Source organism: Syngnathus acus, unplaced genomic scaffold, assembly GCF_901709675.1.
Source record: "Syngnathus acus unplaced genomic scaffold, fSynAcu1.2, whole genome shotgun sequence".
Taxonomy (NCBI): Eukaryota; Metazoa; Chordata; class Actinopteri; order Syngnathiformes; family Syngnathidae; genus Syngnathus; species Syngnathus acus.
In genome coordinates this window covers 149,492-221,355 of record NW_023590223.1, presented here as the reverse complement: position 1 = coordinate 221,355, position 71,864 = coordinate 149,492, and the positions used below count along the sequence as shown (strand labels likewise).

Here is a 71,864-nt window from a genome sequence, read left to right as displayed (position 1 = left end):
TCGTGTGCGAGGTTCGCCCTGTTAAGATCACCCAGAACAATGATTAGTGAGTTTGGTAGAAGTTTCTCCATGTCTGTTACCTGGTCAGCCAGCATCTGCGTGGCTTCACTCGCACGTGCGTGTGGTGGGATGTAAACAGCCGCCATGACGATCGAGGAGAACTCCCGTGGTGAATAGAACGGCCGGCAGTTTATGAAAAGTGTTTCTAGGAGAGGGCTGCAAAACTCTTTCAACACCGTGACATCAGTACACCAACGTTCATTAATGTAGAAACAGAGACCACCTCCCTTTGATTTTCCGGAGAGCTCCGCGCTGCGATCTGCTCGCGTTAGCCTGAACCCGGCTAGCTCCACGGCGTGGTGGGGGGTTCGTTCGCTGAGCCACGTTTCCACAAAGCACAGCGCGGCCGATCTGCTGAAGTCCGTGTTCCTTGAAGTGAGGAGCAGCAGTTCGTCCATCTTGTTCGCCAGGGAGCGGACATTCGCCAGATGATATTATGAGCTTTAGTAGGAATGCACGCTAGGTGACCTGCGTCAAAGGGCTCTAAACCCTTTCTCTTACTCTGCCATGTGACTCAGAGATTACACAAAGCAGTGGCGCTGTTTGGACCATCTGCATTGTATTAAAACCCAATCAATCAGCATTTAAATTCAATTCTTCTGACATTTTGCTCACCAAAAACAAGTTGTTGACGTCATGATGGCGCCGCGGATGGCAGCCACGGTGAGTCGCTCTCTGTTTATTTGTCTTATTTTGTGTGTTTTCTGTGTCCTCTGCTGTCCATCCCGGATCACTTTTACTAGAGAAGCGCTGTTAAACATCGGACAGTCTTCTTCTGGTATTTTCTCTCCTGTTCTCTTCGATTCAGACTGTTTGTCGGAGATTCTAGCCGGAGCGGCGGTGCTGTACAAGCTAGCACGACGACGGCGGCGCGGAAAACGAGCGGGAGCACTCGTAAGGCTGAGGCAGAGAGGGTTCCGTTCTGCCCTACCGTCAATTCATCTGGCGAATGTCCGCTCCCTGGCGAACAAGATGGACGAACTGCTGCTCCTCACTTCAAGGAACACGGACTTCAGCAGATCCGCCGCGCTGTGCTTTGTGGAAACGTGGCTCAGCGAACGAACGCCCCACCACGCCGTTGAGCTAGCGGGCTTCAGGCTAACGCGAGCAGATCGCAGCGCGGAGCTCTCCGGAAAATCAAAGGGAGGTGGTCTCTGTTTCTACATTAATGAACGTTGGTGTACTGATGTCACGGTGTTGAAAGAGTTTTGCAGCCCTCTCCTAGAAACACTTTTCATAAACTGCCGGCCGTTCTATTCACCACGGGAGTTCTCCTCGATCGTCATGGCGGCTGTTTACATCCCACCACACGCACGTGCGAGTGAAGCCACGCAGATGCTGGCTTGACCAGGTAGCAGACATGGAGAAACTTCTACCAAACTCACTAATCATTGTTCTGGGTGATCTTAACAGGGCGAACCTCGCACACGAACTCCCCAGATACAGACAGCACGTAACGTGTCCCACCAGAGGGGCACAGACTCTGGACCACTGCTACACCGTGATCAAGGATGCATACCACTCTGCGGCTCGTGCAGCTTTAGGACTCTCGGACCACTGTCTAGTTCATCTGATCCCGGCCTACAGGCAGAAACTAAAAACTTCTAAGCCTGTGGTGAGGACTGTGAGGAAGTGGACAGTGGAGTCAAGGCAGGACCTCCAAGCCTGCTTTGACTGCACCGATTGGGGAGCTTTCGAAGCTGCAACTTCAGACTTGCATGAACTCACTGACACTGTCACATCATACATCAGTTTTTGTGAGGATCTGTGTGTGCAGACTAAGACCTTCTGCACGTACAACAACGACAAACCTTGGTTTACACCGAACCTCAGGAGGTTGCGCAAAGTCAAGGAGGAGGCCTTCAGGAGCGGCGACCGCGACCTGTTCAGGCAGACCAGAAACACACTGAACCGAGAGGTCAGGAAAGCCAAGAGGTGTTACGGGGAGAACCTGAAGAGACACCTCTCTGCCAATCCTGATCCCTCAACAGTGTGGAAAGGTCTGCAGAGCATCACGGGCTACAAGAAACGAACCCCCCGTCCTGTGGAGAGCCCAAGGCTTGCTAACCAGCTGAATAAGTTCTACTGCAGGTTTGATCAGTCCTCCCACACAACGGGACTTCCTGCAGCACAATCTACATACTCACCTCTCCCCACAACTGCTCTGTCCACACCTCTATCATCGTTGTCACCCACTCTCTCTCTTGCAGAGGCCGCGCCCGCACTCCAGGTCCGCGAGGAGGAAGTGCGCCAGATGTTCCGGAGACAAAAGACCAGGAAGGCACCGGGCCCAGACGGCGTGTCACCTTCCTGCTTGAAAGTCTGCGCTGAACAGCTGGCGCCCACCTTTGCACGGATCTTCAACCGTTCTCTGGAGCTGTGTGAGGTGCCCTCGTGCTTCAAGAGCTCCACCATCGTTCCAGTGGCCAAGAAGCCCGCCATCACAGGTTTGAATGACTATAGACCCGTCGCACTGACATCTGTGGTCATGAAATCTTTCGAGAGGTTAGTGCTGAACCACCTGAAGGAGGTCACGGGCCCCCTGCTTGACCCCCTCCAGTTTGCCTACCGGGCAAACAGGTCAGTGGATGATGCGGTCAACATGGGACTGCACTACATCCTGCACCACCTGGACACTCCAGGAACGTACGCCAGGATCCTGTTCGTGGACTTCAGCTCGGCGTTCAACACCATCGCTCCTGACATCCTCCAACAGAAGCTCATCCAGCTTGTGGTGCCTGCCCCCACCTGTCAGTGGATCACCAGCTTCCTGACCAACAGGAGACAGCGTGTGAGGCTGGGGGGCATCACATCTGACACCCGGACCACCAATACTGGAGCCCCTCAGGGGTGCGTCCTCTCCCCACTTTTACCCCTCACTATCCGCAGTAATACTATTCTCTCCACAGACACCTTCAAGTTCCTGGGAACCACAATCTCTCGGGACCTGAAATGGACCGGCCACATAGACTCTGTCCGGAAGAAGGCCCAGCAGAGGCTGTACTTCCTGAGTCAGCTCAAGAAGTTCAACCTGCCGCGAGAGCTTCTGAAGACCTTCTACACTGCCATCATCCAGTCTGTCCTCTGCACCTCCATCACTGTCTGGTTTGGATCAGCCTCCAAACAAGACAAGCACAGACTGCAACGGACAATCAGGACTGCAGAAAAGATCATTGGAATCAACCTCCCTTCTATCCAAGACTTGTACCTGTCCAGGACCAGGAAACGTGCAAGGAACATCTCTACAGACCCTTCTCACCCAGGTTGCAGTCTGTTTGAACTACTCCCCTCCGGACGGCGTTATAGAGCTCGGTACGCCAAAACCAGCAGACACCGAGACAGCTTCTTCCCCCAGGCTGTTGCTCTGATGAACTCACACCACTCATAGAGTCTCAGAGGCATTACTGTGCAATAACATCCTGCTCTTCACACCTTTTGAATTTGTCTACACTGTTTTTGCCATTATTCACATGTCCTGAGAGTTGTTAGTCACCTATATGTTGAACAGAGGGTGTGTTTTACCGAAGTCAAATTCCTTGTTTGGCACGCTCAAACATGGCGAATAAAAACTCTTGAATCTTGAATCTTGAATCTTGTAATGAACGTGAACTTTTAATGCATTTTATTCAGAAGGTTACTTTGAACCCCGAGGCTTAAATGGCGGCGCGGCGTATTTATGGATTTTTACGGCCTCCAGGGGGCGCTCTAGCAGGAAGCAAGTCGCTCTTGCTTCTTATATTATTCTTCTTATTATTATTTCTTCTTCGTCTGTCTCGCTGACAGACGAAGAAGAAATAATGCGCCGAAGAAGACGTGCTAGTTTGTGTTTTGAACATTTCGCGCATCACGCACACACCCTCATGGAAAACACACGAAGAAATGCATTTGATGCAGCTTTTAAGTTAAAAGCAATCGATTTGGCTGTCAAAGAGGGAAATAGAGCTTAAATGGCGGCGCGGCGTATTTATGGATTTTTACGGCCTCCGGGGCGCTCTAGAAGGAAGCAAGAGCGAGACAGACGAAGAAGAGATAATGCGCCGAAGAAGACGTGCTAGTTTGTCAAGACGGTTGCGTCACCCTTTTCTTTATTTCGTGGTCCCGTCTACTCTGGAGCTATACGTGTCGCTCGCTAGTTTAATGTAATTTAGCGCTTCGTGCATGAATAAAATTAGCATGAACAGACCCTCATCACACTCGAAGAAATGCATAAAAGCGACGACGAAAGAGAGACTGAGCAAGTGTGAGGCGAAGGATATCTAACGCTATTCCAATCGGACGCTGAGGAGGAAAACTTCGATGGTTTCAGTGGAAGGAGGAAGATGAAGACGATGAAGCTCTTTTTTTACTTTTACTGGTATGTTTTTTAACGAGCCCTGTTGGTGCTGTACTACCGTGTTGCTGCTGTGTTACCGCCGCGTCTCAGTGACTTTTACCGGGTATGTTTTTTTTAATCCAGCCCTATTAGTCTTGTGTTACTTCCGTGTTGCTGCGGCATTACTGCCGCATTACTGCCGCGTCACGGGCAGTGTTTGGAAAGAAATGTTAAGGTATGTTATTAAAACTTTAAAAAAGCTTTCTGTGTCCAGTCTTTCTTTGTTAATAACTCGGGTGCACACTTCCGTGTTGCTGCGGTACTACTGCTGCGTCACAGGCAATGTTTAGAAAGACATGTTAAAGTATGTTATTAAAACTTTAAAAAGGCTTTCTGTGAACGGTCTTTCTTTGTAAAAAACGCGTGTGCACGTGCGGCTTATAGTCCGGTGCGGCTTGTATAAGAAAAAAACTAAAACATTACCCAAGTTTAGCTGGTGCGGCTTATAGTCCGGTGCGGTTTATAGTCCGGAATTTACGGTACTCTGCGTTGTGCCCGCAGCTCGTTCGAATCATTTTTGCAAAAATGTTACACACAAACGTAGCAGGCACGACCTATTCTGGGGCAATGGACGCAATGGATAATGCATCTGAGTACGGAACCGAAGATTCTAGGTTCGATTCCTGGCTAGCTCATATGCCATTTTTTGGTCAACATTAGCTATGTGCACTTGAATCTTAAGCGCTGAAGTGACTCACAGACACTGTCAACAAAGAAGTTTTTCCCATGTTGTCTCATCTCAAGTCTTTGGGATCATTGGATCTGCGCAGTCTGATAGTTCCACCACCAGCTCAGTGGCCTAGTGGTAGAGTGTCCGCCCTGAGACTGGAAGGTTGTGGGTTCAAACCCCGGCCGGGTCATACCAAAGACTATAAAAATGGGACCCATTGCCTCCCTGCTTGGCACTCAGCATTAAGGGTTGGAGTTGGGGGGGTTAAATCACCAACTGATTCCCGAGCGCGGCACCGCTGCTGCTCACTGCTCCCCTCTCCCCCAGGGGATGGATTAAAATCACACGGGGATGGGTTAAATGCAGAGGACAAATTTCACCGCACCCAGGTGTGTGTGTGACGATCATTGGGACTTTAATCTTTAATCTTAATTTTAACATCAACATTCTTTCATGGTATGCCTGTGTTAGAGTGGTGCTCACTCTAACTTATTTTGCAAGAACCACACGGGAGACAGTATGCCCTTTTAAACACCTGCAGGTGGAGAGTCATTCGTCGCTGTGCATACAGCGATGATCGAATGAGGTCTGACTCTGGCCTCTTGCAAGAGCATTTTTATTAAGAGAAACAGGGTGGGGGTGAGAGTGGACTGGATGGAGAGAAAGCCCTTGACCTCTAGTCAAAGCATAGCAGGGGGTGTTTTACGACGTTGTGTAGGATGGGACAAGCTAGGTTATTTATTACAGGTTACATTCCAACATAAGCATAAAACTAATCTAGCTAGGTTATTTATTACAGGTTACATTCCAACATAATCATACGATCAAGATAATCTGGAAAACCCTGACAGCCTGGGTGTCCTGGCTGAAGATCCTAAAGAAAAGACCCTAAAACTCATTGTATGCTATTGCATGATCGTATAGCGTTGTGGCCGCAGCATCCCCGGAACGAAGCTGGGTCATGGCGTAATTAAATTACCTTGCTGAATTTGTCCGTTGTTCACTGTTGCCAAACAGCCTTCTGTTAAACACAAGCTTCCAGACATTACGTCCACCTATGTTTCAATATCAAGTTTATTTCATCAAGTTTTTCTGAATTCATCTTGGTGAAACTCCCTCAGGCATTCCTATCTTTTTTTAGGCCTGGCTGCCACGAGGCAGCGGTAGACATACAATTATGACCCTGAAAGGATATGCGCAAACTGGCTATGATATTTATAAAAATTCATTAATCACCGAAATGCAGTCCTCAGGTCCATGTCATATTCGCTACCAATCGGAATGTAACGGCGTCAGCTAATTTGATACGGGGCTCGTTGGTCGAGGGGAATGATTCTCGCTTCGGGTGCGAGAGGTCTTGGGTTCAACTATCGAATGAGGCCTACTTTGAAACACAGCTGGCTCCTATTCTCTGCCATTTTCGACAGGCCAATGTCACATGCGCATCATTTGCAGGCTGCATTTGTGTGACACGTGATATGAATTTAGACACAGCTAAGAACTACCAAATGGAATGTATCAGAGTCAGCATGGTTCCATCTAAAGTGAGTGAAAGAAGCCAGTTTTCTCCCAGTCTCAAATCAGGTACCACAACATAATTGCAGCGCAAAATCGTTTTAATTTGTCATGGACTTTGCATAGGAACCAACAATGACAAGAAATAGTCGTAGAAGCTGTTTCCACCCAGTCTCGAACTGGGGATCTTTCACGTGTTAGGCCAGGGGTCGGCAACCCAAAATGTTCAAAAAGCCATGTTGTCCCACCCCAAAAAAAACATACCTGTCGAGAGTGGCAAAAATCTAAAAACCTTTTATAAGGCAATATAGACTGTCAATACATGACCTGTATGCCTACTATTAAAATAATTAAGTAGGCTACAAATACAAAGCAACAAAGCGACGCAAGACGTTGCCCCTGGATAGCCGGCAGACTTTGTTGTGCAGCAGGAGATCGGCATATTCGCTCTCAACTTCATCTAGCAATTCACGGAACTGGTGGTGGTTTAATGCTTTTGCGATTATTTTCTTCACAATTTGGATGACAAGGTTCATTACCTCCATACACTCTGGTGGGAATGTTTACGCACACAGCGCCTCTTGGTGCACTATGCAATGGAATGCAAGCAAATTTCGATCCAATGCTTTCTGTCGTAAAGTCACAAACTTTTGCGACCCTCTCAAACTCGGTGTGCCGTCTATAGCGTCTGAAATCAGGTGGCCAGTGTGTATCGCTGTCATTTAAACACTGCAGCACAGCCTCGCAGATGTCCTCCCCCCGTGTTTGGCCTTTTAGTGGTATCAATTTCTTCTTACGGCCCATTAGAGTTCACGTACCTGCATAGCAGAGCTGTCTGTTCGATATCGGTCACGTCACACGACTCTTCACAGGCAATTGAGAAAGCTGGAGCTGAATTGATGTCCTTGATACATGAGTATCATGAACTCACTTAACATCTAAGGCCCCATCCCTGAAGATGAGAGGCCAAGTGTACTCAGCCTGCGTCAGAAGTGGTATGACGTACGGAAGTGAAGCATGGGCCCTGAAAACAGAACACAAAGACAAACTAAACAGAGCAGAAATGAGGATGATCAGATGGATGTGTGGTGTGTCAATGATGGAGGAAAAGACCAGTGCAGAGCTGAGAAAGAAGATGGGAGTGGAGGCCATAGTGGATGTGGTGAGGAGAGGCCGACTGCGATGGTACGGACATGTAGTGAGGAAGGACGAGAACGACTGGGTGAAGAAAGTTATGTCGTATAATGTAGAGGGAACAAGACCCAGTGGCCGACCTAAAAAGACCTGGCAGACGACCGTGGCAGCCGACATGAAGGCACTCGGCATCAACCACGAGATGGCCATGGACCGTTCCCGGTGGAAGAAAGCCATATCGAGAATCCAGTCCAACCCAGCGGCAACTGGAAAGCGGACTTTAAACCGATGATGATGACGATGATGATGATTTGCTGATTGGTAATATTGTTTGCCATTCAAATTACCATTCCGTTCACTGATTTTGCGGAGAGAGGCATGTCTTTAATTTTCGGAATGATCTCGGTTTTGTTTTTGAAGTCCGAAAATACGCACTCTGATATTTTAACGAATGAATCCTTCATGTACTCGCCATCGGTGAATGGTTTTCCGCGCTTTATTATCTCCCGGGCTGCAACAAAACTTGCAGCAGTAGTAGAGTTTGGAGATGCAATCTATTTCTTGAAACTGTTTTTTCGTTCCTCAAATTGCACCTTCCCTCTCCGTTCCAACTGGGTGATCGGCAGCAAATTTAGCATGCTTTAGCTGAAAATGTCACTCCAAATTGCTCTTTTTGTTATATTTGACAACTTCTCATTGCAAATCAAACATTCAGGCAATCCTTCAGCATTGGCAATGAAAGCAAATAGTTGAGTCCATTCTTTCTTAAACCCTCTTTTCTTATCAGCAATCTTTCTGTTTTTGCCTTTAGAATCCATGGCCCGTCACTCAAACACCTGTTTGTTTACAACTCGCCTGTGCTGTGTCGCTTGCTATGCGCCACTCTGATATTCACTATTTTTAATATATTCACAACTACGTACATTTTCTACAGAATAAGAATGTTTGTGTCATGATTACCATCTAAAAACCATATTTAAAAAAACAAAACAACAACATCTTTTCCCATTTTCACGCATTTTTGCAAGAGCTCCAGGGAGCAGCTAGGATTGCGCTAAAGAGCTGCATGAGGCTCTGGAGCCGCGGGTTGCCGACCCCTGAACTAGCCCCATTTAATCTGAGGTGCATGCCATATGGGCTATCAATTGCAATGAAACGGCTTGAGTTAATTGACCTTGATTCTCTTTCGTCTGCTATTTTGATTCTCATCATACATAAAACATCACTTAAATCTGCCATCATGTGTTATCCATTGCGCCACTCGCCCTACAACACCGTATTGACTGTAAACTTGTGCGGAAAACTGTCATTGTCCAAAGGAAGGCTGTTTAGCAACAGTGACCAGCAGACAAATTCAACAAGGTAATTTGATTATGCCATAACCCGGATTCGAATCGAACCAAAAAACGAACCGAAAGGAACCAATCAGATGGCCCGAATCCATGCATGGTGGATGGCGCCGGTGGTAAACAGTGATATTTGAGAAGGGAAATGAAGTTTATAGGATTTGCAGACAGTGTGGAATCATTATTTCAACAAAAGTAGGCAGGTGCATACATTTGGGCACCCCAAGAGAAAAATGACATCAATATTTAGTAGATCCTCCTTTTGCAGAAATAACAGCCTCTAAACCAGGGGTCCTGAACCTGGAATCGGTCAAACTAGGGGTTCTGTGAGTCGGTCTTAGGGGTTCAGCAGAGCCTCTTCTGGGGAGGTCCGAACACACCTGATTTATAAATTCGTGATAACGCATATCTGAACTGGTCTCGCAAAGGCAACAGCAGAAGTCACATTGATTTGCTGGTATGTCATTTGACGTGAATTCATGCATTGTGTTGGTTTTATTCTTTGAACGAGGTGATGTTCATGCACGGCTCATTTTGTGTGCCAGTAAAAAACATCTATGTCTTGAATTTGAAAAAAATATATACATTTTTTTCACTAACGAGGGGTTTGGTGATTGCGGATATGAAACTGGTGGGATTCGGTACCTCCAACAAGGTTAAGAACCACTGCTCTAAACACTTCCTATAGCTTCCAATGAGAGTGTGGATTCTGGTTGAAGGAATATTGGACCATTCTTCTTGACAAATCGTTAACTCCAATAAACTTCATTTCACTTCTCAAATATCACTGTGTCTGTCTGCTATATGATATATTTAACTGAAATTGCTGATCCGAACAGCCAAGGATTTATAAAGAAAATCTTGAAATTGATTAGGGGTGCCCAAACCTTTGCATACGACTGTATATGACCAAAGATTTGAGGTCCAACCGAGACTAAAACTGGGACCACTGGATTCAGAGTCTAGAGCGCTCATGGAACCCTCAGGTGTAGGGAAGCATACGATTTCATGGGGCAGCACACAAGCTGTTGCCATTTCGCAAATTTTTCCCAACTAAATGACAAATTATTTGAGGTCCCACCGAGACTTGAACTCAGATCACTGGATTCAGAGTCCAGATTGCTCACCATTACACCATAGAACCCTGGCAGTGACAGAAGGAGGAGCATAATTCTTTCTGAGCACAATGCACTAACAGGCGCTCATTTTACGAAATTGACAAAAGTAGTGGAGGCAGGGCTTACACACTCATAGGGCTGTCCACAAAGTACTGAATTGGAATTTCTAAATTTGTGTTCCATGTAAATGACTACAAATTGGAAGTTCCACCAAGACTTGAACTTGGATTGCTAGATTCAGAGTGCTCACAATCACACCATGCCAACATTGATTAATTGATTGATTGATTGATTGATTGATTGATTGATTGATTGATCATTTATTGATCCCGGGGGTGGGGAAATTCAGGCCCCATCAGAATCCATACCACAGAGTGGGTATACAAAAGACACACAGATGGCATGAGCGCAACTCAATAGGCTCTCATAAGGCTGCCACACAAAAGCGCCACAAAGAAACCCAATCAAACGGGTTTCAGCCTGTAGTCTATATGTAGACGCTCCAATTTCCGCAGCTTCCGACGCCGTCAAATGACGACAAGCATTCGTGCCGATTGTATCCGGTTATAACCAACCTTTGACCTGTCGAACCCGGAACCGCTGCCCTTTTGCCAGTTTATGAGTCACGCATGCTACGTGAGCGAAGCCGGACGATCGCGATTCACGATGGAAGATGCAAAAAGGTGAGCTCCGGGAAATTATGATAGACTCGAGATAGCAGGGTGAAACTTTTAGGGAACAATTATCATATAATGGTTATTGACATATGTGATTGCAGTGATGATTCGCCCTAACGTATTTCCTCTATGTATTGTTTTATGCGAAACATCTATACATAGACTATCCGCGTCTATGGGTACACAGTCGGCGATGGAGGTCTTCGATGCAATCGAAGATGAGGACGCAGTTGTGGATAAAATCTTTATTGCTCCACCCGTGGTCAGTTTCGAGTCTGACGAAGACACGGGCGAGGAAGACTGCGGAGGAACGTTCAATAATCTCTCGGGACGGCAGCTTAGCGCTCCCGCCGTGGTGGTCCTCGCCGACGGACGTGTGATCGGAGATGATGATGATGGCGACACTGAGGAAGAAGAGGAGCCCCAACAGGCCTCCACCTCAAAGAAACGCTCGCAGAAAGATGCGTTGGACTACAATTGGACCAACAGTAAAACGCGCCTGACAAAATTCCCGGACGCCAGGCCTCTCGCCGTCCCCACAATTTTGGTTGGAAAGAGCGCAGTTCAGAAGCTGGACTTCTTCCTTTCCGATGTATATCCTCACCTTGTTCGCGAGACCATCAAGTATGCGGCGGTGACTGACTCCAACTTCCAGCTCACCATCGGAGAATTGAAGCGCGTGGTGGGGATCTTGCTGCTCTCGGGTTACCACCAGCTCCCCAGTCGCCGACACTACTGGAACACAGATGAAGATCTCCATTGCGCCCTCGTCGCTGGGGCCATGTCACGCAACAGGTTCGAGGAGATCATCCGCTACATTCACTGTGCCGACAACACGCGCCAGAACAGCAGCGACCAGATGACAAAGCTGCGTCCCATGATGGACATCCTCAACGCTCGGTTCGGGGAGGCGTATCCAATGGACTGCAATCTTGATCTGGACGAGGCAATGATTGAATACTTTGGAAGACACGGATGCAAGCAAGCAATCCGAAACAAGCCGGTGCGGTTCGGCTACAAGGCCTGGTGCCTGAACAGTGGGACCAACGGCTTCCTGCTCCACTTCGACATCTACCAGGGGGCGAGTGTAGATGCCTCTGAAGTGGAACGCAAGTTCGGCAAGGGCGGTGGCACGCTCCTTCGACTTCTGGACAACCTCCCCGATGCTGTGCGTGCACTTCCGCTACGCATCTACATAGACAACTACTTCACCGGCCTCCCGCTAGTTGCAGAGCTGCGCAGGCGGGGCTACGCTTGCACGGGGACGATCCGAGAAAACCGCATCCCGCGCTCTTGCCCGATCACAGATCAGAAGGCTATGAAGAGGAAGCCGCGTGGTGCCGTGTCTGTCGTGTACGACACGGCAAACAAGATTGCGCTCACTCGGTGGAAGGATAACGCCGTGGTCACCATCGCCTCCACCCTCACCGCTGAGCATCCTCTGCAGAAGGTGTCACGCTGGTCAAGGCAGGAGAAGAAGAAGGTGGCAGTGGACCAGCCATTTGTTGTCCAGCTGTACAACCGCAGCATGGGCGGCACGGACCGCGCCGACCAGAGCATCGAGCTCTACCGCATCAACATGCGCCGGAAGAAGTGGTGGTGGCCGATATTCACCTGGATGCTGGACGCGGCCGTCTTCAATGCATGGGTGCTGCACCGGCTGGATGAGCACGGCGGGATGTCTCTGCTGGAGTTCCGACGCGAGGTGGCCCGAACTCTGGTTGCAGCACCAGGCGCCACTCGAGCTCGGAGATCGGGCAGACCGCGCGTGTGCGCAGTTGCCGATGACTCCCGCTTCGACACCGTGGAGCACTGGCCGGAAGTGGCGGCGCAAGGCCGAAAGTGCGCACTGCCGACTTGCAAGTCGCGTCCGTCCAGTGCGTGCTCCAAGTGCCGCGTGGCACTGTGCACTGTGAAGTGTTTCCGTGCTTACCGCCAGCCGGAATAAAATGTGTGAGAAGCACTGGTCGCGTGATCCGTTTTCTGACCGGAAGTGGCGGCGCAAGGCTGAACATCATCACTGCTGAGTTACAGTTTATATCTCCGTTTATGGTACCGCAAGTTTGAAAGTTTGTTGTTGAAAGTTTGTTGCAAATAAATTCGGCTATGAAAGCCACTTGTGTTCATAGAAACTTTGGCATTTTCTTACGGCTGGTCCCCATACCCTGGGGATGACGGCCGCCGTTGCACATGCACGCCCATTGAAAATTGTGGAAATGGTCCCTTTCATGTTGCAGACAGCTGTTACGTGTAAAACACAACTATCTCTGAACATTCAAATAAATTACATCACGTTACACTTGCAAATCGTCAGAATGCTCCGATTTTTGTGCACGTATCAGCACATAGTCTATATATAGATGCCGCATATTTCGTATACGCGACGTCATAACCAAAAAAGCGCGGCATATTCGTACTTAGGGACACCTAAGGACCCAAAAAATATGCACCTTTTTAGAAATAACAATTTGGGCAGAAACGGGTTAAGTACGAAAGATAAAAGCCATCAAAGCAAAGGAAAAAAAGTAACAGCGGCCAACCAGCACCCCTCAATATCAGAGAACACCCCAAAACACACAAAATAGCCTCCACGGGGTCCATAAACAGGTGTAAGGACAGTCCAGTTCAACGGCGCCCAATGGACCGTGGTCGTGAATCGGTGAAAACATCACAAAACAGGCAAACGTGTGAGCAGCGTCCTGGGCACCCAGTCGGGGCAGGTGCAGATGGACACCACGGGGCTAGCACGGCGAAGGTCGTTGGTTCCGACGATCACGAGGCTGCGAGGCCAAGGCGAGGGACCCGTCAGCACCGGCCGGATAAGCAGGAAGCCGTCGTAGAGTTACGCCGGTCTCAACCGATTACTCGGTAATCCAGAAGAGCATTAGCTTTAAAACCATCCAAGATCTAAAGTAAGTTCCACCAGTTGACATTGTAACTCGGAGAACATGTGATTACTTTATCAAATAGTATATGGCTCCTGTTTGCCGAGGTGTCCCTGGCACACTTTGCAAAGCAGACAACACTGACAAATAGATTTAGAAAATGTTGTTTCTACCCAGTCTCAAACAGGGGGTCTTTCGCGTCTTAGAAGAACAGGATGACCAATACGCTATGGAAACTGCTGTGACGTCCAAAGCATTTTGAGAAGCCTGGCAAAAGTTCAACAAAAGGGAGTGAGGAAGAAAGCAGGCACTTATGAACTTTTTGATTTGCTTTTCAAAACTGTGCCAGCAAAAGCAATTTTTCCATACAAAGAAATAAACTCCGCGTCAGGGAATTGAAGCCCGATTTGCCAAGCCCAGGCTGAGTCGTTTCGCTAAAGGGTACCTGATTTGAGACTGGGTGAAAACCAGGTTTCGCACTTTTCTTTAACTTTTGCCAAGCTCTTCAAAAGGCTATGTGTGTCAGCGCGGTTTCCATGGTGTAGTGGTTATCACATTCCCTCACACGCTGAAGGTCCCTGGTTGGAAACAAGTCTTATGATCCTTTTGATTTTAGACTCCGCGTCGGGGAATTGAAAATGTGGAGTAACAGATATTAGGTTGTTTAATGGCAGTCAGTGCACTTCAGCAGATGAAACAACAACGTCAAACTTCAAATCAGAAGGCTATATACTGACCAAAAGCAGGAACTAGGAAGGGAATGGGAGGGAAGGATAAGGTCTGTTCTGTTATCACCTGAATGTCCTGTTATTTACTGAATGTTTTGTGACTATGTGTCATGGAACTTAACTGAGCTCTGTGTGCCGTGTCTGTGCTCACTGCCTATGTGTAAGTGAAAGTCACAAAGCTCTGTGTGCCGTGTCTGTGCTCTGATTGAGCGACTATGTTTGGGTAAATTATTTACACATTGATCGATATGATGAAGTATATATGTTTGTATGAACTAATAAGAGTATCTGCACATTGCTGTTGCTCCCTCTTCAGGCCCTAAACTGATCGCCATTCAATTCCATCCATTCCATCCATTATCTGTACCGCGGGGGGTCGCAGGCGTGCTGGAGCCTATCCCAGCAGTCATCGGACAGTAGGCAAGGGACACGTTGTAACTGGTTGCCAGCCAATCGCAGGGCACACAGAGACAAACAATCATTCGCACTTGCACTCACACCTATGGGCAGTTTGGATTACTAAATCGGCTGACCAAGCATGTTTTTGTGATGTGGGAAGAAAACCCGGGGAAAACCTAGGCAGGCACGGGGAGAACCTACAAACTCCACACAGGGAGCACCAGATCACAAGTCAAAAGTCCTTATATGATACAAATGGATTTGATTTCATGTCGAATCGTATGCTTTGCATGTTTGAGTGGGGATTTGGGGAGGTTTCACCGAACATGTCAATGAATGAGGGAGTAACCGTAAAGATCTAAAATAGTGATGGGTGCGCTTGGTGCCCAGTAGCACTCACCTTTGGTCCAGTAAGTAAGGTGCACCACTGTAGCAGATGTTTCCATAGTGTAGTGATTATCATGTTTGCCTAACACGCGAAAAGTCCCCAGTTCGTGACTGGGTAGAAACAGCTTCGTTACATTCCGATTGGTAGCGAATATGACATGGACCTGAGGACTGCATTTCAGTGATTAATGAATTCTGATTAATATCATAGCCGGTTTGGACGTGTCCTTTCAGGGTCATAATTGTGTGTCTACCGCTGCCTCGTGGCAGCCAGGCCTAAAAAAAGATGGGAACGCCTGAGGGAGTTTCGCCAAGATGAATTAGGAAGAACTTTATGAAATAAAGTTGATGTGAAAACGTAGGTGGACGTAATGTCTGGAAGCTTGTGTTCAACAGAAGGCTGTTTGGTAACAGTGAACAACGGACAAATTCAGCAAGGTAATTTAATTACGCCATGACCCAGATTCGTTCCGGGGATGCTACGGCCACAACGCTATACGATCATGCAATAGCATACAAGAAATTTAGGGTATTTTCTTTAGGATCTTCAGCCGACCATGAAAGAATGTTGATGTTAAAATGTTGGTGGAAATATCCAACTGTGCAGATCCGATGATCCCAAAGATTTGGGGTGAGACAACATTGAAATTTTTTTTTTCTTTGTTGACAGTGTCACTTCTTTTGTGGCTTAGCTCTTCTTCGTTTCACATCTAAAGTATCGTATCATTTTACCTTGTAGCTTACACTACCCCGTACATGCCATATCATGTCGCCCATACAACTCATGCATGAGATGCGATGGCTGAGATATTTAGGCGATGGGTTGCTACTCCATTGTGCTCTCCACTCATCATTTCATATCACATCCTCGTCGGATTTTCAAAGTATCTTGGCACAACGTACATAATGTGTCCTGTCAATGCCATATGAGCAAGATGAGGTGGCCGAGAGGTTAAGGTGATGGATTGCTAATCCATTGTGCTCTGCACTCATGGGTTCAAATCCCATCCTCCTTGAAAGTTGGTGTTAAATTGTTGTACAGACGAGCCTCGGTTCTCGAAAAAATCAGTATTTGAACAAATAATTTGAGAATTTTTTGCTCCGGATGTCGAACGAAATTCGATTGTCGAACCTCACGAGACGAGCCGAGAGGACCCGCATGCCAACTGACTCCGTTCGTTATTACATTCTCGTTACTCTGAGGATTGCAACAACTCTAATCATGCCTCCAAAGGAAGCAAGTGGGAGCAGTAAAGCCATCCTAAAACACAAAGACGCTCCTAAAGCAATGCAACAGTGAGCGCCCGGCGCGCTGCGTTTGCGCGATCGGACCAAATTAACCTCCCTGCGCACTGAGGTCCACTTAAATTTTGGAAAGTACATCAGGACTTTAAAAATATTTTCTAAATTATTGCTAAGCACTGCAGTTGCGCGATCGGACAAAAATGTACAAATGAAAAAATACTTTAAAAAGGCGGGGTTTTTAAATTTAAATTTTAAATTTTTTTCCATTATTTGTAATGGGAAAACATGATTCGGAATTTGAACGATTCACTTCTCCAACAGCCTTCGGGAACGGATTGTGGTCGAAAACCGAGGCTCCACTGTATCTGTAATCTGGTTTGTATTTGACTCAATATAGTAATATTTATACTCTTTGGCGGCTCGGTGGAGAACTGGTTAGCATGTCCGCTTCACAGTTAAGAAAGTGCGGGTTCGATTCCATCAACGGCTGTTGCGTGTTGTTGATGATGTCCGTTGTTGGGTCAGGAAAACTAAGATGTGGGGTAACGGTTGGTTATTTATTGGCAAGGTTTTGGGTTGTTTAATGGCGGCCAGTACACATGGCACTTCAGCAGATGTAACAACACCCCCCATCTCCAGATCAGAAGGTTTTATACTGTCCGGAAAAGGCGGGAAAGCGTCACCTGACCATTTGGTATCTTTGTGTATTGGAGAGTCACTGCCCTGTGGGTGCGTGTGTGTGTGTGTGTGCGTGTGTGTGTGGGTGTGTATATGTGCGTGTGTGGGTGTGTATGTTGTTGTAAGGCGGACGTAGTTGAGAGCGCCATGAGAACGTTAAGGGGCAAGTGTGTGCATGGATTGTATTTATAAAACCCGCGCCGGAGGTCAGGCCTTGTAGCACAATAGTTAGGGTACTGGTTTAGTCAACAAGGGGTTATGAGTTCAATTTTCACTGAGCCCTGATAATATACTTAATTGCTGTGCAAGCTGAATTTATAATAGTTGAGGGTGTAATTACACGTATCTTGTCCATGGTACTGGTGACCAGCAGTTGTGTGATGAGTTGTTGTTGTCTTTGGGGACATGAAGGGAAATTTTATAGTTTCTCATGGCACACAAATGTGCCCACACTGGTTGAAATTCACTGGCCTAGAGTCCTGGTTAGACTACATTTTCAAGAGTTTCTTTTGGTTCATCTTCTAAAAGTTTGACACAGTTTTGCCAAGCAAGGCCGCGTAGCTTAGTGATAAGAGCACTAGAATTGTAAATCAGAGGGTGTGAGTTAAATTCCCACTAGGGTCTGACAGACAGCTACATATGCGAACCTTGCTTGTTTGTTTGTTTTTTGTTTGTTTGTTTGTTTATTTTCACATACAAAAACAATTTAAAATGTACGTAGATTAAATAAATGTGATGGAGAATGTCTAAAAAACCCTCCAGGGGCTTGCGAAGTGGCATTCTCCAGATATATGAATACATTTAAGATAAAATTTCAATGGATAGAGAAATATGCATCCTAATACATGTCATACGGATGAAAAAAAAAATTATAACAGGGATAAGGCATACAACATACAACAATAAGGAAAAACACACCAAAACTATAACTAAAGAGAAGAATGAATGGATCCGGGTTCATTTAGCATACCATATGGAAAGTATTTAGTGTCTAAGAGAAGTGATTTCAGAGCCTTCTTAAATTGGTCCCATAAAAATAGTGGCAGCGAATTGTAAATCTTTGACCCTCTGTAGTCTATGTTAAACTGAGTTTGGGCTGTACGGGCTATTGGTGGTCTGAGGTCATTTGAGCTGCGTGTGGGGTAATTATGGACCTGAGAATTATGTCTAAATAAGTTATGAAAAAATAGGGGAAGGGTTCTCCCCAATGAGCCTTGAACAAAGAGACCAATTTGAAGATGATTGACTTGAAAAACAGTGAGGACACCTAGCCGAGTAAAAAGAGGCTGACATGAATGTTTCGGATGTACACAACATATTACTCTTAGAGCTCGTTTCTGCAGACGATATATAGGCTCAAGTTTGGCACTTCTTTTGTGGCTTAGCTCTTCTTCGTTTCACATCTAAAGTATCGTATCAGTTTACCTTGTAGCTTATACTACACCGTACATGCCATATCATGTCGCCAATACAACTCATGCATGAGATGCGATGGCTGAGATATTTAGGCGATGGGTTGCTACTCCATTGTGCTCTCCACTCATAATTTCATCACATCCTCGTCGGATTTTCATTATCTTCACAAAGTATCTTGGCACAACGTACATAACGTGATATGTCATCCCCAGATGAACAAGACGAGGTGGCCGAGAGGTTAAGGCGATGGATTGCTAATCCATTGTGCTCTGCACGCATGGGTTCAAATCCCATCCTCGTCGAAAGTTGATGTTAAATTGTTGTACAGTGGAGCCCGGTTCTCAAACAAATCATTATTTGAACAAAAAATTCGAGAATTTTGTGCTTCAGATGTCGAACGAAATTCGATTGTCGAACCTCGCGAGCCAACTGACTCCGTTCATTATTACATTCTCGTTACTCTGAGGATTGCAACAACTCTAATCATGCCTCCAAAGGAAGCAAGTGGGAGCAGTAAAGCCATCCTAAAACACAAAGACGCTCCTAAAGCAATGCAACAGTGAGCGCCCGGCGCGCTGCGGTTGCGCGATCGGACCAAATTAAGCTCTCTGCGCACTGAGGTCCACTTAAATTTTGGAAAGTACATCAGGACTTTAAAAATATTTTCTAAATTTTAGCGACCGCTCTGTCACAATAATGCGACCAGCATCGGCGAAGCACTGCAGTTGCGCGATCGGACAAAAATGCGCAAATGAAAAAATACTTTAAAAAGGCGTTTTTTTTTTTGCTTGGAACGGATTAATTTCTTTCCATTATTTGTAATGGGAAAACATGATTCGCAATTTGAACGATTCACTTCAACAACCTTCTGTGGTCGAAAACCGAGGCTCCACTGTATCTGTAATCTGGTTTGTATTTGACTCAATATAGTAATATTTATACTCTTTGGCAGCTCGGTGATACACTGGTTAGAATGTCCGCTTCACAGTTAAGAAAGTGCGGGTTTGATTCCATCAACGACTGTTGTGTGTTGTCGATGATGTCCGTTGTTTGGTCAGGAAAACTAAGATGTGGGGTAACGGTTGGTTCTTTATTGGCAAGATCTTGGGTTGTTTAATGGCGGTCAGTACGCATGGCACTTCAGCAGATGTAACAACACCCCCCATCTCCAGATCAGAAGGTTCTATACTGTCCGGAAAAGGCGGGAAAGCGTCACCTGACCATTTGGTATCTATGTGTATTGGAGAGTCACTGCCCTGTGTGTGCGTGTGTGTGTGTGGGTGTGTGTGTGTGCGTGTGTGTGTGTGTGTGTGTGTGTGTATGTTGTTGTAAGGCGGACGTAGTTAAGAGCGCCATGAGAACGTTAAAGGGGCAAGTGTGGGCGTGGATTGTATATATAAAACCCGCGCCCTATGACGCGGTGCGCCCTATGTGTGTTAAACACAGTCATGGCACACATAACGGAGACTGCGCCTTTTATTACGGTGCGCGTTTTAATCGTGAAAATACGGTGACTCGTCAGCGCTGGTTTACTGCAATTTGACGACAAACCGCAAAACTATTGGGCATAGAAAGCATCATTTATTGGCACGACTAAAGACTTAAATTTATCAGAAAGAGAGGAGTTGGACCTACTAACAAGGTGGCTAGGTCCAAGATCTGCAGAACAGGTGAAAAGGGTTCATGGAGTACCCGCTGGAGGCGTAAAGATGATTTGGGAACGGGTTGAAGAGTGTCACCGTTCCTCAGAAGCAATTGAGGACACACTGCTAAACAAGATAGAGGAGTTTCCAAGGCTAACAAACAAAGATACGAGCCAGCTAAGAGACCCGGGAGACATCTTGTAGGAGCTATTGTGGGAGCTAAGTCAGATGATTGATTGATTGATTGATTGATTGATTGATTGATTGAAACTTTATAGATCCCCGGGGGTGGGGAAATTCAGGCCCCAGCAGTATTCATACTGAAAAGGGAGCAACAGCAATGTCTAAATATTTCATATTAATTACATATTAATTTATGAAAACATAGTTGCTCCATCAGAGCACAGACACGGCACACACAGCTTGGTAACTTTTCCATTACACATAAGGCAGAGCTTATTAACGTCATGACACATTGATACAAAACATTCAGTAGACAACAAGACATTCTTATGAGGATATGTTTTTCCTTCTTTTCCCCTCCCTTTTCTTCCCTTCCGTATTCGTGCTTGCGGAGAATATAAAACCTTCTGATCTGGAGTCTGACGTGGTTGTTCTCCTCTGCTGAATTGCACTTGTACTGACTGCCGTGAATCAACCCAAGATCTTGCAAATAAAGAACCAACTATTACTCCACATCTTTATTTTCTTTGCTCAACGACGGACATCTTGAACAAAACGCAACATAACCCTGCCTGATAGTAGTGTGTTTGAATTTTTGATTAGTGGTAGGTGCTAAAGACTCATTGCTAGCAAGAGAACTGGTCTTGCAAAAAAGGATTCACTCGCTGAGTCCAAATTCACAGGCTGCATCCTCAGAAAGTTTTTTTATTTTTTTATTGCCAATTATAGGGCTGCATAACGTGACTCCTGGTGCGACGCGAACGCACATCACGTGACACACGAATTCAGCCTTGAAACTGGCATTCGTTAAATGGCGACGGATGCTGAGCGGAGACTACAGACGTATATTTTAAAGTCATTTCCCATATTACTCTTTCAAATATCTATTCAGAAACTCTCAACATATAAGGACATACTGATTGAGAGAAAACAGGGGGGGGGGGGGCTGAGAGTGGACAGGTTTGGTGAACCCCCGACATCTGGTCAAATCAGAGCAGGGGGTGTTTTATGATGTTGGGGGAAACAGAACAACTTGATTGCTTCCTCTGCAGCTGGTTAACCAGTGCAGAGGTCTTAGCACTTTGTTTACGATGTTGTGGGAACAAACAGAATATTTTTTCCCCCTCAGCAACTGGTTAATCAATATAGTCTCCATTCCAACACAATCGTACAATCAAGACAATTTGTCAACCCTAACAATCTTGGGCCAGGAACTGAGCAGGAAAAAGGTTTCTCACCTATGTGTGTTGTGTTTATTTTTAAGTGACTGTTCTGAGAGATTCTTTGACCACAAACTGAGCAGGAAAAAGGTTTCTCACCTGTGTGTGTTCTTGCATGTGTTTTTAAATGTCGCTTCTGAGAGAATCTTTGGCCACATCTTTTTTGATGAAAAGACACACCTTGTCCTTTTGCTCGTTAGGCATGACTGTTGTCACATTCAAACTTGTACATAAAGGAGAATCAAAATCAGGACTCGACCCTGCTTTCCAAGACCAGCGCTTCAACCAGCTATGAGGTTCGAGAACACTAACTGGTTCTCAAACTTGGCCCAGCTATCTTGCTTTGCTTGCTCGCAAAATAGTAGCATGGTAGTTAAACGTGCCTATTGATTTGTGACACATCCTAATTTCGCAATATTGTACATGAATAGTTTATAGTTTATTAGTAACAGCTATAGATCAGACCTTGTAGCACAGTAGTTAGGGTACTGGTTTAGTAAACAAGGGGTTATGAGTTCATTTCTCACTGAGCCCTGATAATATGCTTAACAATTGCTGTGCAAGCTGAATTTATAATAGTTGAGGGTGTAATTACACGTATCTTGTCCATGGTACTGGTGACCAGCAGTTGTGTGATGAGTTGTTGTCTTTGGGGACATGAAGGGAAATTTTATAGTTTCTCATGGCACACAAATGTGTCCACACTGGTTGAAATTCACTGGCCTAGAGTCCTGGTTAGACTACATTTTCAAGAGTTTCTTTTGGTTCATCTTCTAAAAGGTTGACACAGTTTAGCCAAGCAAGGCCGCGTAGCTTAGTGATAAGAGCACTAGAATTGTAAATCAGAGGGTGTGAGTTAAATTCACACTCGGGTCTGACAGACAGCTACATCTGCTAACCTTGCTTGTTTGTTTGTTTTTTGTTTGTTTGTTTATTTTCACATACAAAAACAATTTAAAATGTACATAGATTAAATAAATGTGATGGAGAATGTCTAAAAAACCCTCCAGGGGCTTGCGAAGTGGCATTCTCCAGATATATGAATACATTCGATCTCTTTGTGTGTCTTGGCATGTGAAGAAATTGACAATAAAGCAGACTTTGACTTTGACTTTGATTTAAGATAAAATTTCAATGGATAGAGAAATATGCATCCTAATACATGTCATACAGATGAAAAAAAATATATAACAGGGATAAGGCATACAACATACAACAATAAGGAAAAATACACCAAAACTATAACTAAAGAGAATAATGAATGGATCCAGGTTCATTTAGCATACCATTTGGAAAGTATTTAGTGTCTAAGAGAAGTGATTTCAGAGCCTTCTTAAATTGGTCCCATAAAAATAGTGGCAGCGAATTGTAAATCTTTGACCCTCTGTAGCCTATGTTAAACTGAGTTTGGGCTGTACGGGCTATTGGTGGTCTGAGGTCATTTGAGCTGCGTGTGGGGTAATTATGGACCTGAGAATTATGTCTAAATAAGTTATGAAAAAATAGGGGAAGGGTTCTCCCCAATGAGCCATGAACAAAGAGACCAATTTGAAGACGATTGACTTGAAAAACAGTGAGGACACCTAGCCGAGTAAAAAGAGGCTGAGATGAATGTTTCGTATGTACACAACATATTACTCTTAGAGCTCAAGTTTGGCCTGGTGAGTACTAGGTCAAGCGATACTACAATAGTAAATATACGGCTCGATCATTGAATAGTATAGCATATGGCTACCTCGGAGCTTATTAGATGAAGGGTTTTACGCACAATACCAATGCTCTTGGCCATTTTTGTGGAAATAGTCATGATATGACATTTCCAGGACAATGATCCATCAATCATAATGCCAAGGAATTGTGTAGAACACACGTTAATTATAGGGATGTTATCAATATATTTTGCTGGTGATTTGTTAAATATATGAGATTTGAGACGATAACATATGAAGTTTGATTTTTTTAATATTAAGTGATCATTTGAATGTGCTTGATATATGTAACTATTGAATGTAACTGTATGCTGATACATATGCTTAATTTGAATGTGCCTCATATTGGTTCAGCAGTTCATTTTTTCGGACATTTTTCTCAGTTGTCATTGTCATCCCAGTGTCAAAGTTCAATGTGGCTTAGAATAATATTGAATGTTTCGTGACTTGGAAGAAATTCAAGAGGTAGTGGCATAGTGGTTCTCTCAACTCATTTCAGTTTCATTTATGGTCTATTCTTCGGAGATGGTTCAGGTTTTAAACATGACCACGGCCAAGATCTTGAGGTATGGCGTCACAGATGACGAGATGGTGGACGAACTGCAGAAGAGAATTGCAGACGAAACCAGCATCCCTGCAGCCCAGCCGGAGTTGCTGCTGGAGGCCGGCTCAGCCTTGGAGCCTCACGGGCCGGCCACGCAGTGCGCCATCGATTACACCGTAACTCATATTGAATCGTTCTCGCATGAAAAAAATGTCAATGGTACATCATCATCATCGGTTTAAAGTCCGCTTTCCAGGCGCCGCTGGGTTGGACTGGGTTCTCGATATGGCTTTCTTCCATACTGAGAATATTTTTGGAGCAAAACTTTTTCCAGTCGGATGCCCTTCCTGACACCAACCCAAGGGGAAATTGATTTTCTGGAGGGGTTGACTCCCTTAGCCCATTCCTCTCCCGAGGAGCCCACTGGGCAGTGGTACTATTTAACCCATAGTTGGGGTCTGGTTCGTGGGCACCAGGGCGTGTCCACACACCGGTGGGCCTGCGTGCCGCACGTCTAGGGGCCAAACCTCCTCCGAGTCCCTTGTAGTTTAGCCTGGGTCCGTGTTGTACCCACTTACCATGTGTCGCCGCATGGAGGCACTACATAGGGCTTGCTGTTAAAGAGGCTATGTACTGGCAGGGAGAGACTTACGCACTCGGCTCTCCCGTTCGCATACTGCTAGCCAGCGGTGAGGGTTGACAGTGAGAAGTGACATGCACTGGGCACTCCACCAACACACTAGACGCATCACAACAACCCGACTTGGTCTTATGAAGTCAGACACACCACATCATGTCTCAAATCTCACACTATGTGCAGGAGATAGATGGGCGGCGGACAGACTTCCCTCTCGTTTTCCTGTTTGATCGCTCATCTTGTAGTTCCGAACCACCGTTGACTCCTCGCGTCCTCCCTGAAAACATCCGTTTTCTCCATGAGTCTTCCTCCTCCATTTGTTGGAATTAAAATGTATTTTATTCTTAGTGTGTGCCATAGAATAGTGGAACTCTTTAAACATTCTTAGTATTAGAATTACCAACATAGAAAATAAGGCAGAAATTGTATTACTGTATTATTGCTTAATCGCGTGACCCAATGTAACATTATTCAGTTTGAACATTAAAAAAGGGCTAATGGGAAAATAAAAAAAACATTAATATCAATTATATTGTAAAAATACTGTGTACGAAACACAAATATTGAATTTGTCACCATTTAACTATCAATTTTAAATTAAATTTACAAAATTACTCTTTTTTCCACACTTTGATTTATTTTAACCCCCTTATTATCATATTATTTTTTGTGTAAAACCTATCAGATATACTACATAAAGCTAGATTTTATGATAGTTATTAATGGTAAAATTATTGTAGTCTTCTTCTTTACCAGAAAAGGATCCAAAGCGCGTTCTGCCTTACAGCCCTCTGAGGAGGACTTGTGGCCAGGTGTGGCACACCATCCGTTCCCTGAAGGAGGAATGGCAGAGACTGAGACTGCAGCAGGGACAGAAAGCAGCCAAGTAGGAAACACACACACGCACGCACACACATGAATGTGTGAACTGTATCCAAAAATGACAATATTTTCCTCCCAGCATGAGCTTGCTGAGACAAAACTTAGCCCTGTCCAAGCAGAAGAATGAGATGGTGTCCATGCACCAGAGACTCAAGGCCCAAGCTGGACTTCTTCAACACCACCCTTCATATAGACATGGACAAATGCCAGGAGCAGACCGCTACTGGAATTGGTATCATGTTAACTCTGTTTCTTTGAATGGGAACAGATCATTGGATTAATTGAATTTGAATGCAATTTGATGGTGGACCTTACCAGAAATGGACTGAAGTACAATCAGCGGCGAAGATAGTATTAGAAGTTCCGATGGATTTCAAGTCCATCGCCTTATCCACCATGTATTTATTATTATTACATAGTGTGCTTGTGGCCGAGTGGTTAAGGAGATGGACTAGAAATACATTGGGGTCTCACCTCGTAGGTCCGGGTCCTGCCGACAACGATCCAAATTTATTCTCATGGTGTAATATTAAGTTAAAGTTAAAAGTTAAAGTCCCAATGATCGTCACACACACATCTGGGTGTGGTGAAATTCGTCCTCTGCATTTAACCCATCCCCGTGTGATTTTAATCCATCCCCTGGGGGAGAGGGGAGCAGTGAGCAGCAGCGGTGCCGTGCTCGGGAATCATTTGGTGATCTAACCCCCCAATTCTAACCCTTAATGCTGAATGCCAAGCAGGGAGGCAATGGGTCCCATTTTTATAGTCTTTGGTATGACCCGGCCGGGGTTTGAAACCACAACCTTCCAGTCTCAGCTGAGATACTCACCACATTTGTACGGTGTGTACTACACAGTGTGTTGTTGTGGCCGAGTGGTTAAGGCGATGGACTAGAAATCCATTGGGGCCTCCCCTCGCAGGTTCGAGTCCTGCCAACAATGATTTAGAATCTCGTGTTGTATTATGAGATACTCACCACATGCATTTAAACATTGTGTGTCACAGTGTGTTGTTGTGGCCGAGAGGTTTAGGTGATGGACTAGAGATCCATTGGGTCTCCCCTCGCAGGTTTGGTTCCTGCTGACATTTCAGATTTTGAATTAGAATCTTGCTAGCTCCTCGCAATATGCATTTTGACAATGTGAAGACCTCGCCAGTGTGTGTTGTTGTGGCCGACTGGTTAAGGCGATAGACTTGAAATCTGTTGGGGTCTCACCTGGCAGGTTCAGGTCCTGCAGACAATGATCCATAATTTTTATTAGAATCTCGTGGTGTATTATGAGATACTCACCACATCCATTTTAACAGTGGGTATTACAGTTTGTGTTGTTGTGGCCGAGTGGTTAAGGCGATGTACTAGAAACCCATAGGGGGTCTCCCCTCTTAGGTTCAAATCCTGCTGACAACATTTCCATCCATCCATCCATCCATCCATCCATCTTCTTCCGCTTATCCGGGGTCGGGTCGCAGGGGCAGCAGCTTTAGGAGGGACTCCCAGACTTCCCTCTCCCCAGCCACTTCATCCAGCTCATCCCGGGAGATCCCAAGGCGTTCCCAGGCCAGCTGAGAGACATAGTCTCTCCAGCGCGTCCGGGGTCGTCCCCGGGGTCTCCTACCGGTGGGACATGCCCGGAACACCTCCCCAGGGAGGCGTCCAGGAGGCATCCTGATGAGATGCCGGAGCCACCTCATCTGGCTCCTCTGAACGTGGAGGAGTAGCGACTCTACTCCGAGTCTCTCCCGGATGACCGAGCTTCTCACCCTATCTCTAAGGGAGAGCCCGGACATCCTGCGGAGAAAACTCATTTCGGCCGCTTGTATCCGGGATCTCGTTCTTTCGGTCACGACCCATAGCTCGTGACCATAGGTGAGGGTAGGAGCGGAAATCGACCGGTAAATTGAGAGCTTTGCCTTTTGGCTCAGCTCTCTCTTTACCACGACGGACCGGTACAGAGTCCGCATTACTGCCGACGCTACACCAATCCGCCTGTCGATCTCGCGCTCCATCCTCCCCTCACTCGTGAACAAGACCCCAAGATACTTAAACTCCTCCACTTGGGGCAGGATCTCATCCCCGATCCGGAGAGGGCATTCCACCCTTTTCCGATCGAGGACCATGGACTCGGATTTGGAGGTGCTGACCCTCATCCCAACCGCTTCACACTCGGCTGCGAACCGCTCCAGTGAGAGCTGGAGATCACGGCCTGAAGAAGCCAACAGCACCACGTCATCTGCAAAAAGAAGAGACGCGATGCTAAGGTTTCCAAACTGGACCCCCTCAATGCCTCGGCTGCGCCTAGAAATTCTGTCCATAAAAATTATTAACAGAATCGGTGACAAAGGGCAGCCTTGGCGTAGTCCAACTCTCACTGGGAACGAATCCGATTTACTGCCGGAAATGCGGACCAAACTCTGGCATCGGTGATACAGGGACCGAACCGCCCTTATCAGTTGGCTCGGTACCCCGTACTCCCGAAGCACCCCCCACAGAACCTCCCAAGGGGCACGGTCGAACGCCTTCTCCAAGTCCACAAAACACATGTGGACTGGTTGGGCGAACTCCCATGCACCCTTGAGGATCCTGCTGAGGGTGAAGAGCTGGTCCACTGTTCCACGGCCACGACGAAAGCCACACTGCTCCTCCTGAATCCGAGGTTCAACCTCCCGACGGACCCTCCTCTCCAGCACCCCTGAATAGACCTTACCAGGGAGGCTGAGGAGTGTAGTCCCCCTGTAATTGGAACACACCCGCCGGTCCCCCTTCTTAAAGAGGGGAACCACCACCCCAGTCTGCCAATCCAGAGGCACTGTCCCTGATGTCCACGCAATGTTGTAGAGGCGTGTCAGCCATGACAGCCCCACAACATCCAGAGCCCTTAAGAACTCCGGGCGGATCTCATCCACCTCGCCACCGAGGAGTTTTTTAACTACCTCAGTGACTTCGACCCCAGAGATTGGAGAGTCCGCCTCAGAGTCCCCAGGCCCTGCTTCCACAATGGAAGGCGTGTAGGTGGAATTGAGGAGGTCTTCGAAGTATTCTCCCCACCGACACACGACGTCCCGAGTCGAGGTCAGCAGCACGCCATCCCCACTGTAAACAGTGTTGACGTTGCACTGCTTCCCCCTCCTGAGACGCCGGATGGTGGACCAGAATTTCCTCGAAGCCGTCCGGAAGTCATTCTCCATGGCCTCGCCAAACTCCTCCCACGCCCGGGTTTTTGCCTCAGCAACCGCCGAAGCCGCGTTCCGCTTGGCCATCCGGTACCTGTCAGCTGCCTCCGGAGTCCCGCAGGCCAAAACGGCCCGATAGGACTCCTTCTTCAGCTTGACGGCATCCCTTACCGCCGGTGTCCACCAGCGGGTTCGGGGATTGCCGCCACGACAGGCATCAATGACCTTACGGCCACAGCTCCGGTCGGCCGCCTCAACAATGGAGGCGCGGAACAAGGTCCACTCGGACTCAATGTCCCCCGCCTCCCCCGGGACGTGGGAAAAGCTCTGCCGGAGGTGGGAGTTGAAGCTCTTCCTGACAGGGGATTCTGCCAGACGTTCCCATCAGACCCTCACAGAGCGTTTGGGTCTGCCAGGTCAGACGGGCATCTTCCCCCACCATCGGAGCCAACCCACCACCAGGTTGTGATCAGTTGACAGCTCCACCCCTCTCTTCGCCCGAGCGTCCAAAACATGCGGCCGCAAGTCCGATGACACGACTACAAAGTCGATCATCGAACTGCGGCCTAGGGTGTCCTGGTGCTAAGTGCACACATGGACACCCTTATGTTTGAACATGGTGTTCATTATAGAAAATCCGTGTCGAGCACAGCAGTCCAATAATAGAACACCGCTCGGATTCAGATCGGGGGGGGGCCGTTCCTCCCAATCACGGCCTTCCAGGTCTCACTGTCATTGCCCACGTGAGCACTGAAGTCACCCAGTAGAACGATGGAGTCCCCAGAAGGAGCGCTCTCCAGCACTTCCTCCAGGGACTCCAAGAAGGGTGGGTACTCTGAGCTGCCGTTTGGTGCATAGACACAAACAACAGTCAGGACCCGTCCCCCCACCCGAAGGCGGAGGGAGGCTACCCTCTCGTTCACTGGGGTGAACCCCAATGTGCAGGCGCCCAGCCGGGGGGCAATAAGTATACCCACACCTGCTCGACGCCTCTCACCGTGGGCAACTCCAGAGTGGAAGAGAGTCCAGCCCCTCTCGAGAGGGCTTGTACCGGAACCCAAACTGTGCGTGGAGGCAAGTCCGACTATGTCTAGTCGGAACTTTTCTGCCTCGCACACCAGCTCGGGCTCCTTTCCAGCCAGAGAGGTGACATTCCATGTCCCAAGAGCCAGCTTCTGCAGCCGGGGATCAGACCGCCAAGGTCCCTGCCTTTGGCCGCCGCCCAGGTTACACTGCACCCGACCCCTTTGGCCCCTCCCACAGGTGGTGAGCCCATGGGAAGGGGGACCCACGTTTCCTTTTCGGGCTGCGCCCAGCCGGGCCCCATGGGCGAAGGCCCGGCCACCAGATGCTCGCCTTCGAGCCCCGCCTCCAGGCCTGGCTCCAGAGGGGTACCCCGTTTACCTGCGTCCGGGCGAGGGAAAACGAAATCCTGACATTTTTTGCCAAATTACAATGGACTGACGTGCCCGTTCAAATGGGTACCACCAGAAATTAAACTGCATTGATAAACGAGGGCTTAAATGTGATTGTCTGTCTGCACTCGGCATAATTTCTCTGTTTAGAATAGAATAGAATAGAATAGAATAGATCTTTATTGTCATTGTCACATGTACAACGAAATTTAAAAAGTGCCAACCGATCCGCGCATGCGATAAAAAAAATATAGAATAAATAGAATAAAAGAAAAAAAAACAAGCTAAAAACCCACGGAAGAACATACACAGACATAATCATTTACGTTTAGCTGCATTCAATGTGACTACCGCTGTAGGATAAAAACTGTTGGCGAATCTGCTAGTCCTCGACCTAATTAATCTGTAGCGTCTGCCTGATGGCAACAGTTCGAAAAGGGAGTGGCCAGGGTGGGAAGTGTCCTTCAGAATGTTCTGTTTTTTTTAGACAGCGGGTTCTGTGTAGGTCTTCCAGTGTGGGGAGAGGGCAGCCAATGATCTTCTGTGCTGTGTTGATGACCCCTTGGAGCTTTTTCCTCTGAGCAGCAGTGCAGCTGGGGTACCAAACACATATACAGTACGTTAAAGTGCTTTCTATGGAGCAGCGATAGAAGGACACCAGCAGTCTCCGTGTAATGCTGTGCCTCCTCAGCACCCTTAAAAAGTAGAGTCTATGTTGGGCCTTTTTAAGCAGCTCAGAGGTGTTCACGCCCCAGGTGAAGTCCTCCTCGATGTGGACTCCCAGGTAGCGGAAGGAGGACACCCTCTTCACACAGACCCCGTCGATGATGAGTGGTGGAATGTCCGTTTTATTTTTCCCCCTAAAATCAATGACCAGTTCTTGGGTTTTAGCCGTGTTTAGGAGCAGATTGTTCTCTCCGCACCACTCCGATAGCTGGACCACTTCGTCCCTGTAGGCAGACTCATCCCCCTTTGAGATGAGCCCCACCACGGTTGTGTCATCCGCAAATTTCACGATGGTGTTGCTGCGGTGGGCGGGGGTGCATGCATGTGTGTAGAGCGTGTAAAGCAGTGGGCTCAGTACGCAGCCCTGTGGGGAGCCGGTACCAAGACTGAGAGGTGTGGATGTATGACGGCCCACTTTCACCCTCTGGCTGCGACCCGTCAGGAAGCTCTTAATCCACCTGCACGTATTATGTGGAAGTCCCAGGCCCTCCAGTATGTCCACCAGTCTGTGGGGGAGGATGGTGTTAAAAGCAGAGCTAAAGTCCACGAAGAGCATCCGCACATAGCTCCCCGGCTGCTCCAGGTGGGACAGTGCAGCGTGGAGGGCTGTAGCTACTGCGTCCTCTGTGGATCTATTTGCCCTGTAGGCAAACTGGTGGGGGTCAAAACCTCTGAACAGGAGTGCTGTGATGTGACCCCGTACCAGCTTTTCAAAGCACTTCATGACCACCGGGGTGAGTGCGACTGGCCGGTAGTCATTGAGGCTGGTGATGTGGCGTTTCTTGGGCAGGGGGACTATAGTGGAGGATTTTAAACAGGATGGGACGGTGGACTCAGTAAGGGACTGGTTGAAAATCTTTGTGAAGACTCCAGCCAGCTGATCTGCGCAGTCCTTCAGGACACGCCCAGTGACGCCGTCAGGACCCGCAGCCTTCCTCGGGTTGATGGTCCGCAGCGTGCGCCTCACCTCGTGCTCCTTCACTGTGAGGGTGAAGCTGCTGCGGTCTGTGGGATGTGATGTGGCCCCTTCAGGTGGCTCGGACTCGAACCGGGCGAAGAAGGTATTGAGGACCTCTGCCAGTGAGGCGTCCCCCTCAGCAGCTCCGATGGTGGTTCTGTAGTTGGTGAGATGCTGGACTCCCTGCCACACCTGCTTGCTGTTGTTGCTGTCCAGGTGATCCTCAATCCTCTTCTTGTAGGCAAGCTGGGCCTCTCTGATGCCTCTCCTCAGGTTGGCTCTGGCTGTGCTGTAGAGAGCCCCGTCCTCAGACCTGAGGGACAGGGCGGTGTCCCTCTCCTCCAGCAGCCGAAGGACCTCCCGGGTCATCCAGGGCTTCTGGTTGGGGTATATCCGTATAGGTTTGTCCACTGTGACAGTGTCTGTGCAGTGCTTAATATAACACAGAACACTGTCTGTGAACACGTTCAAGTCCCGGTGTTCGAAGATGTCCCAGTTAGTCCTGTCGAAGCAGTCCTGCAACTGAACATGTTCACATATATGTCGGTATGAATTATGTGAACGTATGACTGTTGCACGGAGTATGATATAGGCAGCTATCCGTTGCAATATTGATATTTTCACAGAGAAAGGATACTCCGGTTTCGCAGAGCATAAAAAAAATTGACTTAGACTTAGACTTAGACAAACTTTATTGTCATTTTGTCAACACTAGGTGCTGAGATAGACTCTTGTTGTTCCTCCCCACGGAAATCTTTAGTAAAAGGCGAAAGATTTATTCGATCTGAAGAGAAACGAGTGATCTGAAAATCTGAGTCAAAACGGGCCACCCCACTGCTGGTCTCACCAAATTCACAGGCGGTCTCACACTCAAATTGCAGCAACCATTCCTTCTAATACAAACAATAGACGTTCATAGATTTACTATAATTAGAAGGACTCAACCTAAATAGAAGGTTTAAACGAGTATTTTGTGTTCATTAATGTCTCACTTACTTTAAACCTTGTTGGCGCACAGGATTGTAGGTACTGGATCGAACACTGACGGCGCTCGTTCTTTCAAGCAGCGTCACCTATCGATTGGGCGTCTATTTTGAGTATTGAAGGTAAAAACAGTTGTATGTCTTGGTACGTGTACTTTTGGTATGAGAGAACGGGAAATGATCCCATCTCTGTGTTTTATTTCAAAATGTGTACCGTAATTTTCGGACTATAAGTCGCGTTTTTTTTCCATAGTTTGGGTGGGGGGGCGACTTATACTCAGGAGCGATTTATATACATATATATGGGGTTTTTTCACTTTTTTGGGCATTTTATGGCTGGTGCGACTTATACTCCGGTGCGACTTATAGTCCGAAAATTACGGTAATTTCATTATTTTACTCAACACAAATCGGGAAACAAAATACGATCGTAATTTCTCAAATGATTTCTCAAATTTCAAAAATGCTCTATATCTCTCTTGCGTCGCGAATACCGTTTTTTCCCATGTATAATGCGCAAAATTTAACTACTTTATTGTCCTAAAATCTGGGGTGCGCATTATACATGGGTACAATTTTTTTTATTTTTTTATTTTTTTTTTGACACGTTAGCTATATAAAGAGCGAGAGTTCAGTTCTCTACCTAAATGCGTATTACAGGTAATATTTTATTACACAACACTTTGCCTTGTTCCTTTCTTCTCTGCTGTTCACTTCAAACACGCTCCATACGAACACAATGCTCTCGTATCAGACGCTTGCTCGAGCACCTGCTCGTTTGCTGTCACAATGTATGCTACACAAATCCGAAACATTTCTTCGCTATCGAGTTTACTAGCGCATGCGCAGTGATACTGACCGGCAGAATAACAACCGGTTGTTCCCAAAGATTATCTTTTTTCTGAAATAATTTTACGTTTACGGACTTAAGTAACCCGGCCGGGTCATACCAAAGACTATAAAAATGGGACCCATTGCCTCCCTGCTTGGCACTCAGCATTAAGGGTTGGAATTGGGGGGTTAGATCACCAAATGATTCCCGAGCGCGGCGCCGCTGCTGCTCACTGCTCCCCTCTCCCCCAGGGGATGGATCAAAATCACACGGGGATGGGTCAAATGCAGAGGACAAATTTCACCACACCCAGATTTGTGTGTGACGATCATTGGGACTTTAAAAAAGAAAAAGAAAAAGAAAAAAAAAAGTCAAAATTTGGGTGCGTATTATACATGGGTACAGGCTTTTTTCCAGCATTGACATGCCATTTTTAGGGTGCGTATTCTACATGGGGGCGCATTATACATGGAAAAAAACGGTAATTGAGGCTTTTGACGTTGCTGGCATGGTTTGGAGTGTAATTCACCTCCATTGCGATGGTGGCGTTTGATATTTGACATTTGAATATAAATCTGTCATTTTACTTTAGGAAGTAAAAGTTGTTTTCTAGAAATCCATACTTTTGATGTATGAGGAACAACAATCAGGCGCATTCTTCAAAAAGACCGACCTACAGCCGACAAAAAGGTTTTGATACGTTCATATCATGTAACGAGTCAGGAACGTGGTAATTACATATTATTTTGCATTGACTAATTTGGTTAATACAGTTTAGCAAGCAAATGCACAGTTCCAGAGTACAGTTAATAACATGCTCAAAAGCGTTCAGTGTGTCACAGCACCGCAGACCTAAACTCCATGTGCGTACTACAGAGCGTGATTTTTGTTTTAATCAGAAAGACCAGGGGAGAGCGCGAATGCAGTCCACCACTGTTGTGTTTATACGGAGTAGAGATGAACGCTAATGCAACTTCTTTTTTCAGCAACTTTTTATTTTCTCCCCACTCGTGTCTCACATAGCAGTACAATGCCCCTGGCGCACTACAGAGCCCCCAACTGTCAACATTATGCGAGACCTCCAATAACACACTATATAATATTATAGTTTCAACATACGGTAATACCACATCTCCCTTTTTCCAGAGATCATAGGGTAGACTGCCTTTGTCTCGTCAGACCTTAGAGGATTATTCTGCCTATTGTGTAGAAAGGTCTGTTCCTAACCTTTGCCAAGGTCTTTCAGGGCACCCTGATGGCATGAGTGACTCTTTTGGGTTGTGTCGCTCTTGTATGCATGTCCTGCAGTTCAGTATTATTTCGTTCACTTGCTGGCTGTGTCCTGGCCACCACACAGATTGACGTGCACGTGCTTTACATTTCACGACACCTAAGTGTCCTTCGTGTAATTTGAATAGCATGTCGTTCCTCATTGCAGAAGGTATTACCAGTCGTGTGTCCTTTAGCAGTAAGCCATCTTTCACTGTTAATGTAGCTCGCTCCAGCCAGTAGTTTTTCAGCGCTGTTTTGCATGTGCTGGCCATCCTTCCATGCACATGGTCATGACACGCGAGCAGACACTGTCGGCTTTCAACTGCTCTTTCAGGTTTTCTGTATATGATGAGCTGACAGGTAGACTCTCAGTGACACAGACCACAAATATGTTTGTGCTCTCCATCAGCTCCTGGTCATCAGTTTACAGGTGCACGTGAAAGTGTGTCTGCTGTCCAAAGCGACTTTCCTGGTACGTGCACGATGGAGTATGAGTAGCGCATCAGCCTCATACTGAAACCCTGGATTCTCTGTGGCAAAAGATCCAGTGCTTGGGCTCCGAGCAGGCTGAGAAGGGGTTTATGGTCGGTCTCCAGGCAAAACTCCTTTCCGATGAGGAAATCCCGAAACCGTTCACAGGCCAATGTGAGGCCCATGTGAGGCCCATGTGAGGCCCAGAGCCTCCTTCTCCACCTGTGCGTATCGTTGCTCAGTTGGAGTGAGTGACCGTGATGTGTAAGCCACAGGCTTCCATCCTTCCCCCCATTTCTGGAGAATTACACCCCCCAAACTATACGATGATGCATCAGCAAATACTTTGGTGTCTCTGCCCGGGTCATACATAGCCAGCACCGGAGGAGAGGACAGAGCTTTCTTTAGGTCTTCAAACGCTGCTGCCTGGTCCACGTCCCAGACCCAGCAGTTTTTCTTTGAGAAGAGGTCACGGAGCGGTTTATCTTTTTCAGCTAGCTGAGGAATAAACCTTCCCAGCTGGTTGACCATGCCGAGAAAACTCCTTAATTCACTAGCATTTGTGGTCTCTGTCATGTCTGTGATGGCCTCTGTCTTTCTTGGGTCAGGGCGGATGCCTGCGGCTGTGATGATATGGCCCAGGAAGACTACTTCGCTCTTGGAGATTTCACACTTGTCCACATTCAGTGTGATGCCTGCTTTTTCTAGTCTTTGTAGCACGGCATTAAGTCGAGTGTCATGCTCTTCCTGGTCCCGCCCCCACACCAACAGATCATCGATGTGACAAACCACACTGTTTGAGCCCCTCTGTGATCTCCGCCATCCTGCACTGGAAATGTTCGGGCGCAGAAGCGATGCCAAATGGAAGTCGGTTAAAGTGGAACCGTCCGAAGGGCGTTATGAATGTAGTGTACTTGGCTGACTCCTCCGTTAATGGAATCTGCCAAAAGCCCAAGTTGGCATCCAACTTGCTGAACAGTTTTGCTCCAGTAAGCGTTCCCAGGTTTTGTTCCACAGATGGGAGAATGTATTTTCCACGGTACATATACACATTCAAGCCGGTTAAATCCACACACAACCGCACCTTTCTTTTGTCCTTTTTGGGCACGACCACCATGCCGGCACACCAATCAGTTGGCTCCTCCACCCGGCTGATGACGCCCAGAGCTTCCATGCGGTGGAGCTCTCTCTTGACTTCACCCACCAGAGGTAGTGGAATCCTCCTGGTTTTTTTTACTGAATATGGCACGGCACCTGGCTTGAGCTTTATGGTGTATGGTTGTTGTAGCTTACCCAGACCGCTGCGCAACTTGGGGTAACTTGCCTTGATGGTCTCCATGTCTATGCTGTCAACTCGGATAAGCAAGCCAAGGGCTTTAATGGCTGGCAACCCAAGCAATGGCGTGCTCAGGTTTTGAACAACATAAACACAACCTTCTCCATGGTCTGCTTGGCTCCTTTCCTCAGCTGCAGTCTGGTGAACCCTGACACGTCCAGTGGAATCCGTCCTGGACCCAACAAGGGTTTTTCTGGCTTTTTGAGAACAGGCTGCTTTGTGTTGGAAAATATGTTTTTAAACTCAGTCTGTGATACAGCAGACAGCAGCGGAATTTCGGTTTCTTTGTGTGTCTTGACATATGAAGGGATTGACAATAAAGCTGACTTTGACTTTGACTTGACTTTGAAAAGTAACATCCGCACCAGTATCGAGTTTGAAGGTGACATTTCTATCTATTATGGTTATATCAGCAGTCCATGTATGGCTATCTGATGTCACTGAGCCCAGAAAGAAGCTTTCCTCCTCTTCCTCTATACCGTGCACAGCTTTACCTGCACGACACAGACGCTGGTAGTGACCTTTTTTACCACACGTGTGGCACTTGGCATCGTTGGCAGGGCACTCGTGCTTAGAGTGAGGTGCGACACCACATTTGTAGCACTGGTTTATGTTGCTGAGTGGCTTAGCTCCATTACTTTTGAACTTATTGAATCTTGGCTTTTCTTTTTGCTTTCGGCCTTTACATACTCTGTCTACAGAGCAAACATCCATCTGCTTTACACCACTGGCGTCACTCCTCAGTGTGTTTTGCTGCTTTTTAATCTCCTCAGATTGTCTAGCCATGTTATAGCCTTTTCAAGATTCAAATCTCGCTCCATTTGCATGCGTTCTGAGAGCCGTGTGTCAGCCAGTCCAACCACTATCCAGTCCCTGATTAGCTCATCATGCAATGTCCCATAATTACAGTGTTCAGCTAATGCATACAGAGTGGTGATAAATGCATCAACAGTCTCATTTGTTTCCTGTTTTCGCATATTAAAGCGTGCTCGTTCATAAACAATGTTCTTTTTCACTATAAAGGTGAAGTGGAAACCATCTCTCACTTTAATGTAGTCACGCTGGTCTGCTTCAGTGACCTTCAAGCCTCTCAAAACGACATCTGCTTCGTCTCCCATACAGTATATCAAGGTATTCACCTGATTTTCTTCGGAGCTTGCTGTTAAGTTGCTTGCCTGACGGAATCTCTCATAACTCCTTATCCATTTTGTCCACTCGTGCGGCTTGGAAAAATCAAAGGGCTCCGGTGGTTGAATGCTAAACGTAGCGCTGGCTGTGTTAGCCATCACTCCGCTCGTCTTCTCCGTCACTCATTTGTCTTCCTCACACGTCTCGTCCTTTCCCTCCGCGGTGGACGTTTCTTCATGTGGGTTACTGTTTCACAGTACACCATGTTGTGTTTATACGGAGTAGAGATGAAGGCTTCTTTATTCAGCAACTTTTTATTTCCTCCCCACTCGTGTCTCAATAGCAGTACAATACCCTGGTGCACCACAGCGCCCCAACTGTCAATAATTATGCGAGACCTCCAATAACACACTATATAACAGGGGTCTCAAACTCCAGTCCTCGGGGGCCGCATTCCTACATGTTTTCCAAGTTTCCCTCGTGAAACACACCTGATTCAAATGATCAGTTCATCCTCACGTTCTGCAGGAGCCTGATAATTGAATCAGGTGTGTTTAACGAGGGAAACTGTAGGAATGCGGCCCCCGAGGACTGGAGTTTGAGACCCCTGCTATATAATATAGTTTCAACATACGATAATACCACAGCAGGGATGAGAATCTTCCGCGGATCCGCGGATTTCCGTGTTTTCTTCCATCGGAGGTATCATTTTTGTGAATCTTGTAGATCCGTTGAGAAAATAGTTTTTATATGGGGGGGCTGGCAGCAGTATTGCGACAACAACTGAATTATTTTCGGCAGCATTTTGGCGCTACTTTCGTCACATCATTTGCCTACTCATTTGCCTGATTAGCAAAAGTTTTAGCCAGCATGGCGAAGGTTTTAGAGAAAAAAGATGAGGATGGTGCCAGGGAAATAAAAGTCGAACAGGATCAGGAACTGCTTCAGATGGGCATGGCTCGAGAGCAGCGTCATTTTACAACTCGGAACACAAAGACGCTCTTAAAGCAATGCGACAGTTAGCGCCCGGCGCGCTGCGGTTGCACGATCGGACTATAATAAGCTCCCTGTGCACTTAGGTCCACTTGAATATTGGAAAGTACATCAGGAGTTTAAAAATATTTTCTAAATTTCAGTGACGGCTCTGTCACAATAATGCAACCAGCGCGGTGCAGTTGCGCGGTCGGCGACGCGCTACTGTTGCGCGGTCGGCGGTGCGCTGCAGTTGCGCGATCGGACAAAAATGCGCAAATGAAAAAATGCTTAAAAAAGTCTTGGAACGGATTAAAAATGTTCCATTATTTGTAATGGGAAAAATAGATTCGGAATTCGACCGATTCGCTTCTCAAACCGCCTTCTGGAACGGATTGTGGTCGAAAACCGAGGCTTGACTGTATTATATTCACCTTGGCAGCCCACCAAGCAGGAATATTTTTTTTAACAAAACTGTTGAAATCGAGTGATGAAATGAATGGTTTTGGGGTTGCTATACTGCCAAAATGCAGGAGTTTCCAGGGAGCTTTTCCCCCTGAGCCCCCTCTGGGCCGTTGCCCCTGGCCCCCTGCGGCCCCATGTGGTAGTTGGGGGCTGCCTTTTGCCGATGGGCACAACTGTAGTGTCCCTGCTAATGCAAACTTCCTGTGTTGCAGAGAAGAACCAGCGGACACACATAGTCATTGCCTGTCTTTTTGTACCTTTAATCAGGATTCTGCTATTGGCTGTAATGAAGATTTGGCACACAAATCGTTTGTATATTCCTGAATTGTAAAAGCAGTGCTTTCAGGCCTCCTCATTTTAACATTGTTTTAGTGATCAACACACCAAAACATCTGCAACAGAGAAAACTTGGCATTTTTTCTTTTGGTTTTTGTTGAACTGAAAACTGACATTGGAGGGGTCTGCAATCCATCTCGGGCCATGGTAACGGGGCTGATCGGAAACCAGTTTGTGGGGACAAGGACCGGGTGGATAAACTCAATCTGTTCTTCAACAGATTTGATTCCGCCTCCCTCCCGCCTCTTCACCTCGCTCCGCACCTCATTCTGCCACCTTCGACACTCCAGCCCCCCCGCCAGCTCACCAACCCCCTCTCACCCCCCCCCCCCCCCCCGAAGTCACTCTTCTGTCTCCACTCCATCACCCCGGTCTTCCGACATCCCCCTCTCCTTTACAGATCTCCAGGTGAGGAGTCACCTCAGTAAGATCGAGGCAGGGAAGACCCCGGGCCCAGACGGCATCTGGCCAAGACTGCTCAGGGACTGTGCGGACCAGCTGAGTGGTGTGGTCAGGTACCTGTTCAACCTGAGCCTGAACAAGGTCCCAGGACTGTGGAAGACCTCCTGCGTGGTCCCTGTACCGAAGGTGCCGCGCCCCAAGGAGCCTAACCACTTCAGGTCTATTGCCTTGACTTCCCACCTGATGAAGACTATGGAGAAGATCATCCTGGGTCACCTGCGTTTATTAGTGGGAGCGCAGCTGGACCCCCTGCAGTTTGCTTACCGGCCTGGTGTTGTGGTGGACGATGCAGTGATTTATTTACTGCACAGAACACTGCTTCACCTGGAGGACTATAGAGGCTTTGCAGTCATGTGATTTTATCACGTGATTTTGTGTTATGCCGCCATCTTGGCGGTCAACCGGTCAGCTCGTTCCTACGTGTTCGTACAGATTCAGTTTGATTTCTGCGCTACATTTTCACCGATTTCATCCGAATTATGGCTGATTTGCTATCCAATGAAGTTGGGCATTTGGATAAAGAATCCAAGAAACGTTACAGAGAGAAGTTGAACCTTGTTGGCACAACGGATCCGTACCTTTTACCGAGAAGCATGCTAAAATCACCTGAGCATTTTGCAACAGCCGACCTGCCTGATCTCTCATATCCAGATATTTATAATTACCTCGTCGATTCACCATCTCCGTACACTGGAAAGGACCTTAAGGCATACAAGAGTCTGGATGCCTACAAGTATTTTACAGCAGGTTTTGTGCATGATGGGCTGATATGGCAGATTCCAAACAGAATCGATTTCTTCTCATGACCAAGGTAAGGAAAATATCATTGAAATCTGAGAAATTAATTCCTACAATAAAACATTACATAATTTCCAACTATTCAATATAGAGCTTATGCAACAATTTCTACAAAAATACTTTTTAGAATTCATGCTTGATAATTCCTTTTGGTCTCTTGCTCAAAATGAACCAGGTTTAAATTTTCAAGCTAATTTAATGAATGATTCATGAGAAAATTTACCAAATGCCAGGTAAAATATGCATAAATGGACAGTAAGAGGTCTAGCCTTGTATATTATATCCAAATTAGGGACTGATAATAATATAAGGTATGTCATATTATCTGTTTCAGGTAAAACACTCTCAACGGATGAATGATCCTCCCCTCAGACCTTGGGTAGCAATAGCGAAAGATGGTCAGATCCTGTGCTGCCACTGTACCTGCATGGCTGGATTGGGTGAAACATGTTCACATTCAGCAGCATCCCTGTTCGCCCTGGAGACATTAATACGTATGAAGACGGCCACTTCATGCACATCACTACCTTGTCAGTGGCTGAAACCATCACCATCGCACATAGAATATGCTGAAGGATGCAATATCGATTTTGCCCGTCCAGCCCAGAAACGAAAGTCAGAAGTTTCAACTCCTGAGGAAAGTGCTGCGAGAAAACTGCTGAATGTTCCTCCACCAACTGAAGAGCAGAAAGCTGCCTTTTACAAGGCTTTGTCTGAATGCGGTGGAAGACCAGCAATTTTGAGCATTGTCCCTGACTATGCTGACAACTTTGTGCCAAGGGCAGTGAAGCGAAAGCTTCCTGTACCTCTCTCCCAGCTGTACGATTCTGGCAATATGAAACTCAGCCCAGATGAACTTGCACTAAAATGCCGGTCAGAGCTGGAAAAGTTGCATTCCATTACCAGAGAGCAGGTTTGCATTTTTTTCGCACTTAGTCATTAATATATATATCATAAATAATTTATTGTTCTCCAACCTGTTACAAATAATCTAATCATAGTGAAAACAATTTTTATTAAAATGTTTTTCAGATATCTGCGGTTGAAGAAGAGTCCAGGGGCCAAGCAACATCACATCTTCACCAGCTTTTCACAAGGGACAGACTGGGAAATATTGACAAGTGCTGCTGCTGCTGCCAATGCCCTCTCGCGGTCTCTCTTGCGCTGCTTGAGATTTTGTCTTCTCTCAAAGATCTTCAATGAACATTTGAGTTTTCGTTTGTGAGGTGACTCGGTATGCTCAAATATACTTGGCACATAGTCTGGGGATAGTGGATCTTCGCTTTTTGCACCTGAAACAATTAAACAATCACATTATTCATAATGACTACCATAAATAATTAAGCACGTTGTTGAAGGGGATATACCCAGTTCAGTTTGTTTCGTAATGGCATTTCATAACTTGACATATTAAAAAACTCAATAGAGTGAAATCATTCAGTAAACTGTACCTGTCTGTTCAAGTTGCTACCATTTTTATTTTTTGTTTATTTTTGCATGATGCCTCATCTGATTGGCTTGAAAACTTAACCAATAAAAATTTAACCTCGTGCCAATGGCTTGAAAACGTTATCAATGTAGATTTTACCTTGTGCCAAATGAAGTAACAAAAAGCCTCTTGTTCAAAAATGCTTCATTAAAAAAAAATTGTTTCACAAGGTTCATAATAATTTCTTTTGAAATTTCCTAATGCATTCACTCATGAGAATTAATTGTTCAATTCCAATATGATTTTCAAGCCAATCAGATGAAGCATCATGAAAAAATAAACAAAAAATAAAAACGGAGGGGGGGGGGGGGTGAACTGAAGAAATCATCCCATTCCCTGCCTTGCTGCTCTTGCTGCCTTTCTAAAAATGCACCCAGCATTTTCAACAATCATATTTGTATCATCCCATATTGTATTATTTCACATTTTGTGAAACAAATCAGGGGTGAATAGTTTACATACCTGATATGAAGTGCTCATTGCATATCCTTGTGTAAATCGTAGGTTTCCATCGTTCACGACGAATCGCCGCGATCCATTTATCGCGTTTTTGGATGTTTGCCGGAAATCTATAGAAGGTTTATCGCCTCGTCTATTGCTACATCCAACAGCACAGCAGGTTTCCGGCATTTTCAAGCTCAAATAGCAGCAGATGTAACAAGAAAGCGTGTGTGAGTCGTTGACCGGCACTGAAATGTTGACCGGCAAGATGACCGCCAAGCTAATGTGCGCGGCTGATGACGTCAGCTGCAAAGCCTCTATAGGAGCACTGGGAGGATCATGTTCTTCGATTTCTCCAGCGCTTTTAACACCATCCAGCCGTCACTGCTTAGGGCGAAGATAAAGAAGCCGGGTGTGGACCAGCGCCTGGCTGCATGGACAACGGACTTCCTCACCGACCGGCCGCAGTACGTGAGGTTACATCGTTGTGAGTCCGACGTGGTGCGCTGCAGCACTGGTGTTCCCCAGGGTATGGTGCTCTCTCCTTTCCTTTTCACCCTGTTCACTTCAGACTTTAGTCATGACACCGCTCACTGCCACATCCAGAAGTTCTCCGACGACACGGCCATTGTTGGAAATGTCTCGTAGGGGAACGATCTGTAATATCGATTGGTCATCAAGGACTTTGTCAGCTAGTCTGAGCTCAACCAGCTTCAGCTGAACACCAGCAAGACAAAGGAGTTGATTGTGAGCTTCGGGAGGACAGCACCCATCTTCACTCCGGTGAACATCCAGGGATCGGGCATTGAGGTAGTGGAGAACTACAAATTTCTGGGTGTTCCCCTTAACAACAAACTGGACTGGACTGATCACACCCACGCCCTGTACAAAAAGGGCCAGAGTCGCCTCCACCTGCTGAGGAGACTGAGGTCCTTCGGTGTGTGCAGGGCTCTCCTCCGGACCTTCTATGACTCTGTGGTGGCCTCGGCCATCATCTACGCTGTGGTCTGCTGGGGTGGGGGCAGTACTGACTGGGACAGGGGGAGACTGAATAAGATGGTCAGAAGAGCGAGCTCTGTTCTGGGCTGTCCCCTGGACTCCATTGAGGTTGTGGGTGAGAGGAGGACGTTGATTAAGCTTAAATCCATCATGGACAACACCTCTCAACCCCTCCATGAGATTGTGCGGTCCCTGAGCAGCTCCTTTAGCGGCAGACTTTTGCACCCTCGGTGTAGGAAGGAACGGTTCCGCAGGTCCTTCATTCCCTCTGCTGTCAGACTTTACAACATGCATGCCACCTGATAAAAATGAATGTGTTTCGCCTCTACTAGCAGCACTTGTGTTTATCCTTGTCTGTTATTGACCCTTTTTGTAATTCTGGCACTTGTTTTATTCTTGCACTCGTATTATTCTTGCACTCATATGCGCTGCTGTGACAAGTGAATTTCCCCGCTGTGGGATGAATAAAGTTCAATCAATCAATCAAGAGTTGGTTCAGACTGAAGTAAAGTTTTTGATTTCTAAAGCATGACACATTAAATTGACTATGAAGGGACTCGAAAGCTCAATCATCTGATCCGAAGTCAGACGCCTTATCCATGAGGCCACATCGCCATGTGAAACTTTTTAAGTGTGGCCTTGATAAGACTAAGAATTCAACGGCTCCCAACAAGCAGGGACGCCCAACGTGTGGCTTGAACCCACAACCATGAGATTAAGAGTCTCATGCTCTCCCAACTGAGATAACCAGGCTTCTCCTATTGAGAATTGTTTCATTCTTTCACTTTTTTTTAATGGGTTTGGTTCACGAAAACCAGCAGCCACGTTTTAAATCTAGCCTCTGAAACACATTCGTTGATAAGACTAAACATTTAAAGGTTCCCAACAAGTGGCAGCTGTCCAATGTTGTCTCTAGTTGGAAACCCCAGCCCAAGTTGGAAACCCTAATTGGAAACCCTTGCCCCAGTTGGAATTCCTAGTTTGAAACCCTACCCAGAGTTGGAACCCTAGTTGGAAACCCTAGCCCTAGTTGGAAACGCTGGCCCTAGTGTGTAATAGAGAAAGCGTTTTTTCTTTTGGTTTTTGTCACTTTGTTGCACTGAGATTGGGGGGAGTCAGCACAACAAAAAAATAAATCAGAAACCAAAACCCTTTCTGACAGTATACAAGAGTTGGTTCAGACTGAAATAAAGTCATTGATTTCATATGAATTATATTAAATTGACCATGAATGGACTTGAACACTCAATCCTCTGATGCAAAGTCAGACGCCTTATCCATTAGGCCACATAGCCATGTGAAAGACTGTACCAAGTGAAACATGGCAACGACTTCTGATGACTGCAGCCTTTTGTGGCAAGTGAAGTTCACAATTGTTACAGACATAAATGGCCTGTGGATTAATCAATTTACAGTAAAAGAGGATTGTAATGCAATTGACATATTACCTTGTTAGTGCAAGTGGTCGTGCATCAGTCTCAAAATCTGAAGGTTGTGAGCGCGGCCCTCACACGGGGCGCTGTTTTCCTTAGTCCACAGTAAAATCATTGTCAATTTCAGAAGATAACAGGTTGCTCAGAATAGAATAAAGTTTTCTGTCTGTGAAGTTGAGTTTAATTGAAATGGCCGGTGGTTGAATGAATTTTACAATAAACTACCTTTGTAAGACCAATTACTCACGCCTCGTTAGCGCAGGCGGTAGCGCGTCAGTCTAGTAAACTGAAGGTCGTGAGTTCAACCCTCACACGGGGCTCTGTTTTATTTAGTCCTAACCCTAACTCGAGTCCTTGTTGGAAACCCTAGCCCCAGTTGGAAACCTTAGTTGGAAACCCAAGTTTGAGAATGCTCAGACAAAAGTAACTTTTTCTTTCGATGAAGTTCAGTTTGATGGAAATGGCCGGTGGTTGAATCTTTTTTACAGTAAAATAGAATTTTAAGACAGGTGCCACAAAGTCTCGTTGGCGCACGCGGTAGCGCGTCAGTGTCGTAATCTGAAAGTCGAGAGTTCGGTCCTCACACGGCGCATGATTTATATATAGTCCAACCCTAACTCTAGCCCTTCCTGGAAACCCTAGTCCTAGTTGGAAATCCTAGCCCTAGCCTAGTTAAGTTTGATCAAAATGGGCGATGGTTGAATCAATTTTACAGTAAAAAACAATTGCACAAAATGCAAATACATAGCGTCGTTGGCGCAGGTGGTAGCGTGTCAGTCTCATATACTGAAGGTCGTGAGTTCGATCCTCACACGGGGCATACTTTCATATAGTCCTAACTCTAGCCCTAGTGGGAAACCCTCATCCTCGTTGGAAACCCTGGCCACAGTTTGAAACCTTAGTTGGCTTCCCTAACCTGAGTTGGAAACCCTAGTTTCAGAATGCTCAGACTTAAAGTCAGTTTTTCTTTCTGTGAAGTTCAGTTTGATTGAAATGGCCGGTGGTTGGATCAATTTTACAGTAAAAAAGAATTGTAAAACTGCAAATGCACAGCCTCATTAGTGCAGGTGCTAGCATGTCAGTCTCACAATCTGAAGGTCAACAGTTCGGTCCTCAGGTGGGGCAGACTTTTTATATACCCATTCCAAACTAGCCCTAACCCTAACTCTAGCCCTAGTTGGAAACCCTCGTCCTAGTTGGAAACCTTAGTTGGAAACCCTATTTTCAGTAGGGAGCAGGTTGCTCAGACTAAAATAACTTTTTCTTCTTTTAAGGGGTAGGGCAGCAAAGTAAGCAGGGATTGTGAATATCAGCAAGCACAGGTTGCTCGACTGGAGTCAAGAGAAACAAATTAAAAATTGTACATAAGATGAAAAATTTGCCTCTTTCTTTTGGCTTTTGTCACTGACATTCGGGGTCACCACAACAAAGATCAAAACAGCACACAAACAGTTTACCTATATTTTCCTCTTTCAATTTGATGATACACTAGACATGAAGACCTGTTTAGATTTAGACACGCCTGGAAGTCGATGCCGGTGCTTGGGGCCGTGTGGCGGTGAACTATTTCTGTTATAGTTATTTGATATATTTTATTTCGTGTAGCAACTTGTATATGTTTTTATCGTTACAGTTCAGTAGTTGTTGGCTCGTTGAACTCTTTTTATGTTAAATAAAGAGCCGTTTACCAAACCCACGTCTTTCCTGGTACTTTGTTAAAAGGACGAGGAATTTGATCGATGGATTTAATGATTTGGAGTGACACAGATGGTTTGATAATATTGTTGTTTATATGATAGTTATTTGATATATACTTTATATATCGTTATATGGGTCTGTGGAATATTTAGAATATTTAGACGTCAGCGGCGTGGCACATACGTGGCATCGTTTCCATAAAGGACGATCGATGGATTTAATGAATTGGAGTGACACAGATAGTTTGATAAACGTGTTATTTATGTAATAGTTATTTGAATAACTCTGAATGTTACGTCAGGCCCGTCCTCAGCTCTTCGTTTGTGTTTATGTCACATTAGTATACCTATCGTTTAGCCTGTTGTTGCTCGTTCATGTCTGTTCTTGGCGTTGGATTTTTCGGATAAATTTCCCCCAAATGCAACTTATACTCGGGAGTGACTTATATCTTTTTTTTTTCTTTCACTTTATTGTGCATTTTATGGCTAATGCGCCTTATATTGCGGAGCGACTTTTAGTCCGAAAAATACGGTAGTTATATATACACTTAATCTGTCAAGAAGTAATTTTTCTAATTCTTGACAGAGTTAAGTACTCTTTGGAGAGTATACTAGCTAGAGCTATTGGTCTACAGTTAGCAATACATCCTACTTTACCAGCCTTGTCTTTTATAACAGGGACCAGAACTACAGACTTCATGGAGTACCGTGAGTCAGCAAGCCATGAGAAACAGAGAGACAGCAGCGCTGTCAATCGGGGGCCAGCTAACTTTAAATGCTCTGCTGTGATGTTATCCAGACCACTGGCTTTTCTGTCAGAAAGTTATCCTCCGGCAATAGACACCTCATGACAATTAATGCGCTGGATAGATTTCTTGTGCGCTGAGAACGTGCGGGCAGTGCGCGATTGCGCACGCGCGCAGCTTAGAGGGAACATTGCTTGTGGGCCTCATTGGCCTCTGCATGGTGGCCAGCTACCCATTTATTCCACCCGGGCTTGATGTTCTTAGCCTTTCTAGGGCGAGAGAATAAAGACCTGCTAGCAACCAGAAGGGCTCTCACTATATCATGATACATTAAACATAAACTTTTCCCCATATTATCAGCTCACTCTTATTTCTCTTCAGATCGAATAAATCTTTGGCCTTTTACTCAAGATTTCCGTGGGGAGGAACAATAAGAATCTATCTCAATTTTTTGATGCTCTGCGAAAGCGGAGCTTTCTTTCTCTGTTAAAATATCAATATCGCAACGGATAACTGCCTATATCATACTCCGTGCAACAGTCATACTGTCAAGTAATTCATACCGACACATATGTGAACATGTTCACATAAACAGTGAAATTATGCTGAGTGCAGACAGACAATCACGTTTAAGACCTCGTTTATCAATACAGTTTAATTTCTGGTGGTACCCATTTGAATGGGCACATGTCAATCTATTGTAATTTGGCAAAAAATATTGTTTTTGAATAAAAACCAATAACCATCCCCCTCAATTGCACAAGCACTCCTCTTTACTGTTCACAAGCACAATCACAAGTACAAGTCATCTTCATCCATAAGCACATCAGTCTCAAAACAAAATGTGTTCCATCAACTTTTAGTGTCTTAATAGACAATGATGGTATATATTTACATATTGAAACACAATATCCACCTCCTTCAATGTTACACGTGAATGCACATACAGAGAGAAGTTTTATTCATTTTGATCAGGCTACATGAAGCAAAATATAAAGGTCAATGTAATTCTCATTAATGGAATAAATTACTTCTTCTGGCAAGGCTGTAACGAAGGGACTGGTGGTGTTGGAGTACTTATCGCTGAAAAGTGGATAGATCAAGTGCTAAGCATTAGCAGGGTAAATGAGCGGATCATCTTTGTGAAGTTGATCGTTGGGAAGCGCCTGACAAACGTAATTTCAATCTATGCCCCTCAAATTGGCAGAAGTCAGGACGAGAAGGATGCGTTCTGGGACAAGGCCATCACGGTGCTGTCAGGGATCCCCAGAATGAGGTTATAATTCTGGGAGGTGATCTGAATGGACACGTGGGGAGGGAGTCAGATGGCTTTGAGGGGGTACATGGGGGACAGGGGTACAGCATGCGGAACACAGAGGGAGAGAGGATCCTGGAGTTCGGCGACGCACTGGAGCTGGTGCTGTGCAACACGCTTTTCAAGAAGGACGAAGCCAAATTAGTAACATACAGTTCGGGTGGCTGCAAGAGCACAATAGATTACATCATGGTCAGAAAGGAGGACCGCGTCCTGGTCAGGGATGCCAAGGCAATCCCCGGAGAAGAGTGTGTGTCTCAGCATCGCATAGTCATCGGAGACCTAACTCTGCGGATCAAGGAGGTGGGGGCTAAGAAGCATCCTCCCAAGTTGAAGGTGTGGAAGCTACATAGCGGAGGGAATAAAAACGAGTTTCGGGAGAAGATTGAGCATATAGCAGAAGTGGAGGAGATGATGGAGTCGGGTGGTGTGGATGGCAAGTGGCAGGCAATGAAGAAGGCTCTGCTTGAAGCTACAGAGGAGGTGTGCGGATGGTCAAAGGGTAAAGCAAGAGAAAGAGAGACATGGTGGTGGAATGACAGCGTCGAAAGAGCGGTGAATGAGAAGAGGAGGTGCCATAAAGTATGGAAGAAATCTAAAAGGGAGGCAGACCGAGCGCGGTATGTAGAGGCAAGGAGGGCGTCACGGGCAGCAGTGAGGGAGGCCCAAGAGACCAAGAGGAAAGAATTTGTAAGTGAATTGGAGAGTGAGAGAGGACAAAAGAGCTTCTTCAAGATAGCGAAGCAAATGGTTAAGGAGAGGCGTGATGTGATCGGTGCAAACTGTGTGAAGGATGAGAATGGCAACATTGTGACAGACAACAGAGGAGTGAAGGAAGTATGGCAAAGGTACATGGAGAAGCTGCTGAATGTGGAGAATGACTGGGATGGAGAGGTGGGATGCGATGAAGTGGAGGGTGAATGTGGCCCGATCACGCGAACAGAAGTGGGGAAAGCCATGAAGGCCATGAAGGATGGAAAGGCAGCTGGACCATCTGGAGTGGTGGCAGAGATGCTAAGGCAGCGGGAGACGTCGGTGTGCAGTGGATGACCGACCTGTGTAACAGTGTCATCGCTGAGGGGCACATTCCGGGGGACTGGACAAGAAGCGTCCTGGTGCCTCTATTCAAAGGGAAGGGGGACCCACTCGCATGCGGGTCATACAGGGCCATAAAGCTGCTGGAGCATGGAATGAAGCTATTAGAGAGGGTGTTGGAAAGGAGGGTGAGGTCACGGGTAAAGGTGGACGAGATGCAGTATGGCTTCATGCCTGGTAAAGGTACAACAGACGCAATTTTTGTCATCCGACAGATGCAAGAGAAACACCAGGAGAAGAGGAAGAGGTTGTACTTCGCTTTTGTTGACCTGGAAAAAGCGTTCGACAGGGTGCCAAGGGAGGTGTTGAGGTGGGCCCTAAGGAAGTTGGGCGTGGAAGAGGGACTGGTTAAGGCTGTGATGGCTCTCTACTGCAGAGCCTGCACAGCTGTTAGGACAGGAGTTGGCGACAGTAATGGGTTTGAAGTAAGGGTAGGGGTGCACCAGGGATCAGTGCTCAGCCCATTACTGTTTGCTATCGTGATGGATGTGGTATCGAGGGAAGTGAGGGGTGGACTACCATGGGAGCTGCTCTACGCGGATGACCTGGTATTGATGGCTCACAGTCGAGAAGACCTAGCTAGGAAGCTAGCGGCCTGGAAGACATGCCTGGAAGTGAAAGGAATGAAGGTGAATGTGGCAAAATCAAAGGTCATGGTCGGTGGTGCTGGCCTGGGAGTGATATCGCAGTCAGGAGCATGGCCATGTGGAGTTTGCGGGAAGGGAGTGCAAGCTAACTCTATCCGGTGCAAGGGTTGTCAGAGATGGGTACACCGAAGATGCAGCGGAGTAAAAGGCAGCCTACTAGCTGCAAGTGAGACCTTCCAATGCAAGCGGTGTAGGGGAGAAGTCGCCCAAGCAGACCCAGCTGAGCAAGAGGGGCTTGTGGTAGATGGGGAAATGTACGAGGTGGTGGACAGCTTCTGCTACCTTGGAGACATGCTTAACTCTGATGGGGGGGGGGGGGGGGTAGCAGTGACCACAAGGGTGAGAAGCGGGTGGAAGAAATTCAGGGAACTCATGCCCTTCTTAACATCTAAGGCCCCATCCCTGAAGATGAGAGGCCAAGTGTACTCAGCCTGTGTCAGAAGCAGTATGACGTACGGAAGTGAGGCATGGGCCCTGAAAACAGAACATGAAGACAAACTAAACAGAGCAGAAATGAGGATGATCAGATGGATGTGTGGTGTGTCAATGAGGGAGGAAAAGACCAGTGCAGAGCTGAGAAAGAAGATGGGAGTGGAGGCCATAGTGGATGTGGTGAGGAGAGGCAGACTGCGATGGTACGGACATGTAGTGAGGAAGGACGAGAACGACTGGGTGAAGAAAGTTATGTCGTATAACGTAAAGGGAACAAGACCCAGTGGCCGACCTAAAAAGACCTGGCAGATGACCGTGGCAGCCGACATGAAGGCACTCGGCATCAACCACAAGATGGCCATGGACCGTTCCCGGTGGAAGACAGCCATATCGAGAACCCAGTCCAACCCAGCGGCGCCTGGAAAGCGGACTTTAAACTGATGATGATGGAATAAATTACTCCTTTTGACCAGCAGGGGGTTTGTGTGCACATGAAGCCTCGAGAAATGAACCTATTTGCAAACCGTTTGGTGGGAAAGCCTCAAATCCTAACATCTTACATTTAGATCAGACCCCATCAAGTCATAATTGACTGCTTAATCCTGTAAGAATGAAGCGAACGGATTGAAATGGTTTTCCAACATATGAACTATTGATTTGACCAGTAGAGGGGGTGCACCGTTCCTGGAGGTACTGCAATACCAGGTCCATGTCTTCTAAGCTTGCAATGTGCAGCTGTGAGAGTTGCTGCAGCCATTTGGAGCACAGCCACGGGCTGGGGGGGGATCTGTCTGTGCTTCCTTACCAGCAAGTTTCTGGAAGTCCACATGGCGTCTTTGATGGTGGCAAAGGTCAGCGACTGCTTTTGTAAAGTCTTCTTGCTTGGTTTTCAACGGGCTCAAGCTGCGACAGACAGGACTCTCTCGTTAGGGGATAGTGCGCACAAACACACCGCTAGGGTCAGACCGCACAGAATCTCAAAATAGTCTCAAACCCCGCTTGGGATCTCAACAGCAAACCATTGTTCTTCTACCAAGATTTTCTTTTCGTTTATTTTCATTGTTCAAAAACTTTGATTGAAGAGCGATCTCGTCGAGGAGCGATCACGCCGAGGCTTCTTCCCTGTCGGGAAGTCGCCGAGCCACCAAACGTCGGAGTCTTCCAGCGCCATCGGCTCCGCGGCCGGCGTCGGATTTCGCTCCAGCGACTCCAGACCCGTGGCCGCCACTGGGGTTCCTCCCGGCGCCATCAGACTCGCGGCCACATTAGGGTCCCACTCCAGCGTTGCCGGATTCGCGGCCGTCGCCGGACCTCGAGCCAGAAACGCTGGACCCGCGGCCGTTGCCGGACTTCGTCCCAGCAACGCCGGACCTGCGGCCGTCGGCGGACTGCGTGCCAGCAACGCCGGACCCGCGGCCTTCACCGGACCTCTAGCCACCTGCGCCGGACCAGCGATCATCCCTCCAGGAGCCTAGCCAACACCAGGTACCAGGAGGCCAGCTACCACCAGGCCCAGTAGGCAAACGCCATCAGCCCCAAGAGGACACCCACCACCAGGCCTAGTAGGCTAACACCACCAGCCCAGGAGGAGAGCTACCATCAGGTATTGATTGATAGCCGGGATGGCCATGAAAGTGCTTCAGAAGGACATGGAGGAGCTGAAGTTATCAATGCAAGTGATGTCTTCAAATGTGGAAACCATAATGAAGCAACAGGCCATTATTACAGAGCTGATGGGAGAGGTGAAGCAGCTCAAACAATTAAACATTGAACAAAATAAGAAAATTGTCAGCCTGGAAAATAGATTAGACAATTAGGAGCAGTACTCAAGAATGAGCGATGTCATCATCACAGGTTTAAGGATCAAACCACGGAGCTGCCAGCAGGCTGTGAAAGGCCTTGCTTCAGAGGATAATCCTGAACATGAGGAGACAACAGAGGAGCAGGTAAAAACTTTCCTCCAGAGTAAAGACATCGCCATTGACATTGTCAATATTGAGGCATGCCACACTCTGCCAACTAAAAGTCTAAATGGTAAGCCTGTCGTACCATCTATAATTGTCCGATTTACAAACAGGAAAAGTAAGATAAATCTGCTAAAAGGCACGAACGTGTACATTAATGAACACCTCACCAAGAAAAATGGTGAAATAGCTAAGAAAGCAAGAGCTCTTAAGAAAAGCGGTAAAATACAGTCCACTTGGACTGCTGGTTGTAAGGTGTTCATCAAACCTGTTGGGGCAGCAGAAAGTTCTCATGGTTTCTGCATCAGTGCCATAGAGCAACTTAAGAGGTACGAAGGAGACTAGTAACCTGTACATCATTCTGTTGAACCTCAAGTTGTGGTGCCTTTAGATCATGGAATGTAAAAACCTGGTGAAATTATCAACCCACCATGAACAGTACTGACAAATGCCTTTCTTTTCCAACTGGTGTGTTTAACAAACAAGCACTGATAACTGAAAATGAAGAACTTGATTTGAAAACATTTGACTTCACTGACCATAAGGGATTTGACATAGAGAACAATATTGATCCTGAGAATAACTTCTTCATCAACTACACTCAAAGGAACAGCAAATACTATACTGTAGAGCAGGGGTCACCAAACTACGGCCCGCGGGCCGGATACGGCCCACGGGACCGTTTAATCCGGCCCGCCAACCCTGAACAAATTGTATTATTAAACTTTTTTTTGTGGTCATTTTGCCTGCAATGACTGCGTTTCCCCAGTAGATGGGGAAGCGCTCGCCTGCGCATTTACTACCGGAAGCCGTGTCAGAAAGCTCGGTGCACACTCACAAGCGCGTGTACGTACTCAGTAGTACGGACATGGCGCACTCGCGCTCTATTTGTATCAGTCCCGAATTTAGAGCGTGGGCTGTGACGACAGCATTCTTGTAATTCGCGCGCTGAGCTTTCAGATGCAGTTTTGCGCTAAAGCCACCCACAAACCTTCCCCTGGAATCCTTCCATTAAAATGAGTCGCCCAAGGAAAAGCAAGGTGGACACAGTGCCGAGCGTTTAAAAGAGAGTGGCCAATTTGGCTCGACGTACGCGACGTGACGTTCAGCCACATGAACGTCAACATCAAACCGTCACAGATCGAGGTAAACTGACCAACACCTCGGATCTCGCCTAAGAATTGCCACAACAAATTTTACTCCAGACTATGACGCACTAGCAAACTTTAACAAAAAAGACAGCGGTGTCTACAAGCCTACTGGAACCTACAAAAGGATTATAAGAAAGGAACACAAGAACTTTAAGAGACTGCTCATATGCGTCAGAGAGATTCTGCTCTGACAACTGAGCTGAACTTTTATCTGTTAAGATTGTGCATGGCACAACAGAAAGTTAATGTTCCATGGCTTTTTTTTCTATGAGGAACCCAGAGAGAGTTATTTAGTTATTATTAATTTCCAGTTTTTTCTGTGAAGAACTCAGAGAGGGTTATTTAGTTATTATTTATTTCATTAATAGTGTTATTATTGTTTCCTGACTTTTTTTCTGTAAAGAACCTGGAAAGGGTTATTAAATAACCGTTATTTGGTTATATGTGCTTTCTGGAAAACAATAAATTTTTTAAGCTCCCCTACGATCGTCACACTTTTTCTGTTACAAACTGACACCGGCCCCCCATCAGAGAAGGGAAAGGTTATGTGGCCCTCACAGGAAAAAGTTTGGGGACCCCTGCTGTAGAGCAATTTAACAAGAATGTAACAACAAATAGAGCAATATCAATTATACATTTTAATAGTATGAGCTTGAAAGCAAACATCTCTAAGATCAAACAATGTTTAAAAGATATGAATAATCCGTTTACTGTAATTGCAATATCTGAAACCTGGTTAAAGGAAGATCAGTCTGAAAAGATTGACATAGAGGGGTATGAGAGTTATACATTAAATAGGAAGGTAAAAAGATGTGGAGGAGTTGCTCTATTCATAGATAAAAACTATAAGTGTAAGATAGTAAGACGTATGTCTCAAGCAATAGATAATATCATGGAATGTATTACAGTTGAAATAGAAATGGAATCATCTAAAAACATTCTGGTAAGCTGTGTATATAGATGTCCAGGTTCATGTATTGAGACATTTAGTGAACTATTATCAGGAATGTATGAAAGAAAAATCAATACGAAAATGGTGTACGTCTGTGGCGATTATAATATAGATCTATTGAACCCACTTCAGCTGACTCCAGTAACAGAATTTATTAACTTAATGTACAGTATGAGTCTATACCCTGCAATAACCCGTCCGACTAGAATTACATCTCACAGTGCCACAATAATTGATAATATATTTACAAATGTAATTGAAAAGAAAGTAAAAACTGGACTGATAATAAATGATTCAAGCGACCACCTGCCAGTGTTTGCAGTGATCCAGGACCGTACAAAGAAAAAAAAGGATGCTATAACTTTTAAAATGTGTAGAATGAACTCTGGTAATTCATTTAACTCATTCAAAAATGATCTTTTACAACAAGACTGGAAAAAGGTATATGTGGGTGATGTAAATGAAGCCTACAACACATTCATGGCCATTATATCCAAACTTTATGAAAAAAACTGTCCTCTTGTAAAGAAAGCAGTTAAACCAAATTCAGTGGAAAAACCATGGCTGACAAAGGGAATCTTAAGTGCTTGCAAGAAGAAAAACCTATTATGCAAAGATTTCTTAAAGATAAGAACAAAGGAAGCTGAATTCAAATATAAGATCTACAAAAACAAATTGATTAAAATAATGAGAAACAGTAAAAGGGACTACTATAGCAAGATACTGGAGGAAAACAAGAGTAATACAATAATAACATGGAAAGTGTTAAATGAGATTATTAAAAACAGAACTGGAAAGCCAGGATATCATTGGATCTGCGCAGTCTGATAGTTCCACCACCAGCTCAGTGGCCTAGTGGTAGAGTGTCCGCCCTGAGACTGGAAGGTTGTGGGTTCAAACCCCGGCCGGGTCATACCAAAGACTATAAAAATGGGACCCATTGCCTCCCTGCTTGGCACTCAGCATTAAGGGTTGGAATTGGGGGGTTAGATCACCAACTGATTCCCGAGCGCGGCACCGCTGCTGCTCACTGCTCCCCTCTCCCCCAGGGGATGGATTAAAATCACATGGGGATGGGTTAAATGCAGAGGACAAATTTCACGACACCCAGGTGTGTGTGTGACGATCATTGGGACTTTAACTTTAACTTAACTTTAACTATTTTTTGCTCTAATTTAAAGTTCCTCAAAAACTTCTTGATGAAGGAATAAGAAGGTGGCAGGTTAAAAGACAGGAATTCTTTGGTCGGTGGTTATTAGCTTTAGTTTCCGGAGGTATGAGCGTATCCAGAATCGTGTCATTGCTTGGCTTTTCGGTGCATTTGGTGTAACGAGCGCGCTTCGCAGGTGCAGGGCAACATATCTGCTTCCGAGGAAGAGCTTTAAGTCCGGCACTCCTTTTCCTCACTTTTTTTTGTTTTTCTTCATGGTGTCCCTCTTCAGTCTCTCCAACTTGGATTTCCAGATGAAGTAAAAAATGTCTCGTTCCAACTCTAAAATCACCTTCCTTGTGGGGATGAAAACAGAACTGATTAGTAAAAGCAAGGGTAAAATCACCACTTTTATGGTTAAAATCCTCTCTTCCATGGTCAGCTCTCTTAATCCCCCAAACCCAAGAACAGATACTACACTTGATCTTAGCCAAAAGGCCGAGAAGCGATGGAGTATACGAGTGACGGACTCAATTACAGGCTTCCCTGTCTACCACCCTGTCTTCTCACCAACGGTTTGTTAGAATAGGCCTCTTTGGCACATGTGATTAACTAGGTAGCTTGAGCTATGCCGTTATATCGCTGTAACCCTTCTCTTGCTTTATTAGCTTTCTCTACTCTATGACACCCTTTGCACATACATATGTAGAAGTCGCTCTCAGTTAAGACTACAAGGTCACACATTATCACACAGGCTAGGCAGAGTCGCCTCCTTGCAGGAAGGCAGCCCAGAGTAGTATAAGAGCAGGAACCTTGGCGCTGGGAGAGGGACCGTCTTCCGCATCTCGCAGAAAGGGCTCCACAGCTGTGTATCGATTATTTGGCATACATTAAATAGTTAAACTGTGAAGGCTGCCTCTTGGTAATTACTGTTAGCATATCGAGCATTAAGGATAAAGAACTGGGAACAAACCTAACAGGTTACAGTACGGAACAGAGTGCTGCTCTTCTGGGCACTAATAAATCGGCAAAGTTGTCTGCCGATTTATTTGTTCACTCTTCTTCACTCGCAGTAATGCATGTAGTTCACAAGGAATATATGTGTCCCCTTTCAGCAGTCTCTATCCAACTACACAGTGTAGGTACCTATTAAAAGGGTAGTCCCGATGAACTTTCCAGGGTCATCATATGTACAACAGCTGCGCCGAAAAGAGTTGGGCCAGAAGAGCGAAACTGACTCAGGACTTGAACCCACGCCTTAGGAAAGACTGGAGTCAAGTGCCTTAGACCGCTCAGCCACACTACCTACCGACTGCAGTTTCATGATTGAATTTTGTTGACAATCTATTAAAACGTGAAAATGGATAAGTTGGTTTCTCCACCAGCATCCAGGTTAGCGCTGCCCGACTGAGCTTTGTTCATAATGTAATGAACAATATGAGTGACAATCAGAATCCAGTTGCGAGTTGGAACCGAATACTTGTTTGCCGATTAGAGGACTTGAATTTCTAGCACTGAGCAGCAGAGTGGCGCAGCGGGAGCGTGCTGGGCCCATACCCCAGAGGTTGATGGATCGAAACCATCCTCTGCTATTTGGAGGTTGTCTGCTTTGGACCTTCTTTCAAGTCATGCTTTTGAGAAGAAATGTCGTGCGCATAATACGTTGGTTGTGCTGCATGACCACCCATCCTCAATGCATACAGTTTATGAGGCATATATGTGCCTTCTTTCACCATTCTCAGTCCAAATACACAGTGTAGTTACCTATTGAATGGGTACTCCAGGTTAGAATAAAAGGCAAAGATTGATATTTCGCAAAAACCTTTGAAGGGTCTTGATACTTCACGGCTGCACTGACAGGATTTGGGCAAAAAGACCAGACCTGAATTGATGCAGAAGTGGCTGTGGTGGGATTTGAACCCACAAGTCAGGAGTGACTGGAGCTTAAATAAACGACCGCTTAGACCGCTCGGCCACACTACCTAATTCCTGGGGTACTGTATGGAGTTTTCTTGACAATTACTATATTAAAATTTAGAAGGATACATAGCTGGTTTCTCCATCAGCAACCAGGTTAGTGCTGTCCGACACCCGCCTTGTTTATAATGTAACAAAGAAGAAACAACTCGCAGAAGGCCTGGCAATCATCGACAAGAGCCAGCTACCCGGAAAGCAAAAATTGTGGTGCTACAACTTCACATTGTACCAAAGGGCCATGTGGCCACTGAAGATGACCAACATCAACAGCGAACGGGCTGGACAGACTAACCCATCTCCTACATTCGGAAATGACTAGGTCTACCGAAAGGTTTCTCTGACACAGGCTTGTTCGGGGCAACCGTGCTGCAACTGCCGATCCAGTCCATACCTTGGCTATAAGAAGGAGAAGGTCAGGTTCGTTCTTGAGCTAAAAGGATCCTTGGATCCTACTGTGAGAAATGCACTTGTGGCGCTATTGGCAGGCTTCAACATCAGGAAATAATTGGCAAGGTGAAAGAAGGGAGAGCGGGGATTGGCTGGGGATTGGCTGGGGAAAGCCTCCACGATTCTGGTCCAAGGCCACAAAGAGGGGGACCCCTGTGCAGCGCACCTAACGGCAGCCTACAGCACCTACTGGCAGGCTGCACTGACAGAGGCACGCTACAGATGGCGCCACGATCCAGTCCTGACGAAGCTGGCCAAAGTTCTCTAGACCAGCAGAAAAGAGGCCAAAAACCAGTCTGCAGCCATACAGCTCCCTGTCAGGTTTGTGAGGGCAAGGGAGAACAGTCGAGACACCAGCCGACGAGGCAGTTTTCCGACAGCTGAAGTTCATTCGAATCAGGGAGAGCACGGACGCAGTTCCGCACTCTCACAAGTTACGCGGTCGAGATTAAATTGAATTCCTTTATTGTCACGTTAACGCAGTGTTAACTGTGAAAATTTGTTCATACTAGGCATTCCATATCAATGAGGACAGGAAAAGGGTTCTCCCTCACCAGTACGCTGGCACTGCGTGCCCGGAGCCAAGAACGCCTTAAAATGAAGATGGATTTTTCATTCTTTTTGAGATTGGACCAAATCTACTAAAATGAATCTCTACAGTCTTCGAATTGGATTTTGTCAAATTTTAAGCTGATAGATAGGCTAGGAGAGAGGACTTCGGGCCAGCAGAAAAGTGATCCAGTGATCTCAGTTCAAGTCTCGGTTGGACCTCAAATCTTGGTCATATACAGTCGTATGCAAAAGTTTGGGCCCCCCTCATCATTTTCAAGATTTTCATTTATAAATCATTGGCTGTTCGCATCAGCAATTTCAGTTAAATATATCATATAGCAAACAGACACAGTGATATTTGAGAAGTGAAATTAAGTTTATAGGATTTGCAGATTTGTCAAGAAGAATGGTGAAATATACCTTCAACCAGAAACCAGACTCTCATTGGAAGCTATAGGAAGTGTCTAGAGCAGTGGTTCTTAACATTGTTGGAGGTACCGAATCCCACCAGTTTCTTATGCGCAATAACCAAACCCCTCTTTCGTGAATTCAAGACATAGATGTTTTTTACTGGCGCACAACATGAGCCGTGCACGAACACCACCTTGTTCAAAGAATAAAACCAACACAATGCATGAATTCACGACAAATGGCATACCAGCAAATCAGTGTGACTTCTGCTGTTGCCTTTGCGAGACCTGTTCTGATATGCGTTATCACGAATTTATAAATCACGTGTGTTCGGACCTCCGCAGTGGAGACTCTGCTGAACCCCTGAGACCGACTCACCGAACCCCTAGAGTTTGACCGAACCCAGGTTAAGAACCACTGGTTTAGAGGTTGTTATTTCTTCAAAAGGAGGATCTACTAAATATTGATGTCATTTTCTGTTGGGGTTTCCAAATGTATGCACCTGCCTACTTTGTTTAAGTAATGATTGCACACTGTCTGCAAATCCTATAAACTTCATTTCACTTCTCAAGTATCACTGTGTTGATCACTGCCGTCATTCCCCATGCATGGATTCGGGCCGTCTGATTGGTTCCTTTGCCAACCCCCAAACACACACAGGATACCATTGATTTAATGGTACCGCATATAGGCCATGATCGTGTACTGGTTTAATTCTGTTGTGTTGATTCAAATCCGAGTTATGGCATAATCAAAGTACCTCGTTGAATTTGTCTGCTGGTCACTGTTGCTAAACAGCCTTCCTTTGGACAATGACAGTTTTCCACACAAGTTTACAGTCGATACAGTCTTGTAGGGCGAGTGGCGCAATGGATGACAATTTCTGCCTTATTTTCTATGTTGGTAAATCTAATACTAAGAATGTTTAAAGAGTTCCACTATTCTATGGCACACACTAAGAATAAAATACATTTTAATTCCAACAAAAGGAGGAGGAAGACTGTCAGGGTTTTCCAAACTATCTTGATCGTATGATTATGTTGGAATGTATGTAACCAGTAATAAATAACCTAGCTAGATTAGTTTTATGCTTATGTTGGTGTGTAACCAGTAATAAATAACCTAGCTTGTCCCATCCTACACAATGTCGTAAAACATCCCCTGCTATGCTTTGACTAGAGGTCAAGGGTTTTCTCTTCCCTATCCAGTCCACTGTCACCCCCACCCTGTTTCTCTTAATAAAAATGCTCATGCAGGAGGCGAGAGTCAGACGTCATTCGATCATCGCTGTATGCAGCAGCGACGAATGGACTCTCCGCCTGCAGGTGCCCAAAAGACTTAATTGTCTCCCATGTGGTTCTTGCAAAATAAGTTAGAGTGAGCACCACTCTAACATTTTGGTGCCGAAACCCGGGACCTCTCATACCCGCCATCTGGCTGACGGAGGACGACACGCTGTACACCGTCGACGGGCCAGCGTCCATTTAGCCGGACCTGGTAAAGAAAGACCTGGGAAGGAAATTCTTCGCTGGGCCAGCATCTTAGGTCTGCCTTCGTCTGACAGAGGTGGATTGACGGGACCCGGCAGTGCAACGAACCAGGGGACAAGTAAGTTAAAGCCCTAAAGTTGTGTGATTGTGTTGTTGTGAAACGCGTAAAAAGTTAAAAAGGTGCACGAGATACGGCTTTGGTTTGTCCGAGCTATGAGATACGGCTTTGGTTTGTCCGAGCTTTGAGATACGGCTTTGGTTTGTCCGGGCTATGAGATACGGCTTTGGTTTTTCCAAGCCAAGAAACAGCTGGGATTCAAGTCCCAGTGAAGGAACGGGCTAAGAAAAACAGAGTTGTCTTTTTCCTAATTGAAGAAGGGCGTAGATCCCTTTTTTTTTTTTTCCGTTTTTCCAAGCTGTTTGGAAGGGTTTTACACCCATCCTGGATAGGCCTAAAAATAAAAAGCGCTGGAGTTGTGTGGTTGAGAGTGTGTCTGGTAGGATAAATTGACTAGAAAGAGAATTTGTTGAAAGTTCAATTTAAACCTGCATTGATGATCCTCAGAGAAAGAGTATATATTTTTGAAACAAAATTGTATAAACCTAAAAATACCAAGTTAAGATGGGAAATAAAAACGATAAATCCCTAGCTCTTGACGGAGATGAGAAGTACATGGTGAGTAAATTTGTTAATTGTATGCAATACATGCCGAAGTGGAAGAAAAAGTATGGAGTAGAAGGGAAGTTGAAAGTTGAAGTGTGGAAGATAGTGGTTGATGTTTTGGAGGAGAGTGTGAATAGGAAGTCAAAGGGACTGAAAAAGAAAAGAAAAGAGAGAGAATTATTGTGCTAGAATGTGGTTGAATGCTTCACAAGAGAGAAGAGACAAATCCAAAGACAAAAGATAGAAAGATGAAAAGTGATGAGGCTGCGACTAGTTTGTCAGGCCGGAAGACAATGAGGCCACAGTGCGCAGGCGCACTGTCCCAGGTGCACCTCAAGCAGAGGAGCAAGAGGGGCATTCCGCTCGTGCGCAAAACTTGTATCCAAGCTTAACAGACCTGCACCCTCCCCCTATAACAGCAAAAAAGGTCAGGGTCAATTATTAGAAGGCCTGTACAAACAAGAAGTTTGACCACTGCTGCTAGATTTTCCCAAAATTTAGACAATGTTGATGTGTGCCCAATGATACAGGTGCCAAACCCTATTGTAGGGGAAGGCCAACCTCCACATACATATGTTTTTCGGCCATGGACTTTGGAAGAGGCAAGGAAGCAGTTGAAGGGGTTACCCCTGTTGCTGAAGACCCAGAAAAATGGGCAGAAAGACATGGCTGGAATCATACATTCCTATAGACTAAATGGGCATGAGCAGGAGAAGCTGCAATGTCTTCCTTGGGAAAAGACTGGGCAAAGGTTAAGGAAATTATACAGGTAGAAATAATCAAGGGCCTTTTCCCTATCCCGTTGAGGGAAATCAATTGGGAGGGGAGTATGCAGCACAATGAATGATCTTGTGCAAAGAGTGCGAACTATATTTCAAAGACGAGCGAATTATGGTCATTGGCAGGAATAAACAGAAGCCTGGGGAAGATACTGAGGATTTTCGCTTGAGATTTGAAAAAGAATTCAGGGTGCATAGTGGCATCCCTTCAATGATGCAGCTGAGAGTGCTTATCAGCAACAGCTTAAAAATGCGCTCCTTACAAATTTCCGCCCTGAAATAGGCAACTGGGTGAGGAAACATTTGGTGAAGTAGATATTGCAAGTGGGACAACAACTATGCAATGGGCCAGACATGCTGAAAAAGTGATCAAAAAAGGCAAAAGTTCTGATGTATTTCATCTAGACGTTGATGACCTAGATGAAGTTACAACAGTCTTCTTCCAAGGGTCCCAGCGGGGCGAGGAGTTAGAGGCAACAAGGTCGAAGGCCACCATACAATTCAAAACCCCCACCAGATTCTGACAACTGTTGGAACTGTGGGAAACGAGGACACCTTGCAAGAATGTGTCGTTTTGCAAAACAAAACCAATCAAGGGGAGGAGGAAGGGGCAGAGGGAAAGCCAAATTCTCAGCATGACTAGATTCCTCCCCTATGACCTCTTGTGCTCCTACAGAGGAAGAAATAGTAGATGTCCATACAGCATGGGACATTCTGAGTGCATTAAAAGAAAAACCATATGTTACCTTAAACATTGGAGGAAGTGAAGTAGAGTTTTTGTGTGATACCGGAGCTTGTAAAACCATAATAAAAACTAAAGTCCCTAATCTAAAGGCCTCCCAAAATACAATTTGGGTTAAATCTGCTGATGGGCAGGTACACAAGGAGAGTATCTCCAATCCAGTTGTAGTGAGAGATGATGAAAGAGGAGTCATAGCTTCAGTCTCGATTGTTCTATCCCCAAAATGTCCCATAAACCTGCTGGGACGAGATCTGATGACTCGGTTTGGAATTGCAATAATTCCAGTAAAGGATGGCATGCGAGCATGTAGAGTGAGAGATGTAGACTCATATGCTGCACAAGCAGGTGAACAGATTTGCTGCTCCTATGACATCACTCCTGAACGGAATCCCAAGCTACCAAGCAGATTGCTGAGTAAAGCTCGAAAACAATTGTCCCGACCTGAATCAGAAATGACTTGTAATCAGTTACATGTCACCATGAATATTCTCACTGATCCACATGATGACTATATTGAAAGTTTTCTCAGTGACACAGAAGTAACTTTAACAATCACTGCTCTGTACACAGACCGCAGGTCATTTGCAGCTGCTGCTGTGCTCCTGCCCGCTCCTCAGAAAGACAAATACAAGTTGTCGGCTGTACCACACATTTCATTGTTCAAACCTCACAGTACAACATGGGCAGATGTGGGTTGCCGAATTAAACTTGCTGGATCTGTCACTGATTATGAGGACAAAGGTGATGGGTGGAGCTACAGTACCAGTTGTGACATGTGGAAGCAAACAGTGTGTGAAGTAGCTGTTGGAAGGGCATGCGCTTGTGCGCTTCCCTGACTAGTTGACATTTGTTTGAATGAAAAGGAGGAGGGGGAATTGGCTGGGCTTCCTGAAGAACTGTGGACAAAGGGGCCATCTGATGTAGGACTTTTAACGTCCATTCCACCAGTACAGATCAAACCAAGATCAGAGTGGCGTCCAAGAGTTAAGCAATATCCTTTAAAACACGAGGCAATAAATGGGATTGCCCCTGTTATAAATGATCTTTTGACAGGAGGAATCATTAGGAAGTGCTCGGATTCTCCTTGCAACACTCCTATTTTTCCAGTCCAAAAGGCCAATAAAATTGATTGGCGAATGATACAAGATTTACGAGCAGTGAATGATGCAGTGCAGACAAGAGCACCTAATGTGCCTGACCCACACACACTTCTAAACACTTTGAAACCTAACCAGATGTTTTTCACAGTAATTGATCTTAGCAATGCATTTTTCTCAGTGCCAATTCACCCAGACTCACAGTTTTGGTTTGCGTTTACCTTTAAAGGACAAAGCTATACGTACACCAGATTGCCACAGGGATTTGCTGATAGTCCAACTATTTTCATTCAAGCCATCATGGCCTGTTTGGCTGATTTTCAGATGTCAAACGAAAGCCAACTTCTAGTTTATGTAGATGATCTCCTGGTAGCCTCTGAAACTGAAGCTGCTTGCAAGGAAGACTCCTTAGCATTGTTACACTTTCTCTGCAAAACAGGGAATAAAGTGAGCAAGAACAAGCTACAATGGGTCAGACAGGAAGTGAACTATTTAGGTCACACTTTGTCAGCTTCTGGAAGACAGATACAGAGAACCAGAAAGCAGATCATTGCAGATGCACCGAAACCTGAAACAAAAAAACAAATGATGTCATTTTTGGGGCTCTGCAATTACTGCAGAGCATGCATCCCACATTATGCGGAAAAGACACAACCGCTGCTGAATATTGTGCATGGAGTCCCCATGGCAATGACAGAAAAAATAATGTGGACACCAGTAGCAAATTATGCTTTTGTAGTGCTGAAACAGGCTCTGATGGAAACTACAACTCTTATCTTGCCAGACTACAATAAGACCTTTGTGCAAACAGCAGACTGCAGGAATGGTTTTATGACCTCAGTGTTGCTGCAGAGTCATGGCAGCAAACTAAGACCAATTGCATTTTATTCCAAAAAATTGGATCCAGTGGCTCAATCTTTGCCAGACTGTGTCCAAGCAGTATGCGCGGCAGCGCTTGCAGTGAGACAAGCTGCAGATGTGGTGCTCTTTCACAAAATGGAGCTGCTAGTTCCACATGCTGTAGATGTGTTGCTACTGCAAAGTAAAATGACCTTTTTGTCGCCAGCCAGACACCTGTCTTACACTGCTACACTTCTGTCACAACCACACATTGTGATAAAGAGGTGCACAGTCCTTGACCCAGCAACGTTGATCCCGTTGCCAGGGGATGGTACCCCACATAACTGTTTGGATGCCACAGAACATCTACAGCTGCCCAGAGAAGATTTACGTGACACGCCACTTGAGAAAGGGGAAAAGTGGTTTGTGGATGGATCATGTTCAAAGGATCCTAAAGGAAACAATCAAAGTGGTTATGCAATCGTGAAATTGCCAAACCAGATTGTTGAAGCAGAGAAGCTTCCATACAACAGGTCAGCGCAGGCTGCTGAGCTAATTGCGCTAACAAGAGCTTGTCAATTAGCGGAAGATAAGGAAGTCACTGTATACACAGACAGTCGGTATGCGTTTTCTACTCTGTTCTATTTTGCGAAACAATGGGAGCGCAGAGGGATGACAACATCAACCGGTAAGCCGGTTACCCATGCCTCCTTGTTAAAAGACTTGTTGCAGGCCATTCATTTACCTGCTAAACTAGCTGTGTGTAAATGTCTTGTTGTCTACTGAATGTTTTGTATCAATGTGTCATGACGTTAATAAGCTCTGCCTTATGTGTAATGGAAAAGTTACCAAGCTGTGTGTGCCGTGTCTGTGCTCTGATGGAGCAACTATGTTTTCATAAATTAATATGTAATTAATATGAAATATTTAGACATTGCTGTTGCTCCCTTTTCAGTATGAATACTGCTGGGGCCTGAATTTCCCCACCCCCGGGGATCTATAAAATTTCAATCAATCAATCAATCAATCAATCAATCAATCAATCAATCAATCAATCAATCAATCAATCAATCAATCAATCATCTGACTTAGCTCCCACAATAGCTCCTACAAGATGTCTCCCGGGTCTCTTAGCTGGCTCGTATCTTTGTTTGTTAGCCTTGGAAACTCCTCTATCTTGTTTAGCAGTGTGTCCTCAATTGCTTCTGAGGAACGGTGACACTCTTCAACCCGTTCCCAAATCATCTTTACGCCTCCAGTGGGTACTCCATGAACCCTTTTCACCTGTTCTGCAGATCTTGGACCTAGCCACCTTGTTAGTAGGTCTAACTCCTCTCTTTCTGATAAATTTAAGTCTTTAGTCGTGCCAATAAATGATGCTTTCTATGCCCAATAGTTTTGCGGTTTGTCGTCAAATTGCAGTAAACCAGCGCTGACGAGGTACCGTATTTTCACGATTAAAACGCGCACCGTAATAAAAGGCGCAGTCTCCGTTATGTGTGCCATGACTGTGTTTAACACACATAGGGCGCACCGCGTCATAGGGCGCGGGTTTTATATATACAATCCACGCCCACACTTGCCCCTTTAACGTTCTCATGGCGCTCTTAACTACGTCCGCCTTACAACAACATATACACACACACACACACACGCACACATACACACCCACACACACACACGCACACACACACACACACACACACACACACACGCACACACAGGGCAGTGACTCTCCAATACACATAGATACCAAATGGTCAGGTGACGCTTTCCCGCCTTTTCCGGACAGTATAGAACCTTCTGATCTGGAGATGGGGGGTGTTGTTACATCTGCTGAAGTGCCATGCGTACTGACCGCCATTAAACAACCCAAGATCTTGCCAATAAAGAACCAACCGTTACCCCACATCTTAGTTTTCCTGACCAAACAACGGACATCATCGACAACACACAACAGTCGTTGATGGAATCAAACCCGCACTTTCTTAACTGTGAAGCGGACATTCTAACCAGTGTATCACCGAGCTGCCAAAGAGTATAAATATTACTATATTGAGTCAAATACAAACCAGATTACAGATACAGTGGAGCCTCGGTTTTCGACCACAATCCGTTCCAGAAGGTTGTTGACGTGAATCGTTCAAATTGCGAATCATATTTTCCCATTACAAACAATGGAAAGAAATTAATCCGTTCCAAGCAAAAAAAACCCCCGCCTTTTTAAAGTATTTTTTCACTTGCGCATTTTTGTCCGATCGCGCAACTGCAGTGCTTCGCCGATGCTGGTCGCATTATTGTGACAGAGCGGTCGCTAAAATTTAGAAAATATTTTTAAAGTCCTGATGTACTTTCCAAAATTTAAGTGGACCTCAGTGCGCAGAGAGCTTAATTTGGTCCGATCGCGCAACCGCAGCGCGCCGGGCGCTCACTGTTGCATTGCTTTAGGAGCGTCTTTGTGTTTTAGGATGGCTTTACTGCTCCCACTTGCTTCCTTTGGAGGCATGATTAGAGTTGTTGCAATCCTCAGAGTAACGAGAATGTAATAACGAACGGAGTCAGTTGGCTCGCGAGGTTCGACAATCGAATTTCGTTCGACATCCGAAGCAAAAAATTCTCGAATTTTTTGTTCAAATAATGATTTGTTTGAGAACCGGGCTCCACTGTACAACAATTTAACATTAACTTTCGACGAGGATGGGATTTGAACCCATGCGTGCAGAGCACAATGGACTAGCAATCGATCGCCTTAACCTCTCGGCCACCTCGTCTTGTTCATCTGGCGATGACATATCACGTTATGTACGTTGTGCCAAGATACTTTGTGAAGATAATGAAAATACGACGAGGATGTGATGAAATTATGAGTGGAGAGCACAATGGAGTAGCAACCCATCGCCTAAATATCTCAGCCATCGCATCTCATGCATGAGTTGTATGGGCGACATGATATGGCATTTACGGTGTAGTATAAACTACAAGGTAAACTGATACGATACTTTAGATGTGAAACGAAGAAGAGCTAAGCCACAAAAGAAGTGCCAAACTTGAGCCTATATATCGTCTGCAGAAACGAGCTCTAAGAGTAATATGTTGTGTACATCCGAAACATTCATGTCAGCCTCTTTTTACTCGGCTAGGTGTCCTCACTGTTTTTCAAGTCAATCATCTTCAAATTGGTCTCTTTGTTCAAGGCTCATTGAGGAGAACCCTTCCCCTATTTTTTCATAACTTATTTAGACATAATTCTCAGGTCCATAATTACCCCACACGCAGCTCAAATGAACTCAGACCACCAATAGCCCGTACAGCCCAAACTCAGTTTAACATAGACTACAGAGGGTCAAAGATTTACAATTCGCTGCCACTATTTTTATGGGACCAATTTAAGAGGGCTCTGAAATCACTTCTCTTAGACACTAAATACTTTCCATATGGTATGCTAAATGAACCCGGATCCATTCATTCTTCTCTTTAGTTATAGTTTTGGTGTGTTTTTCCTTATTGTTGTATGTTGTATGCCTTATCCCTGTTATAATTTTTTTTTTCATCCGTATGACATGTATTAGGATGCATATTTCTCTATCCATTGAAATTTTATCTTAAATGTATTCATATATCTGGAGAATGCCACTTCGCAAGCCCCTGGAGGGTTTTTTAGACATTCTCCATCACATTTATTTAATCTATGTACATTTTAAATTGTTTTTGTATGTGAAAATAAACAAACAAACAAATATAAAACAAACAAACAAGCAAGGTTCGCATATGTAGCTGTCTGTCAGACCCTAGTGGGAATTTAACTCACACCCTCTGATTTACAATTCTAGTGCTCTTATCACTAAGCTACGCGGCCTTGCTTGGCAAAACTGTGTCAACCTTTTAGAAGATGAACCAAAAGAAACTCTTGAAAATGTAGTCTAACCAGGACTCTAGGCCAGTGAATTTCAACCAGTGTGGGCACATTTGTGTGCCATGAGAAACTATAAAATTTCCCTTCATGTCCCCAAAGACAACAACAACTCATCACACAACTGCTGGTCACCAGTACCATGGACAAGATACGTGTAATTACACCCTCAACTATTATAAATTCAGCTTGCACAGCAATTAAGTATATTATCAGGGCTCAGTGAGAATTGAACTCCCCCTTGTTTACTAAACCAGTAGCCTAACTACTGTGCTACAAGGTCTGATCTACGGCTGTTACTAATAAACTATAAACTATTCATGTACAATATTGCGAAATTAGGATGTGTCACAAATCAATAAGCACATTTAGACTTAGACTTAGACTTAGACAGAACTTTATTGTCATTTTGTCAACACTAGGTGTGTACAAAACGAAATTTCGTTGCATACGGCTTTCAACAATGTAGTGGTATTTCGGCTGGTTAAAAAAAAGTGACATTCTATATAAAAATATGAAATAAGATAATTATAAAGTACAAAGTGCAGCAGTGATAAAGTATGTTAACAGTGCAGGAGACAAAAGCAGTATTTACAAGTGTGCAGAGGAATGCTACGTTTGAATGTTCAACAGTCTGACGACAGCAGGGAAAAAACTATTGCAGAACCTGGTGGACCTGCAGCGGATGGTGCGAAACCTCTTCCCAGAGGACAGCAGGGAGAACAGTCCATGGTGGGGGTGTGATGGGTCCCTGATAATATTACGGGCTCGGGACACGCAGCGCTGGGATGACAAGTCCTGAATGGAGGGAAGAGGAGCCCCGATGATCCTCTCTGCTGTCCTCACCACTCTCCTCAGGTTCTTCCAATCGGAGGCGCTGCAACCTCCACACCACACCGAGAGACAGCTTGTCAGAATGCTCTCTATGGTGCTTCGGTAGAACGTCCTCATGATGGGTGGGGGCAGGTGGGCTCTCCTCATCCTCCGCAGGAAGTACAAGCGCTTCTGTGCCCTCTTGACCAGTGTTGTGGTGTTCACAGTCCAGGTGAGGTCGTCTGTGATGTGGACTCCCAGGAATTTAGTGCTGCTGACCACCTCCACAGCTGAGCTGTTGATGATCAGTGGAGCGTGGTGAGGCTGGTTCTTCCTGAAGTCGACGATGATCTCCTTCGTCTTCTCCACATTCAGGATCAGGCTGTTTTCTCTGCACCAGCCCACCAACTGCTCCACCTCCTCTCTGTAGTCCAGGTCGTTGTTGTCCCTGATGAGGCCCACCACCGTTGTGTCGTCTGCAAACTTCACGATGTGATTGGTGGTGAACCTGGGGGCGCAGTCGTGTGTCATCAGGGTGAACAGCAGGGGGCTCAGGACGCAGCCCTGAGGGGAGCCTGTGCTGAGGGTGATGACATCTGAGGTGTTCTGTCCGACCCGGACTGACTGAGGTCTGTTGGTGAGGAAGTCTAGCAGCCAGTTCCGAAGGGGGGTGCTGAAGCCCAGGTGTTCCAGTTTTTCCACCAGATGTTGTGGAATGATGGTGTTAAACGCTGAGCTGAAGTCCAGGAACAGCAACCGCACGTGGGTGTTCCTCTCCTCCAGGTGAGCCAGGCTCAGGTGAAGAACGGAGGAGATGGCATCCTCAGTAGAGCGGTTCTGCCGGTAGGCAAACTGGAACGGATCGAATGTTGGGGGGAGTCTGGAGACGATGTGATCTTTGAGCAGCCTTTCGAAGCACTTCATCATGATGGGAGTCAGTGCCACAGGTCTGTAGTCATTCCATGAGGTGATTTGAGGTTTCTTCGGCACCGGAATGATGGAGGCAGCCTTGAAGCACACTGGCACTTTGGCTTGGTCCAGCGAGATGTTAAAAATGTCTGTGATGACACCAGCCAGCTGGCCTGCACATTCCTTGAACACCCGCCCAGGTATGTTGTCGGGGCCTGGGGCCTTACGTGGGTTGACTCTTCTCAGAGTCTTCCACACATCGGCTGAGTCAAGGCAGAGGGCCTCCTCTTCCTGGTGGGGAACAGTTTTAACTGCAGGAGTGCTGTTTAGTGCCTCAAAACGCCCAAAGAAGTTATTTAGACCATTTAGGAAGTCAGTATCAACCTCACCCACCGGGGGGGAGGGTAAGTTGTAGTCCGTGATCGCCCGTATGCCTTGCCACATACTCCTGGTGTTATTGGCGTCGTGGAAAAAATCCTGAATTTTCCGACTGTGGCTTCGCTTCGCTAGCCTGATGGCACGGTTCAAGTTGGCTCTCGCTGTCCTCAGTGCCTCCTTGTCGCCAGACTTGAAGGCTGAGTTCCGTGCTCGTAGCGTATGACGTACATCCTCAGTCATCCAGGGTCGTTGGTTGGCTCGGGTGATGATGTTCTTAGTGGTGCTGACGTCCTCGGAGCATTTGTTGATGTAGGCTGACACAGTCATGGCGTACTCATCAATGTCGATCTGATTGTCATATGTTGCTGCTGATTTGAACATGTCCCAGTCAGAGCACTCAAAGCAGTCCTGGAGTGCCTCCATGGCCCCCTCAGACCACACCCTCACCTGCTTCACTGTGGGTTTTGCTCTGATCAGCAGGGGCCTGTATGCAGGGATTAGCATAACAGATAGGTGGTCTGAAGAGCCGAGGTGGGGGCGGGGGGCTGCTCTGAATGCATCCTTTATATTG

General features: G+C 46.0%; 1 protein-coding gene, 1 long non-coding RNA gene, 8 other non-coding genes and 2 pseudogenes across 10 annotated transcripts; 8 read left to right on the top strand and 4 right to left on the bottom strand.

Moving 5' to 3' along the window:
- Positions 1 to 10,169: 10,169 nt before the first annotated feature.
- Positions 10,170 to 10,241, bottom strand: trnaq-cug. Its single transcript has one exon. It is a non-coding gene; the product is annotated as a tRNA-Gln (tRNA).
- An 844-nt stretch (positions 10,242 to 11,085) lies between these two features.
- Positions 11,086 to 12,840, top strand: LOC119118900 (piggyBac transposable element-derived protein 3-like). Its single transcript, XM_037245627.1, has one exon. It carries the CDS (start codon positions 11,086 to 11,088, stop codon positions 12,838 to 12,840), a length of 1,755 nt encoding a protein of 584 aa, XP_037101522.1.
- Positions 12,841 to 16,225: 3,385 nt separating this feature from the next.
- On the top strand, positions 16,226 to 16,307 carry trnas-gcu. Its single transcript has one exon. It is a non-coding gene; the product is annotated as a tRNA-Ser (tRNA).
- A 2,543-nt stretch (positions 16,308 to 18,850) lies between these two features.
- trnas-gcu lies at positions 18,851 to 18,932 on the top strand. Its single transcript has one exon. It is a non-coding gene; the product is annotated as a tRNA-Ser (tRNA).
- A 7,375-nt stretch (positions 18,933 to 26,307) lies between these two features.
- Positions 26,308 to 26,389, top strand: trnas-aga. Its single transcript has one exon. It is a non-coding gene; the product is annotated as a tRNA-Ser (tRNA).
- A 6,010-nt stretch (positions 26,390 to 32,399) lies between these two features.
- Positions 32,400 to 32,520, bottom strand: LOC119118908 (annotated as a pseudogene).
- A 7,936-nt stretch (positions 32,521 to 40,456) lies between these two features.
- Positions 40,457 to 41,726, top strand: LOC119118894. Its single transcript, XR_005097001.1, has 3 exons — positions 40,457 to 40,478; positions 40,988 to 41,006; positions 41,108 to 41,726. It is a non-coding gene; the product is annotated as an uncharacterized LOC119118894 (long non-coding RNA).
- Positions 41,727 to 45,382: 3,656 nt separating this feature from the next.
- Positions 45,383 to 45,455, top strand: trnat-agu. Its single transcript has one exon. It is a non-coding gene; the product is annotated as a tRNA-Thr (tRNA).
- Positions 45,456 to 45,882: 427 nt separating this feature from the next.
- trnam-cau lies at positions 45,883 to 45,955 on the top strand. The gene has a single exon. It is a non-coding gene; the product is annotated as a tRNA-Met (tRNA).
- A 1,986-nt stretch (positions 45,956 to 47,941) lies between these two features.
- On the top strand, positions 47,942 to 48,053 carry LOC119118906. Its single transcript, XR_005097007.1, has one exon. It is a non-coding gene; the product is annotated as a U5 spliceosomal RNA (small nuclear RNA).
- An 8,569-nt stretch (positions 48,054 to 56,622) lies between these two features.
- Positions 56,623 to 56,794, bottom strand: LOC119118905 (annotated as a pseudogene).
- Positions 56,795 to 67,972: 11,178 nt separating this feature from the next.
- Positions 67,973 to 68,054, bottom strand: trnas-gcu. The gene has a single exon. It is a non-coding gene; the product is annotated as a tRNA-Ser (tRNA).
- Positions 68,055 to 71,864: the final 3,810 nt, after the last annotated feature.

Excerpts from the sequence above, each read along its gene's own strand:
- LOC119118900 (XM_037245627.1), top strand. The coding sequence starts at position 11,086 with ATGGAGGTCTTCGATGCAATCGAAGATGAGGACGCAGTTGTGGATAAA.